Source organism: Nicotiana tabacum, chromosome 6, assembly GCF_000715075.1.
Source record: "Nicotiana tabacum cultivar K326 chromosome 6, ASM71507v2, whole genome shotgun sequence".
NCBI lineage: Eukaryota > Viridiplantae > Streptophyta > Magnoliopsida > Solanales > Solanaceae > Nicotiana > Nicotiana tabacum.
The window spans coordinates 68,387,221-68,459,309 of NC_134085.1; the positions used below are offsets into that span (position 1 = coordinate 68,387,221).

Sequence of the window (72,089 nt, forward strand, 5' to 3'; positions counted from 1 at the left end):
CCTATGTCTAAAAAATCTCAACAAGGGATTGAAGCCCTATGTTGGCAAAAGGCGACTAGGGAATGGATGCCCTATGTCTAAAATTCTCAAATAGGGATTGGAGCCCTATGTTGGCAAAAGGCGACTAGGGAATAGAGACCCTATGTCTAAAATCTCAACTAGGGATTGGAGCCCTATATTGGCCAAAGGCAACTAGGGAATGGAGGCCCTATGTCTAAAAATATCAACTAGGGATTGGAGCCCTATGTTGGCAAAAGGCGACTAAGGAATGGAGGCCCTATGTCTAAAAATCTCAACAAGGGATTGGAGACCTATGTTGGCAAAAGGCGACTAAGGAATGGAGACCCTATATCTAAAAAATATCAACTTGGGATTGGAGACCTATATTGGCAAAAGGCGACTAGGGAATGGAGGCCCTATGTCTAAAAATCTCAACTAGGGATTGGAGCCCTATGTTGGCAAAAGGCGACTAGGGAGTGGAGGCCCTATGTCTAAAATCTCAACTAGGGGTTGGAGACCCTATGTTGGCAAAAGGCGACTAGAGGATGGAGACCCTATGTTCTCAAATAGGGATTGGAGCCCTATGTTAGCAAAAGGCAACTAGGGAATGGAGGCCCTATGTCTAAAAATCTCAACTAGGGATTGGAGCCCTATGTTGGCAAAAGGCAACTAAAAAATGGAGGCCCTATGTCTAAAATCATAACGAGGGATTGGAGACCCTATGTTGGCAAAAGGAGACTAGGGGATGGAGACCCTATGTCTAAAAAAGCTCAACTAGGGATTGGAGCCCTATCTCTCAACTTGTTAAGATGTGTTGACGCCAAAGAGGACGAAAGAATCATGTATGAAGTGCACACAAGAGCGTGCGAACCCCACATAAACGGGTATGTTTTGGGAAAGAAAATCCTCCGAGCAGGCTATTATTGGATGACTATGGAAAATTATTGCTTCAGTTTTGTTCGAAAATGTCATCAGTGTCAGGTGCACCGTGATCTGATTCATGCACCACCTATAAAGTTGCATCCCATGTCAGCACCTTGGTCGTTTGTTGCCTGGGGTATGGACGTCATTGGTCCGATTGAGCCAAAAGCTTAAAATGGGAATAGATTCATATTGGTCGCTATTTACTACTTCACGAAGTGGGTTGAAGCAATTACTCTCAAATCTGCCACCAAAAAGCTGTGGTAGACTTTGTGAATTATAATCTATCTGCCGTTTTGGTATTCCTGCGACCATTATTACAAATAATGCTGCAAATTTGAATAGTCACTTGATGAGGGAGATATGTGAGGAGTTTAAGATCACGCATCGAAATTCTACTCCTTATCGGCCCAAAGCCAATGGTGCCGTCGAAGCAGCAAACAAGAACACCAAAAAGATTTTGAGAAAGATGATTCAAAGTTCCAGGAAGTGGCATGAAAAGTTGTCGTTTGAATTGATGGGATATCGCACTACTGTGCGCACATCAGTCGGAGCAACCCCATATCTTTTGGTTTATGGCACTAAAGTCGTAATACCCGCAGAAGTTGAAATCCCTTCTCTTCGGATCATTGTTGAAGCTGAAATTGAAGATAGTAAGTAGGTCAAAACCCATCTAGAACAGTTAACCTTGATCGATGAAAAGCGAATGGCCGCAGTCTGCCATGGGCAGTTGTATCAACAAAGAATGGCATGTGCCTACAACAAGAAAGTGCGGCCCAGAAACTTCGAAGTGGGGCAACTCGTTTTAAGGAGTATTCATCCCCATCATCAGGAAGCAAAAGGAAAGTTTGCTCCTAATTGGAACAGACCATGCATTATCAGAAAATTGTTGCCAAAAGGGGCGTTATACCTGGGAGACATCGAAGGGAATGACCCCAAAATAGCTATAAATGCAGATGCAGTCAAAAGGTACTATGTCTAATCCTTATGCAGCAATAACATTATGTGATTGGGATGACGAAGGCTTTCATTCTCACTACCCCAAACACTCCAATACTTTGCTAACCCTTTGATCCGGTTACCTTTCTTTCACTACCCTCTTTAGAACTCGAAGATGTTTGTAAAAAAAAGAAAAAAAGGAAAAAGAAAAACAACAAAACAACAAAAACAAAATGTTTCTCTAAACTACGTTCGACTTGATGCCGAAATGATACGTAGGCAGCCTCTCTCTAGGGTTCAGTCACACCAAAACAAAAATCCAATTTACCCCGAAAATTGAAACCGGGGCAGATATTATAATGGTTCGGCGATGATCCCGCCTAAATGGTTCCAAAGTTGTAATTTGATCCAAGTTCTTTTTACCCAAACCTTGCTCAAGTCCTTCTGATCAATCGGTGAAAGGTGTTCAAAATAAGAGAACGCAGTTGTTTGGATTCGATGCAATCAAGATGAGAGAAATAAAATGAGAGTCTTATTGGTGAAAACCTATGGGCACTGTAAGGCGATGGTGAGCAGAGAAACTGAAAAACGAGAGAGTCTTGTCAGTGAAAACTTGTAAAAAGCACTATAAGGCGATATGAGAAGAGAAATGAGAGAGGTCGATTGGCTAAAACTCGCAAAGGGGGCCGTTGATCGAAAAGAAGAAACCCCTCACCACCATTGGTACTGAAAGAGTTCTGTCAAGGTATCTTGGTTTTAAAACACAGGTCGTAATGGGTTTATGAGAAGTTGGATAGTTGTGCAGATCAGGTATCCAGTCCAAGAAGCATGTCATGTCTATTGAAGTCTGCATGCACTCCAGATAAGTCCTTCTTTCCTCCCTGACAGGGACACTTCTCCTTAAATTCACTTTCTTGTCCTTTGTTTTATTTTCTTTGAATCACTTTCAGTCTAACTCTGTTCCAAAACTAACACAAAGAAAAATTGGCAAGATTTGTTTTACAGGGTTCTGCTTAACAAAAGCAAAGTCTAAAGAAAAGTACCCAGTCTCGGCGGGTGCATCAGGTCGATCCCGACTGTCCACGATGGCCGATGCTTTGAAATCAAAGTCATTGAAAATGAAAAGAAATCCAAAGTCAAAAGCCCCTGGAGGCAGAATAAGGTGAAAAGACCAAAGCCCCACGTGGTTGAACCGTTATCTAGAAAGTTTGGAAATTTGAGTTCCTCGGTTTTAGGAGAGAGATCAATCTTCAAAAAAGCCAGTAGACAACAGAGGTGCTCACCAAAAGAGTTGGGCCGAGATCAAATGATCAAAAACAATCAAGGCCACAAAACCAACCACCGTTTTAAACTAACAATTGTTCTTTGTTTGAAAATTTTGAAATAGGTACAATCCAAAGCAACCGTGCAAGAAGCAGGTGCAACCAAAAAGGTAAAGAAATACGCAAGTGCTAGAAACGGCTTTGCAGCAATAATCAATCCAAAAGGGAAGTCTTCTCCAAATTCTTTCCTGCATTTTTACTAAAAATATGAAAAAAATGAAATGAAATGAAAAAAAGAGATAAGAAGAAAATTCAAACAAAAATGGTAGTTTAGAATCCCCAATCTCAATCTTTTATGGTTTTGCCAACATAGGGTCTCCCACCCCTAGTTGAGATTTTTTAGACATAGGGTCTCCATCCCTTAGTCGCCTTTTTGCCAACATAGGGCTCCAATCCCTAGTTGTGATTTTAGACATAGGGCCTCCATTCCCTAGTCGCCTTTTGCCAACATAGGGCTCCAATCCCTAGTTGAATTTTTTAGACATAGGGCCTCCATCCCCTAGTCTCCTTTTGCCAACATAGGGTCTCCAATCCCTAATTGAGATTTTAGACATAGGGCCTCCATTCCCTAGTCGCCTTTTGCCAACATAGGGCTCCAATCCCTAGTTGAGATTTTAGACATAGGGCCTACATTCCCTAGTCGCCTTTTGCCAACATAGGTCTTCAATCCCTAGTTGAGATTTTTTAGACATAGGGTCTCCATTCCTTAGTCGCCTTTTGCCAACATAGGGCTCCAATCCCTAGTTGAGATTTTTAGACATAGGGCCTCCATTCCTTAGTTGCCTTTTGACAACATAGGGCTCCAATCCCTAGTTGAGATTTTTAGACATAGGGCCTCAATTCCCTAGTCGCCTTTTGCCAATATAGGGCTACAATCCCTAGTTAAGATTTTAGACATAGGGCCTCTATTCCCTAGTCGCCTTTTGCCAACTTGGGGCTCCAATCCCTATTTGAGAATTTTAGACATAGGGCATCCATTCCCTAGTCGCCATTTGCCAACATAGGGCTTCAATCCCTAGTTGAGATTTTTTAGACATAGGGTCTCCATCCCCTAGTCGCCTTTTGCCAACATAGGGTCGCCAACCCCTAGTTGAGATTTTATACATAGGGCCTCCATTCCCTAGTCGCCTTTTGCCAACATAGGGCTACAATCCCTAGTTGAGATTTTAGACATGGGGCCTCCATTCCCTAGTCGCCTTTTGCCATCGGCTTGCTCGGGATATTCTTTAGTTTTCAGAAACCTCTTGATATCATGATACCACGGTTGAACATTCGGTTCTGCCTCAATCGTGTTGCAGTAACCGTGCCTTTCTCAGATTTGGATTTCCAATGGGTCAATTTGGGCATTGCATGGGTATGGCAGCATCGAGGCCAAAGTGGCGAGCGCATCGGCTAACTCATTATGAAAACGAGGAATGTACCTGAACTCTACCGACTTGAACCGTCTACTAAGATCTTCCACATGTTGCCTGTAGGGAATAAGTTTGACATCTCGAGTTTCCTATTCTCCTTGGGCTTGTCGAATAATCAAATCCGAATCTCCCATGATTAATAATTCTTCGACATCTTGGTTGATTGCCATGTTCATACCCATAATGCAGGCTTCGTACTCAATAGTGTTGTTTGTGCAAAAAACCGAAGCTGGGCTGTGGCTGGATAATGTTGACTAGTGGGTGAGATCAAGATTGCCCCAATTCCAATGCCTTTTGCATTTACAGCCCCATCGAAGAACATTTTCCAAGCATTGGTGTCTTCTGATGTTATCTAAACTGAATTTACCTCTTCATCCAGAAAGTAGGTGCTCAAAAGCTGGTATTCATCATCAACAGGGTTTTTAGCCAAATGATCTTCCAAAGCCTGGGCTTTCATTGTCGTGCGGGTGACGTAGATTATGTCAAATTCAGTGAGCAAGATCTGCCATTTAACTAACCTCCTTGTGGGCATTGGCTTCTGGAATATGTATTTTAAAGGATCCAACCTAGTAATGAGGTAAGTGTTGTAGGCCAACAAGTAATGCCTCAACTTCTGAGCAACCCAAGTCAAAGCGCAGCAACTCCTTTCCAACAAGGTATGTTTAGCTTCATAGCTTGTGAAGGTTGATAGATATTCTTTGATTTTGTCAAAGGCTTCCTGGCACTCGTCTGTCCATTTAATTGCTACATCATTCTTTAACAGCTTGAAGATGGGTTCACGTGTAGAAGTCAACTGAGCAATGAATCGGCTAATGTAGTTCAACCTTCCCAACAGGCTCATAACCTCTTTATTGGTTTTTGGAGGAGGCAAATCTCGAATAGACTTTATCTTTGTTGGGTCTACCTCGATGCCCCTCCGACTGACTATGAATCCCAAAAGTTTGCTAGACGGAACCCCAAATGTACATTTGGCTGGGTTTAACTTTAGATCATATTTACGAAGCCGCTCAAAGAATTTCCTCAAGTCTCGATCATGGTCGTCTTGGGTCCTGGATTTGATGATCACATCGTCCACATACACCTCTATCTCTTGGTGCATCATGTCATGAAAAATGGCAGTCATGGCCCTCATATAGGTTGCCCTGGTGTTCTTCAAACCAAAAGTCATGACTCTGTAACAGTAGGTGCCCCAGGGTGTGGTGAAAACTATCTTTTCCGCATCCTCTTCATCCATCAACACCTGGTGATATCCTGCATAACAATCCACGAAGGACTGTATTTCATGTTTGGCGCAGTTATCAACAAGGATGTGGATGTTCGGCAAAGGAAAATTATCCTTGGGACTTGCTTTGTTCAAATCTCTGTATTCCACACACACTCGAGTTTTTCCATTTTTCTTTGTCACTGGAACTACATTGGCTAACCATGTGGTGTATCGAACCACTCGGATCACCCCCGCCTTCAACTGTTTTGTGACCTCTTCTTTAATATTGTCACTGATATTAGTTTTGAACTTTCTCTGCTTTTTCTGGACAGGAGGATAATCGGGGTAGGTTGGAAACTTGTGAACTACCAAATCAACACTTAGTCCTGGCATGTCATCGTATGACCAAGCAAACACATTTTTGAATTCAAACAAAAGTTGGATCAATGCGTCCCGGGTTTTTCATCTGTGTGAATGCTTATCTTAGTTTCTTTGACTTCTTTAGAATTACCCAAATTAACTAGCTCGGTATCATTTAAGTTCAGCTTAGGTTTATTCTCAAATTGTTCCAATTCTCGATTTATTTCCCTAAAAGCCTCTTCTTCATCATATTCCGGTTCTTGGTTCATTATTTCACAATTAGACAGCGTGTTTGGATCTGGGCATGAAGTCCGTAAGCATGTCATGTTATTTTAAGCCGTATTATTAGAACTGAAATAAGAGAAAAATAACAAAAATCAGAAAGAGTAGAGAGATGAACGATGAAATATTGATATCATTTCATTGAATTAGAAGATAACAGGGTTTACATTGGAAATTAAAGACAGGAAACTAAAGAAAACATTCGAGTTACACCCTGAAATAACTCGTGATGCATAAAAAGTGGTAGGACTAGACTATCGGGATTCCCGCTTGATTAGGAATAGAGTAACCTTCCAATTTTGCAGCTTGACACTAGGTCCCATGTATAGCACCTCAGTGATGCTTGAGCCTTCCCCTGGTTGGACCATGTGGGTTTCATACAACATCTGCCTCATAGCCCCACAGATTTCTTTAATTTCCTCAACCGTGAAGGCCTCATCTTCCTTTTCCTCATTGTATTTAAGCCTGACAAATGCTCTATAAAGATGCAGAATCGGCTGAGGCAAGACCCAACCATTGTTCTTTCGTTCATCTGTCCATTTTGCATCAGCTGGCGTGGGTTGAAAACCTACCCCAAAGAACTTCTCACTAGCAGCCAGAGTGATAGGTTCGGCGATTCCTTGCAATGACATCTTGAGCCCCTTCCCGGGTTTGTACCCATGCCTGATCATTTCTTTGGCAACCATAATTGATGCATTTGAGAGAAAGGGTTGAGGACAAGGATTCCCTTTTTCACATTGGTCTGCGACCACAACCTCAAACGCTTGATAGACTATGTGTTCACTTCCTTCCCTAACCTAAAGAAATGGGACTGATGGGTCCCGGTAAATCGATTGCTCATCTTCTCCGCCAACTACAATCTCCTGATCTTCATGTTTGAATTTCACCATCTGGTGGAAAGTAGAAGGTACAACCCCTATTGCGTGAATCCAAGGTCTTCCCAAGAGGAAATTATAGGAAGTATCCATGTCCAAGACCTGAAAGGTCACCTCGAAGTCCATGGACCAAGAGTCAAAATTAAATCAATCTCACTAATGGTATCTCTCTTAATTCTATCGAAGGCACGCACGCAGAAGTTGTTGGGCCTGATTCTCTCGGAACTGATCTCCATTCTTTGCAGGGTTGAGAGAGGGCAAATATCTACCCCAGAACCACCATCTAGCATGACCCTTTTTCACATAATACCCCTCGCATTTAACTGTCAGATGAAGGGCTTTGTTGTGGGCGGGCCCTTCCGGGGGCAAATCATTCTTGCTGAAAGAGATATGATTAACTGCAAAAAACCTTTCCGCCATCCTCTCTACTGTTCCACAGTGGTTTCAATGGGTACGTATGCTTCATTGAGAGTTTTGATCAACCCTTTTTGATGTTTAGTTGAATTCATTAGCAAAGACAACAAAGAGACTTGAGCAGGAGATTTCCGGAGTTGGTAAACTATCTCATAGTCTGCCATTTTCATTTTTCGGAACAACTCTTCTGCTTCTTCAGCACTTACTGGCTTCTTGGGTGGGAAATGTTTCTTTATGGAATTATTCACTTCCTCCAGATTGAGGTATTTCTCAGCTGGGTTATTTTCCTGAACTTCTCCCGAGATCTCTTAACCTCTGTAAGTTACTACCGCATTGTTGTAGTTCCATGGAACGGCAGTGGGATCTGTCATGGGCCTTTGCGGTGCACGGCCAATAACCACGGTCTCATTCAGCCTTGGTGAAATTACTGGCCCCCGCACCACGTAGGTCCCTTCGGGCACATACATTTTAGCTCCCTTGTTTAACTCAAACCTTCTAGGAGGGCTCAATGACATCTGTTCTTTCTTGTGGCCTCGGGGAACATAGAGAATGGTATCTTTTGAGGGCGCTACCCCAGTTTCAGTTCCCACTTTCCTTTCTGTATTCTGAGGGGTAGGGTTTCTCTTCTTCTCCCCCTTGTCTCGTTTGGCGATAGCTTTTGGTTTCCTTTCAACATCGGCTATGGCAATGATGGCTTTTAGAGCTGGGTCAAACTCTCTATCTTTACAAATCATTCCAATAACCGGCCTGTTGTTGTGAGCCGGTAATAGATTGTTGGTTACATTAGGAACGTTTTCGTCCTTTAGCACTATTCTCTTTTGTTCTATCAGATTTTCCATAGCCCTCTTCAAGGTCCAATAGTCATCTGTATCATGCCCTTCTACCCCTGAGTGGTAAGCACATCGAGTACAGGCTCTGTAAGTGGGTGACGCTGGGTTATGTCTTATTTAGTGTACAGGCTGCAACAAACCCATCTGGAGAAGTTTGGGAAAAAGGCTGGAATTTGACTCCCCAATGGGTGTGAAGTTTGCCATCTTGGGTGGTTCCCGGGTACGGAAGTTGTTCTGTGGATGTCGGGGATTATACTGGGCTTGGTGAGAAGGTTCATTTATGGAAAATGGAGCTCGGTTTTGATTAAATTGTTGTTGTGGCCTAGAGTATGGTTGGGCATTCATCACCGCGTATGGATGAGGAACCATAGCATAAGCCACATCCTGGTGGGGGTAGTAATGTTATGGGGTTCTTTCAGAGAAATAAGGTCTGGGTGGTTTTTTTACACTTGAAGTTGCCATTGTCGCTTCTTTTTTCTTATTTCGGTTTGCTACACCTCCACACCCGCCTTGAATTGCTTGGGAGGTAGCCCTTATAGCCGACTGACTCAAGATTTTCCCTGTCTTTAACCTATTCTCAACCATTTCACCGATTTTGATGGCTTCTGCAAACGGCTTCCCCATCGCAGACATCATGTTCTGATAATAATAAGCCTCTTAGGCTTGAAGAAAGACACTAACCATCTCTGTTTCGTCCATTAGAGGCTTGACTATGGCCGCTTGTTCGCGCCATTTGACAGCATACTCTCGGAAGCATTCCGAGGACTTCTTATTTAGATTTGACAATGAATTCCTATCAGGGGCAATGTCGATGTTATATTGAAACTTCCTGACAAAGTCCCGAGCCAGGTCATCCCAGATATGCCAATGAGATATATCCTGATCCATATACCATTCAGAAGCAATGTCGACCAAACTCTCTCCAAAGTAAGCCATGAGAATCTCCTATTTTCTGCCCGCTCCCTGCAATTGGTTGTAGTACCTTTTGAGGTGGGCTATGGGATCCCCATGCCCGTCATATTTTTCAAACTTCAGGGTTTTGAAACCCAAGGGTAAATGTACGTGCGGGAACATGCACAGGTCAGCGTAGGATACGCTCTTTTGCCCACTCAGACCCTGTATATTTTTTAGACTTTGCTCCATGCTTCTCATCTTTATGGTAATCTCCTCTTGTTCAGGGGTTTTTGTGGTTTTCTTTTGCCCTGCGGTCAACTCGTACCGAGGCGACTGAGGGCAAGCATTGGTAGTAAACTAGGTAGGTTCCAATGGGAAAGATAGTTCTTGAAATGTGAAGAAAGATGGATAAAAGCTAGGCTTGGGTAGAGTAGGTTGTGTCATAGCTGAACAAGGTGACACAGTGAATATGTTTGAAGCAACACTTGAAGTTAACACTTGGGGGCGAGCCTCAGAAGGTGTTCCAGCAAAGTGTCCTAAAATGGTAGGATATCCCAGTGGGGTATTTGGATAACTTATGGGGATATTGGAGGTCCCACTTGCCCTGGGAAAAAGCTCAGGGAATCCAAGGATCGCACTTGGTGGTTCTCTTCCGTTGGCTCAGGCATCCCACATTTCCATCATGCGGAGACGCAGAATTCTATTTTCCTCAGCAGTTGCTGACTCTGAAATTGGGATGGCCGAGATCGGACTATCCTCCGGAATAGAAACTGTTGGCAAATGACTTTCCGAAGACATTTCAACACTTCCTTTTGACCTCGTGAAGTACAGATGTGAAGCCAGACTATCACAAAACCAACCACCTTAATATAGAACATGCACTTTAATGCAGTAGACAACAAACTGGTCAGTTTAAAGCAATTAACACATAGGTAATCACACGTTGGGGGTTTGATGCACCTATACAGTTGAATGTGTTTCTACATGTTTTGCAATGGTCGTATGTTTCATCCCGGCTTTTCTTTTCCCCAATTTTCTTTTCTTTCCATTTTGGCTCTTTGATGTTTCTCCTCTTATTCCTATTTTCCTCTCCTCTTTTTTTCTTGCTCTCCTTTTTTCGTTTTTTTTCTTTGGCTCTCTATTTCTTTCTTTTTGGTTTTTCTTTCGGTTCTTTCTTTTAACATCCCTCTTTTATTTGAGTTATTTACAAAATCATGGCCGGATCCGATGAGGATTGCCTACGTATCACGACGCCGCAAGAATCAGATCATTACGTAGTTCAAGAAGATAAATGCAAAAAATAAGGAAACAATTTTTTTTTTGGGAATTTCCAATTTTCATTAATAAAGCATCTACTTCACTGAATTATAAAAGACTCCAAACATACTTCTTCTAGAACTTTAAAACTTCAAATAGACTAAAGACAAACTTTTTCTAGGAATTTAGAACTTCAGACAGACTCGAAACATATTTTTTTTAAAAAAAATGAAAGTACAGACTCGAAAAAGAAAATACAATCAAGCGTACATCAGTGCCTCCAACCTTGTCCTAGGGACACCAACTGGTCTTGCAGCAGGCCTATGCGCCAGGTCATTTTAGAGCCGATAGAGATCCTCCATTATCTGGCGGACAAAGATCATCACAATGGCGAAGAACATGGATTTAATCATGTCCTCACCCTCACTGCATTTCATCGTGATGTAGTCGGCAATCCTTCCGACCCTTTCCCTTATGATGCCTTTTTATTGCAACAAACGCCCATCTTTCCTGCTTTCGCCCGGATTCTTGACTGCTATTCTCAGCTGTCGAACATGGGCTCTGAAAGCTTCATTTTCTTGAACTAGCCTTTTCCTCTCACCCTCAGCCTCTCGTGCCTGTAGATCATTGTTTAAGGTGACATTTCTCAACTCTTCTTGCAAAGCGTGAATGCTGGCTTGATATTTCTTTTCCTTTTCCCCCAGGCTAACCTTTCCTGAATTTTGTCAACAAAAGCTTGAACATGGGGCCTTTTGGCAGGCCTCTCGGGTTCGGGCTCGGGCTCTAGCTCATTGTTCACATAAAAACTTCTTTCAAACCAAGCAGCATAATTGGGATCAACTTCGCCCCTAGCCGGGTCTGGTACCTGGGTGTCACTTTTTAGATACCGATAGCCATTCCAGTCCCTTTGAACTAAAACCTCGGGTAGCGTTGCTTCTGGGTTTAATTCAATGACTTGGGTGCTTAGATCTGCATCTTCGGGTATCACCTGATATCTTCCAAGTTGTCTCAAAACTCTTTGTGGTGCATATGGTTGTATACTTCTCACTCTCATCATCATCAAGTAGTCCTTTGAAGCGGTCATGTATATGACTTTTGTTACCGGGAGCCATCCTATGATCCATTCAATTTGATTCTCTCCCAGTTTTCTTAAATAGGAAACCCAAACTTCAACCCCTTCTGGTGGTTTGTAGTCTTCCACCCTTTCCTCATACTTTTTGATGAAATTTTTCCCATCCGAAGAATATCTCATGAACTTAGGATGACGGCGAAAGTATTCGATTATCCACATTTGAAGAAGAACATTGGAATCCTCGAATAATGGAGCCCTAGATTTGCACAAGGTTGATGCCCGGTAAATGTCCGCCAGCACCAATGGGACAAGTGTGTGATCTTTTTTGGTGACGATGATCTGTGCGATTCTGGCGATACGAGTGTCTACTGTGTCTTCCGCATTCAGAAAGACCATGACCCCTAGAAATGCCGCGATGAAGGCAAACTGACGATGAATTTGCCATATGCTCTTGTCTTGTTTGTTATTCAACCCCTTTTCATGTGTTTCAAACCCGGTTGAGTGCCCGAACCTGAAATATAAGAAATAGAAAGAACCACACCCTTTGCTCATGTGGGCCTTATTCATTTGTTTGCTAATATTCAGAAGATCGAAGAACCTGTGCACATAAGGAGCCCTTGGGAATATGAGTTGTTGCTTTCTTATCTCTTGGCCAAAATCAATATACCCGTCCATTTCTTCTAGAGTGGGGGTGAGCTCAAAATCCGAGAAACAGAACACATTGTGGACGGGATCCCAAAAGATTACCAAGGCTTTAATTAAATCCTCCCGGGGTTTGATGTGCATGATGTCTATCAGAGAACCCAAGTGTTCTTTCACCCAATCTCGGTCATCTTCTTTTAAATCATCCCACCACCTACGTAGTTGCAACCCAGCCCGTTCTATGACAGATTGCGATGAGTCCTGGACAGTATTCATTTATACCTGCGGAGGGTGAAGGTTAGGGTTGACTCTTGTGGACTCTTTTGCAAAACAAGTTTTTTGAAGAAAATCAACGGACAAAGACCCTTTTGGGTTGCCTACATATCCTACATCCGGTGAGAATCAGACCTGCGTAGTTCAGTAAGATTAAGAATTGTGTAAATAAGCTAACTCTTCTTTTTGGATACTTTTATAAACTTAAACCATGAAAGCTTTAAGAAAAAGAAAAACATATTTTTTTTATTTTTTTTATTTTTCGAAAGAAATGCTTTAAAAGAAGAAAGGAAATATATTTTTTTTTTGGATTTTTTATTTTGCTTTTGATTTTGATTTTTTTTGATTTTGAGAGAAAGACTTCTAAAAAATGATTTGCTTTTGATTTGAACTTTGGGAATTTTAACAGTAAAAAGAAAATATTTTTGTTTGAATTTTCATTTGTTTTATCTTTTTCAAAGGAAGAAAGAAAGTATTTTTGGATTTTGGATGTTGCCTCTTAATTTTCGAAAGAGGGACTTTTTTAAGAAAATGTTTGAAATTTCTGAGATTTTTATTTACCAAAGTACTTATAATGAAAAGCAAAAATATTTTTGGACTTCAATTTATTATTTTTTTTACAGCTAACACTTACAAAAGAAATACTTTTAAAGAAGGAAGGAAAAAAAATAAAAAATATTTCCCTTTTTTTTGGATTCTTCTTCTTTTTGGTTATTTTTAATTTATGGAAAAACACTTCAAAATAAAGGAAATCCGTATTTCGGATTTTTATTCCATTTGAGTTTTTTTTTATTTCTTTTTCCATATGAAAGACTTTAGAGAGAAGAAAACTATTTTTGAGTTTAAAAACTTTTTTTTTTATTTTTTTTGAATTTTCTAAGGAAAGATTTCTAAAGAAGGAACTAAAAAAAAATATTTTTTTTTGGATTTTTTTGAAAATTGGGGCCGGAACCGATGAGGTTTGGCTACGTATCTCACATCCGGTAAGAATTAGACCTGCGTAGTTTGGTCAGTTTTGACATTTACATTTTCCTTTTTTTCTCTTTTTTTTTCAAAAATTCGGCAGAGTTTCGGGATATTTTCAAATATCGGGATTTTTATAAATCGGGTAAATTTTCTCTCCTACCTCACTCTTGGTTTTTATCTTTGTTTCCTTTTCCTAGCCGGTCAACATGAAAGCCGAAATAAATAAATATTCACATAGCACGTAGGATGCATCAGGATGGTCTTTATTTTGGGTACACCTGTCCTAGACGGACCCAACCCCTGTGTTGAGTCCCCAAGGTCAAATGCATGTGATGCAAATAATCGTTCCTACTAGGGATCCGGCATGAGGTTGTGTTATTCTAGGTTTAAAACCTGGGATTTGTGGTCTAGACCTAGGTTACCCGAGCGGACAACTGGGGCCGAAAAGGGGGCAACATACAGGGAGAACTAAAGTCTACCCGGACTTGTTGCTGGCCCAGCCTTGATCTATTTGGTAAAAATTCTACAGAAAAGGCGGGCCACGCGAACGTGTGCACCATTTTCAGAAGACTCAGAGGGGTGGCGTAAAAAGACATTTAAAATACAGTTCAAGTAATATCAAAGCGGTAAATGACAATTAGCACATTAAGTCCACAAAATACAGTAATATCAACAATAAAGCCAAATAAAAATCGCGTTAACAAGCTCGAATTCTTGAACCCTGAACCGGAAGTTCTGGGTTCTATTCCCCAGCAGAGTCGCCAGAGCTGTCACACCTCCTTTTTACACCCCGAGGGGGTATAAGGGAATTTTTCCAATTAAAGTGACATTACTCAAAATGGGACTATTTGTTTAATTCAGAGTCGCCACTTGGAGGATTACTCTCCATCCGCATGCACTATTTCGATCATATTTGCCTCCTAGTGGGCTGGCATCAGATTCCTGTTGATATTGGGTGCTTCGGGAGCTTGAACTTCAATTCTATTGGTATCAATAAGCTCTTGTATCGCACTTTTCAAGTGCCAGCACTTTTCTGTATCATGACCCGGAGTACCAGAACAATACGCATAGCTGACAGTATAGTCGAGATTCTTTGGAGGAGGATTTGGCAGTTTGGACTGTGTCGGCCTTAGCATATCTAGTTGTTTTAGCCTGTGGAATAGACTAGTGTATGATTCTCCCAATGGAGTAAAGGTTTTCTTTTTCTGCAACCTTTCACCCTTGAATGCTTGACTAGGCCGTAAACTTGGTCCGGGAGTGTTTTGGTAGGCTCGTGGATGTGGATAAATATTTTATAGGACGGGAGCACGCCATTGAGTGTGGGCAAGAAGTTGGTTGTATGCTTGTGCATGGTGGACGGAAAAATAAGGTTCTGGTGGGGAATAGTAGTGTTGGGGTAGATTGTGGTGATAAGTTTGTTGGTGGGGTCGAGGTTGATTGTAGTGGTAAGGTGAACCTCTGGATCCGGACCAAGTTCCTGAATCAACCATTGTTTCTTCCTCTCTCTTCTTCTTCCCAATCCCTCCTATACCGCCCTGAATAGCCTGAGTAGTCGCTTTGATAGCCAAAGAGCTCATGATTTATTCGACTTGAGGCCCTCTTCTACCATGCCCCCCGTCTTTACCACTTCGTTGAATGACTTTCCCACAGCTGAGACCAAATGGCCATAGTAAGTAGGTTCCAAAGCCTGTAGGAAGTAATATACCATCTCACTTTCCTTCATTGGGGGATCTACTCTTGCTGCTTGCTCCCTCCATTGGAAGCCATATTCTCTGAAGCTTTCACTGTGTTTCTTCTCCAATTTGGTCAAGGACAGTCGATCTGGAATGATCTCAAGATTGAATTGGAAGTGACAAGAAAATGCTTGAGCCAGATCATCCTATGTGTACCATCTTCCATGGTCTTGGCAGGTATACCACTCCAATGCTGATCCACTCAAACTCTGACTGAAGTAAGCCATTAACAATTCATCTTTTCCTCCCGCTCCCCTCATCTTGCTGCAAAAACCCCTCAAGTAGGCTACTGGATCACCGTGCATGTTGTATAGATCGAACTTGGGCATCTTGAAACCTGCCGGTAATTGCACATTCGGGAACAGACATAGGTCCTTGTAGGCCACGCTTACTTGCCCTCCCAACCACCGCATGTCTGTGAAGGATTGTTCTAAGCTTTTAACTTTCCTGAACATCTCCTCCTGTTCGGTATTTTTGACTGGTTTATCAGCTTCTATCGGGAGGTCAAAGCAAGGAGTATAGGAATGGGTTTCTAGAGCTTTGAAAGTGGGGTCCGAGGGGTAGTATTGGTTGTCTTGGGCCTGGAACATAGGCTCGCTAGGAGATTTGTGGAGGGTAGCCGGTGGAGGTGCTACAAAGATAGGAGTTACTGGTGGAGGAGGGTATGGAATTGGTTTAGGTGGTGGAGATTGTGGTGTATGAGAAATGGTGCCTAGGTAGTGTTGGTAAATGGGAAAGCTCGGGTATAGATCGGTGGCAGGATGATCCTGAGTTTGAGCCGGTGGTGGAGTGAAGGTAGGGTTAGCTGGGCAAGCGGATGGCGGTTGTCCTTTACCCCAGGACTGATACATTTCGGCCATTTGTTGTTTCAATTTGTACATCTCTTCTTTCATGGCGTTAACGTCCAACTCTTCTTCTTCGATGACACTGGTGTCTACATCTGGGATAGACATGATTATTTCTCCTTTGGATTTGGTTTGGTATGGGTGGGTTGCTAGTATGCTTAGGTGAACTAACTGCTTGAATTCTGGAATAACAACCAAACTTGTTAGTGATTAGAGTTTTAACAAATAAGCAACCACACATAGGAATGCAATGCACCTAGGCAATTAGTCATTTCTATCATGTATTTGCTCGGTTGCTTGTATCATCCTGGCTTTTCCTGTCCTTTCCCTTTTATTGTTACTCACGCCTATCTTTTATTCCCCTCCCTTTTTTCTTTTTCCATTTTATTCTTTTCTTTTAGTTGTGGTCGAATCTTATGAAGATTGCCTACGTATCATGACCCCGCATGAATCAGACCGAGCGTAGTTCTGGGGTACAAGTAACAAAACCCCCCTTTTTTTTGGATGTTCGAATTTTCACAAAAAGCAACGATTTTGATTATAACGACTCAAACTAACGGACTTTGAGGAAAGGAAAAACAAGCCAACATATTACAACAGAAGAAAATACAGGTTTGAAAACAAACTAACAGACTCAAATAGAAAGAAAATACAGACTTAAGTGAAAATCACGAATACATCAGTGCCTCGACTGTTCCTGGGGTCCGCGGGACATCATTCGGTCTCGCCTCGGGCCGACGTGCTAAATCCCCTTGGAGGTGGTAGAGACTTTCCATTATCCGGTGGACAAAGGTCATCACAGTGGCGAAAAACATAGATCTAGTCATATCCTCACAACTACTGTACTTCATTGTGATGTAGTCAGTGATCTTTCTGACTCTCTCTCTTATGACACCCTTTTCTTGCAACAAACGCCCAATATGTCGTGCCCTGGCTTCCACAGTTTGTTCGGCTGCTTAATTTTGTTCAAGAAGTTGTTGCAAATCTCTTTCCAAATGTTTTCTTTCAGCCTTGAATTATTTCGCTTGTTTGATCATTTTGTCCTCAATAGTGACGACCGTTTTCTTTAACCCCGCAACCTCATTGTCGTATCTTTCTTTTAATTGTTTAACCGAGCGTGCTCGTTCTTCCGCAATTTTAGCCAATTGCTTTCAAGCCCTGGCTAGTTCACCTTCTTCTTTGTTCAGATCAAAACTATATTCACCCACTTTCTGCCTCAAGTTATATATGAGATTTTCATCTTTGGCACTTCTGATAGGATTTTCTGCCGCTATTTTCATTTTCTGAATCTGGGCTCGAAGGGCCTTATTTTCTTTGGCTAGCCTTTTCTTTTCACCCTCATCCACCGCTGCTTGTAAGCCATTCTTGAATTGAAGGTCTTTGACTTGCTTTTCCAGCTTTCCTATTGTGGCCCTGTACTCATTTTCTTTGGCCAACCAAGCCCACGGTTCTTGCGATGCCTCGACGAATTCCTGAATGTGCGGTTTTTTGGCCGGTCTTTCTGGTTCAGCCCTTGCAGTGTTCTTCTTTCTATACCGGGCAATATAGGTGGGTGGGACCTCGCCTCTAGATAGGTCCCGCACTCGAGTGTTTGCCGTCAAATATTGGCACTCGTTCCAAATAGAACGAACTCTTTCTTCATGAAATTGGCCATCGGAGCTAATCTCAACCGCGTAAATACTGAGATATTCATCTGGATGCATCACCTGACACCTTCCCAATTGTCTCATCACTCGGTAGGGAGCGTAAGGCTGAATACCTCGAAGACCCATTAGGAGGAAGTAAGGACAAGTGGCGGGTATACACACAATTTCTTCAACAGGAAGCCAACCTAGTGTCCATTTTATTTGTCCCGTAGTGATGGCGCGAAGGCGGGCTATCCATTCTCCAAACCCCTCCGGTAACTTGAACCCTGAAATCCTTTTGTTGAACTCTTCAATGCAACTTTTCTCTGCAGACCCATAACTCATATACTGAGGATGGTGACACAGGTGTTCGATCATCCACATTTGTAGTAGCAAATTTCATCCCTCGAAGAAATCTGCCCCAGCTTTACAAGCTGTAAGAGCTCGGTATATCTCAGATATTATCATAGGGGCAAGGGTGCTCTTGGCATTGGTAATTAAGACTTTGACGACTCCAGCCACCCGCAGATCGATATTCCCATCTTTCAGGGGAAACACCACAAGGCCTAAGAAAGCTACCATGAAAGCAAAATGCCTATGTTCATCCCATTTTGCTTGGTTCCCTTTGCTACAAACCCTGCTTTCCAGATCGTTGAACCCTCCTATATACCCGTACCTCCGGTATATAAAATGTAGAGTGGAAAAACCACCCTCCAACTCGGAATATGGGACTTCCTTGCTTATTTTTAACAAATCCATGAATTTGTTAGAGTTAACGGCTCTTGGAGCGATCAGATACTTATGCCTCAGACCTTCAGTACTTCCCATGTAACCTGCTATCTCTTCCAAGGTGGGTGTGAGTTCAAAATCCGAGAAATGCAAGACGTTGTGAGCCGGGTCCGAAAATGTGACCAACACCTATGATGTTTCCCCTAGGCCTTATCTTCATCAACCCGGTGAGACCTCCCAAATGTAGATTGACCTTATCTTGCTCTGACTTGCCCAGATCTTCCCACGACATACGCAACTCCAAAGAGATTTTGTTCATTACTGTTACCGGCAAATTCTGACTCGTGCTCATTCTGCATGTTTATTAGGGTGTTTAGGCAAAATTTAAGACTTAATTGACTCAAAAATAAAATTCACAAACATTTTTTCAAAATAAAATAAAAACCCGATTTTGCAAATACGGCCTTTCAGCACTTCGAGAACGAAGATTTTAAGGTTGTGTCGGTTAACCAGCCAAAACTTTGAAAAATGACCAAAGGTGGATGTTCTTGCAAAAGCAACCTTCCAATGCCCTTTTGGGGACATTCGGCTATTTTTGACAAGAATGACATCACTTTAATTATTTTCAAATGAAAAATAAATTTTTTGTTCTTTTTGGGCTATTTTTCAAAAAGGGCAGTTGGACCCGATGGTGGTTGCCTACGTATCCCACATCTGGTGAGAATCAAACTGGCATAGTTCTGGCAATTTTGACAAAACAAAAGACCAATTTTTTTCTTGAAAATAATAAAAGTTCTCTTTTTATTTTTTTTTCTTTTTAAATTTTCGGCAGAGTTTCGGTATATTTTGGGATATAGGTTTTCAAAACAGGTAGTTACCTCCCTTAACCCTCACACTGCTATTTTCTTTTCCAAACTCTTTCCTTTTATTCAAAAGCCGGTCAGCATGCAAATTCGAAGCAAATAAATGCACAAGTAGCAAGTAAGATGCATCAGGATGGTCTTTTTCATTTTTGGTACACCTGTCCTAGACAGACCCAACCCCTGTGTTGAGTCTCCAAAGTCAAAATGCACGTGATGCAGATAAACGTTCCTACTAGGGATCCGGCATGAGGTCTTCTTATACTAGGTTTAAAACCTGGGTTTATTTGTTCTAGACCTGGTTTACCCGAGCGGACAACTCGAGCCGAGGGGGGGATGCGTACCGGTAACCACAAGATTATCTGGCTTTGCAACTTGTCCGAAACTCGTTCTATTTGGAATAGGACACTAATAGAAAGACGTCACGACCAGCGTGCACTCCTCAGGAGAGAGAAGAGAGGGATTTCATAGCAGTATATATATACAGTTCAGATAATATCAAAGCGGTAAAAAGCAAAATTTAGCACATTAGGCCCAAACATGTAACAAAATCAGATAAAGCCAAATATAACAATTTATCTAAGCTCGAATTCTGAACCCTGAACCAGAGATTCTGGGTTCTTGTCCCAACAGAGTCGTCAGAGCTGTCACGCCTCCTTTTTCCTCCACCCGAAAAGGGTACAAGGAGTTTTTCCAATTAAAGGACAATCAAAACGGGATTATTTGTTTAAAGAAATCAGAGTCGCCAATTGGGAGATTTATGGTGTCCCAAGTCACCAGTTCAAATCCCGAATCGAAGAAAGGGTTGACTCTGTATTACAGTCCGCGAACCAGAAATCCGGGTAAGGAATTTTGTTAACCTGGGAGAAGGTGTTAGGCATTCCCGAGTTCCGTGGTTCTAGCACGGTCGCTCAACTGTTACAATTGGCCTATTATCTGATTTTAATACATGTTTTTGCCTATATGCATTTTTTAACTTTAACCGCTTTTATTCATTTTTAGAAATATTGCAACGCTTGTTAAAGCACGTCTCGAACCGTGTCACAAAAATGCACCCGCGATTTTTGATATATTTTAACATTGTTGAGATTTGGATTTGGGTCACATAAATGCACACCCAAGTTTAGGGAGGTGAATTACTAAAAGGACGCGCTTAATGCAACTGCATGTTTGCAATTTTGCGAGGGCCATGAAAATTTGCTAAATAGCGAGGCCTCGAATTCTAACCAAAAGGTTTCTAAGCTAACTTACGAGGACCTTAACTTGTACGATTTGACTATATATGGCACACCTTGATTTTTTTTAAAAGGAATATTATTCGCACGGAAGTAATCATGAGAATTCTTGATTTCCCTGAAACTGTTACGAAATCCAGATTCAAAGTGGGCACAGTAGTATTCGACTACTGTACTCTAAAATATGACATCAATTTCAATGCATAAGTTTCGATTTCACCCTTTATTTCTAATTTCCAATTTGACTATGAAATACAATGACCAATAGAACCGGTGTTACAACTGTAAGTCATACAAACTAGTAACATCAGGATTTTTGTTCCATTTGCAAATATTGCTTTTTTTTTATCTCAGATGCTGAATATGAAAACATTCCGTGATACTAAATATGCATACATATTTTATATACCCTGCGCATCTCTTTTTTTTAATTAACTAAACCAAATAAATTCATTTTTAACATGCATTATTGAACCAAGTTTGTTATAACCAGTTATTCGATAACGGGCTGCCCAAAATGACATGTTTAACTTATAATTTGAAGCACAAACTAATTAAACCAAGGTTCCAATTTTATTTAAGCAACTTAGGACAAATAGGCTACATGATTAACCCAACAACCAATAAATATGCAAGCCATGTTCAAACCAGAGCTAGACATCGAGTGTAACACATTCAAACTAGCTCATTCATTTTTTAGCAATTGAACAGTATCGAAACCTGGGGAGGCAGTCGATCCTCGACCCTTTAGAGAGTTTGCATTCACTCAGTGGGAGGGAAAGATTAACTACAGAATTAATCCAATTAACATGCCAATCAAGCTTTCAAGAGGATTCAAAACCAAGTAACATGGCTAAATGTCCAATTATACAGCGCTAAAATTTAATTACTAATTTGATTACACAAAATGTTACTCAACCTTTCAAGTCATCCCTATGACCAATAAGCCCTATAACACATACACTGCATAAACCTTGCATATACAGATCAAATCTCAACCAACCCCAGATAACAATATCACATTCCGAATGAAAACTAAAACATATGATTGACTCAATGATATGAAAACAATGTCCTGCTTAACACTAAGCTTTTCATTTCGACTTTTAAAGTCAAGATTCACATAGGGTAGAATACAGAAGTGTACCTGAGATTGAGGGAACAAAGAAATAAAGAAGGATCAGCAATTTTTAAACAGCAGAAATCGACAGCATCAACAACACAGCCCAAATTCAGCAAATGAAACCAGAAAATTGATTTACAATCCAATGGAACAGTAGTCTTTAACACAATTTGATCAAAACCTTCCAAAAAACTAGTATCAAGCCAACACAAATCCCATCACTGAACACTATTGTTTTCAGAACTTAAAAGAATCAGGAATTACTGAGGCTCAATGGTACAGTAGAGAGTTTTCAGCCGATTTATTAGATTTTTATTTCTTAAAAAAAGTCTGTATTTTTCAATACTTTCTGAATATCAAAATGTTCTTCTCCTCTCGGTCCTTTTTCAGAATATATCTATAAATTCCTTAAATAGGCAATGGGAATGCCCTTTAATTCACAAGATGGCCTTTCAACATTAAAAAATTGATTCCACTCAACCCCTATTGAATTAAATTTTCCAGTAGTGAAATCTAAACCCTACCACTATAGAAACTTCTTAATTTGGTGACTACTTTAAACTTATACTAATCAATTCTTATCAACATAATTAAACAAGAAGTTAAACCAAATTATTGAACTAATCCCAATTACTCTGACTAAGTGATTAAACGAGATACAATTTCACGGTCTTAAAACAAGCTGATATCCCAATTATACGAAACAAATCAGCAAAACCAATCTTAAAGAAACAACAGTGAACATAAATAATTTATACCAAAGAACTGATCGAATTTCAATTGAAATTGACCAGAAAAAGAAAAAGAGACGAGGAAGACAAATATCAGAATAATACTAAAAAATATAAATATAGAAAAAGAGACAGAAACTCACCGGTCAATAGTAATTGAAAAAAACCTTCGAATCTTCATTTTTAAACCAAATTTTGACTTTAATTGTGTGTTCTTGATGTTCTTATCAAGAACACACAACTAAAGTCAAAATTAGCTTAAAGCATCAATAAAACTTGACTCTGCAGTTTTAGGTTTAAAACTTAGATTTAATATTCGACAAGTTCTGGTTTGATTCGAGGGTAATGGATTGTGGATTAGGGAAGAGGGGAGTGAGGTGGCTTCAGGGTCTTAATTTGGGAGGGGTTGGAGGCGGCGCCGCCACCGGAAGGCTAGGGTGAATGGTGGCAGCTGCTAGGGTTCAAAGCTTAAAATCAAGATTCGAACCGTTCTAAGGGCGTTCGAAGGAAACTAACTACGGATTATGAAAGAGGAGATTAAGGGGGTTCTGGGGTGTATTTTCGGGGCGATTTGGGGCCTGCGCCGCCACCGGAAGGCGGTGGGGAATGGTGGCGGCTAGTCTCTAGGGTTTGGGTGAGGAAGATGAGCGATGAGATGTGGGGGATGGGTTATGAGGGGGCGGGGTCTGTTTGGATATTTATATACTGGGATGGAATTGGATCCAGGCTGTTCGATCAAACGAGATCAACGGCTTGGATCATCTGACTAAATGGAACGACGACGTTTAGATACCTTTGAGATCGGATCGGTCTCTAATGTAAACGGGTCGGGGTCGGATACGGGTGAGGGGACGTGTTTTAGACCGTTGGATGAACGATCTTTAACGGCTCCGATTAATTGAACCCAAACGACGTTGTTTGGTCGAGCAAAAAAAAGAAACGGACTGGGTTTGGCTGGTTCTGGGCCGGTTCTAGGGTATTTAGGCAGGTATTGGAGTGGGTTTTTGTTTGGCCTGGGGATTTTTTGGCCCAGATCTGATTTCCTCTCTTTTATTAATTCTTTTTCTTTTCTTTTCTTCCTTTTTCTTTCAAAAATTGAAACTAAAATCCTAATTAAATTATAAAACCCAAATTAGCTTTAAGAATATTAATTAACTCTAAATAATAATTATCATAAATAATTAAATACTAAATTAAAAGAAAATCACACAATTTAACTAAAAACACAAAAATATGTTATTTTTGTTAATTTTTATTTTTGTAAAACACCTAATTATTAATTAATGTAAAAATCCAATCCTAAATGCAGATGCTATATTTTTGTATTTTTAATGCATTAATAAAATTAAACATGTACACAAACATAGGCAAACAATCAGGAAAATCGCATAATAATTCCTAAAAATAACACATAATTAAAGAAAAGACCTAATTTTGGGAATTCTTTTGAAGTAATTCGTGTGAGGCAAAAATCACATGCTCACAACCACTACCAAATATTACCTCCAATACTACACGCAAACCTCTTCATAAAAATATCCAACTCAAGCGTGAATCACCAACACCGGAGAACCCTCTCCTACTCCAACACACCTCTCTTCAACCACCACATAACAATGAATCACAATATCAACCACCCCTTTACATCACTCAATATCCACCAACACAAACTTACCCTCAATCCTGGTTAGAAATGAGCCTACAGGATCATGCACTCACCTTCATGATGGAGGTGGAGGGACACGAGGTAATACTTATGCTCCAGAACCTAGTGGACATTGCTCAGATAGTAACGAAGGGCATGAGGATGGGGGTGGAACTCTACAACCAATACCTATGGGCCATGCACCCATCCTCAACCATGCAACACTTCCAGACACACACACACCACTACCCCTGTTATACTAGAATCAAACAGCTTCGATGGAACTTCCATTTTATCAACCACAAATACCATCCCACTCACTAGTTCTATGGATATAATAGAGATCAAACATTTATATCCCAACCCCCTTGCATGCACAAGCAGCACCGTATCAACCCACTCCAGTGCATCCAACACAAGAAACTTACAACGTACTAGACGAAATAGGGCAACTCGAGGTGGCAGCAACAATGGAGGACATCAGGGAAACATAGCCAATCTTGTGCTTCCTCAACAACAAAAAATATTACAACCTCAAAAAACATTATGTAAGAAAGGTGATCATCATTTTCACACATCCTTTTTACACCCCAAGGGGGTATACGAGAGTTTTTCCAATTAAAGTGACATTATTCGAAATGGGATTATTAATTTAATTCAGAGTCGCCACTTGGAATATTTTAACTGGTGTCCCAAGTCACCGGTTTTATTTTTAAATCCCAAATCGAGGAAATTCGACTTTCCTTTTGAAGTCTGCGAACTAAAAATTCTAAGTAAGGAATTCTGTTAATCCGGGAGAAGGTTTTAGGCATTTCCGGGTTCCGTGGTTCTAGCACGGTCGCTTAGCAATTTATATTTGGCTTAATTGTTAACTACTCATTCTTAAGACCTATGTGCAATTATCTTTTTACTGCTTTTAAATACTTGAATTATTCGTAATTAAAGAATTGAGTTACACGTACATATACTCTTTTCTTTTGGCGTATCAAAATCATGTCACGCGAACGTGTTCACGATTAATAACGGTTTTGTTGATTTATTAAGGAAGTTTAATTGAAGTTACGCGAATGCATCCCTCGAGTCTTTTTTAGAGTTAAATTTGCAATTATGTTACGCGAACGTATACATAATCACGATGGTAAATTAAATGCGCTCATAAAACACTCTAACGTATTTGGATCATTTTATGGAGACATACTTATTATAGAGAAATAGGCGAGCTTGTTACTTCATTATTTTGGGCTTTGTCAAAATTATACTAAAGGCCACTAAAACCATATGTATATGAAAGTACTAAACCTTTTAAATTTGGAACCAACTGATGACGTTGTTTTTTCTTATTCCTAAACTAACAGCCCAATTTCACATTTCAATTATTAAAGCCCAAGGTTACTTAATCAATTAGAAATTCATATGACCCCATACTTTAGCATTAGACAATTCTTCTAAATTTATGAGAATAGTGGAATGATAAAGCCACATCAAATAGAAGCAAAGTAACTGATCTCAAAGAATACAAATACAACAAATAAATAAAGCATATCAAATAAGAACTAATCAGAAAATTCATTTCAAAATGCATAAGTGACTTTGTAAAGAGAAAAAGGATGGACTTTCTGTATTTAATAAAAATCTCCAAGAAAAATCTTTGACAAGGCAGCTGAGAAATGGAATAAAGATCGAGAAGTCGACGACGAAACTTTGGCAAAAATTTGGATCGCGACCAAACTTGTGAACGACGCCTTTGATCTCAACTTTTGACGCTGCTATTTCCTTTTGTGAAAATGGGACTGTTTTGAGGTATTTATAAGTAGGGTTTTTGATGATTTTTGGCTGGGTTTAAGGGTTAAAAAATCTGGTTTTGGATGGACGTTCTAGCTAATAGTTAGCATTTCAAAAAATGGTGGAACGAGGCTATAGACGAGGATGGTTTGGTGTGCATTTTTGAACAATTTTATGGCTTATTTACAGTGGTGTTTGGTGGCCTTTTTAGGCGTTTTTGGACTGATTTTATGGGCAAGAGAAGCTGGGACTTTTTTAAGCTAGAGCTGGCAGCAGTTTTAGCTGCTATTTCATAACATTTTTAGCTTGATTTTGTCATGTTTGTTGGGTTGTTTGGAGGGATGATATGGGAAGCTTTAGGGAACTGATCTTGGGGTGTTTTAATGGCTGAAGTTTCAGCTAGTTTTCATGGTTATTGAATGGAGAAGATGAAGCTGTTTTGAGATTATTTTTTAGGAAGAAGATGGGCAGCTGCTGTGTTATTTCTCTTTTCCAAGCAGCTACGTTTTTTCTTTTCTCTTTGTAATGCTACTCTCCCCCCTCTTCTTTATGTTCCCAGATCAAATATATACAAAAATGTGTGTGTGTTGTAGTAGTTGATGTGAGAAAGTAGTGCTGAGTGGGAGAAAATATTTTGGGAAGAGTGGGGAACATGAGTGGGGAAAGTGGAGAGAGTGGGAAACATGAGTGGAGAAAGTAGGTAAAGTGGGGGAAGTGGGTAGTGAGTGGAGAAAGTGGGAAAAGTGGGAAAAGTGGGAATATATTCAAACATGGTCAAAAATTAGCTGCTCACAGTTGTCCTTCTTTACTTGGAGACATTAAGAGTTTTCAAGTAAAGATAAGGTGAGTCATGTGACTAATTTTTGAACAAATCCTTTTTTTTTTTCAAAAAAAAAATAAACAAAGGAAAGTGTGCAACCGAGTCCTGATTTTGGACAGCCTACATATCCCGGGTCATAAGGGAATCAGGTCGCGTGTAGTTCAAGAAGAATGATGGAATGATTAGTTCGAGAGTCGAGTGAGGTTTGATCGAGGCTCTGGTCCGTGACGCTGTTATTACATCAAAAATAAAAAAAGAACTAAACAAGCCTATCAACTATGAGTTAAAAGATTCCTATCTGTGATTCTTCTGAAGTTTGATCTTGAGTCTTGGATGGTTCTTCCTGCAGACTCTGATATGAATCTTGATGCTCGTTAGTTGCAACCGCTGGTTTATTCTTCTTCAGCTTTTCAGATCAAGACAGGACATGCAAAGCTTGTGATTATGTCTTGAGCAGTCCACATCTTTTCTCCGCTTCTGCACTTTGAGTTCAACTTCTTTTCATTTTATTCCTTTTCTTTTTGTTCAGGTTGAGACTTATTCTTTTGGTCATCTAAACCCTTGTTCCTCACGGTGAAAACCTGTTCAGGCACCAAAGCAAACAAACAAAAATTTTCTGCACTAGTTTTCATTAGGAAAATTTCTTGAGTTATTGTAACAAAATCTAAACTACCTCTTTATTGAAAGCAATAAAATCAGGATTGTGTATCTTTGGGAAAAGGGATTGGAGAGTGAGCCCAATATCGATATTAAAAGTCAACTAAGGAGTGTAGACCCTATGTTGGCAAAAAGCGACTAGGGAGTGGGGACCCTATGTCTAAAAATCTCAACTAGGGGTTGGAGAACCTATGTTGGCAAAAGGCAACTAGGGGATGTAGACCCTATGTCTAAAAAAAATCTCAACTAGGGGTTGGAGACCCAATGTTGGCAAAAGGAGACGAGGGAATGGAGACCCTATGTCTAAAAAAATCTCAATTAGGGGTTGGAGACCCTATGTTGGCAAAAGGCGACTAGGGGATGGAGACCCTATATCTAAAATCTCAACTAGGGGTTGGAGACCCTATGTTGGCAAAAGGCGACTAGGGAATGGAGGCCCTATATCTAAAATCTCAACTAGGGATTGGAGCCCTATGTTGGCAAAAGGCGACTAGGGAATGGAGGCCCTATGTCTAAAAATCTCAACTAGGGATTGGAGCCTTATGTTGGCAAAAGGCGACTAGGAAATGGAGGCCCTATGTCTAAAATCTCAACTAGGGGTTGGAGACCCTATGTTGGCAAAAGGCGACTAGGGGATGGAGACCCTATGTCTAAAAAATCTCAACTAGGGATTGGAGCCCTATGTTGGCAAAAGGCAACTAGGGAATGGAGGACCTATGTCTAAAATTCTCAAATAGGGATTGGAGCCCTATGTTGGCAAAAGGTGACTAGGGAATAAAGGCCCTATGTCTAAAATCTCAACTAGGGGTTGGAGCCCTATATTGGCAAAAGGCAACTAGGGAATGGAGGCCCTATGTCTAAAAATCTCAACTAGGGATTGGAGCCCTATGTTGGCAAAAGGCGACTAAGGAATGGAGGCCCTATGTCTAAAAATCTCAACTAGGGATTGGACCCCTATGTTGGCAAAAGGCGACTAAGGAATGGAGACTCTATGTCTAAAAAATCTACACTAGGGATTGGAGCCCTATATTGGAAAAAGGCGACTAGGGAATGGAGGCCCTATGTCTAAAATCTCAACTAGGGATTGGAGCCCTATGTTGGCAAAAGGCGACTAGGGAATGGAGGCCCTATGTCTAAAATCTCAACTAGGGGTTGGAGACCCTATGTTGGCAAAAGGCGACTAGGGGATGGAGACCCTATGTCTAAAAATCTCAACTAGGGATTGGAGCCCTATGTTGGCAAAAGGCGACTAGGGAATGGAGGCCCTATGTCTAAAATCTCAACTAGGGATTGGAGCCCTATGTTGGCAAAAGGCGACTAAGGGATGGAGACCCTATGTCTAAAAAATCTCAATTAGGGGTGGGAGACCCTATGTTGGCAAAACCATAAAAGATTGAGATTGGGGATTCTAAATTCCCATTTTTATTTGAATTTTCTTCTTATCTCTTTTTTTTCATTTCATTTCATTCTTTTCATTTTTTTAGTAAAAATGCAAGAAAGAATTTGGAGAAGACTTCCCTTTTGGATTGATTATTGCTGCAAAGCTGTTTCTAGCACTTGCGTATTTCTTTTCCTTTTTGGTTGCACCTTCTTCTTGCACGGTTGCTTTGGATTGTACCTATTTCAAAATTTTCATACAAAGAACAATAGTTAGTTTAAAACGGTGGTTGGTTTTGTGGCCTTGATTGTTTTTGATCATTTGATCTCGGCCCAACTCTTTTGGTGAGCACCTCTGTTGTCTGCTATCTTTTTTGAAGATTGATCTCTCTCCTAAAATCGAGGAACTCAAATTTCCAAACATTCTAGATAACGGTTCAACCACGTGGGGCTTTGGTCTTTTCACCTTATTCTGCCTCTAGGGGCTTTTGACTTTGGATTTCTTTTCATTTTCAATGACTTTAATTTCAAAGCATCGGCCATCGTGGACAGTCGGGATCGACCTGATGCACCCGCCGAGATTGGATACTTTTCTTTAGACTTGGCTTTTGTTAAGTAGAACCCTGTAAAACCAATCTTGCCAACTTTTCTTTGTGTTAGTTTTGGAACAGAGTTGGATCGAAAGGGATTCAAAGATAATAAAACAAAGGACAAGAAAGTGAATTTAAGGAGAAGTGTCCCTTTCAGGGAGGAAAAAAGGACTTATCTGGAGTGCATGCAGACTTCAATAGACATGACATGCTTCTTGGACTAGATACCTGATCTGCACAACTATCAAACTTCTCATAAACCCATTACGACCCGTGTTTTAAAACCAAGAAACCTTGACAGGACTCTTTCAATACCAATGGTGGTGAGGGGTTTCTTCTTTTCGATCAACGGCTCCCTTTGCGGGTTTTCGCCAATCGACCTCTCTCATTTCTCTTCTCACTATCGCCTTATAGTGCTCTTTACGAGTTTTCACTAACAAGACTCTCTCGTTTTTTAGTTTCTCTACTCACCATCGCCTTACAGTGCCCATAGGTATTCACCAATAAGACTCTCATTTTATTTCTCTCATCTTGATTGCATCGAATCCAAACAACTGCGTTCTCTGATTTCGAACACCTTTAACCGATTGATCAGAAGGACTTGAGCAAGGTTTGGGTAAAAATAACTTGGATCGAATTACAACTTTGGAACCATTTAAGAGGGATCATCACCGAACCATTATAATATCTGCCTCGGTTTCAATTTTCGGGGAAAATTGGATTTTTGTTTTGGTGTGACTGAACCCCAAAGAGAGGCTGCCTATGTATCCTTTCGGCATCAAGTCGAACGTAGTTTAGAGAACCATTTTGTTTTTGTTGTTTTGTTGTTTTTCGTTTTCCTTTTTTTGTCTTTTTTTTTACAAACATCTTCGAGTTCTAAAGAGGGTAGTGAAAGAAAGGTAACCGGCTCAAAGGGTTAGCAAAGTATTGGAGTGTTTGGGGTAGTGAGAATGAAAGCCTTAATCATCCCAATCAGATAATGTTATTGCTACATAAGGATTAGACATAGTAACTTTTGACTGCATCTGCATTTATAGCTATTTCAGGGTCATTCCCTTCGATGTCTCCCAGGTATAACGCCCCTTTTGGCAACAATTTTTTGATAATGCATGGTCTGTTCCAATTAGGAGCAAACTTTCCTTTTGCTTCCTGATGATGGGGAAGAATACGCCTTAAAACGAGTTGCCCCACTTCGAAGTTTCTGGGCCGCACTTTCTTGTTGTAGGTACGGGCCATTCTTTGTTGATACAACTGCCCATGGCAGACTGCGGCCATTCGCTTTTCATCGATCAAGGTTAACTATTCTAGAAGGGTTTTGACCCACTCACTATCTTTAATTTCAGCTTCAACAATGATCCGAAGAGAAGGGATTTCAACTTCTGCGGGTATTAAGGCTTTAGTGCCATAAACCAAAAGATATGGGGTTGCTCCGACTGATGTGCGCACAGTAGTGCAATATCCCATCAATTCAAACATTAACTTTTCATGCCACTTCCTGGAACTTTGAATCATCTTTCTCAAAATCTTTTTGATGTTCTTGTTTGATGCTTCGACGACACCATTGGCTTTGGGCCGATAAGGAGTAGAATTTCGATGCGTGATCTTAAACTCCTCACATATCTCCCTCATCAAGTGACTATTCAAATTTGCAGCATTATCTGTAATGATGGTCGCAGGAATACCAAAACGGCAGATAGATTAGAATGCACAAAGTCTACCACAGCTTTTTGGTGGCAGATTTGAGAGTAATTGCTTCAACCCACTTCGTGAAATAGTCAATAGCGACCAATATGAATCTATGCCCATTTTAAGCTTTTGGCTCAATCGGCCCAATGACGTCCATACCCCAGGCAACAAATGACCAAGGTGTTGACATGGGATGCAACTTTATAGGTGGTGCATGAATCAGATCACCGTGCACCTGACACTGATGACATTTTCGAACAAAACTGAAGCAATAATTTTCCATAGTCATCCAATAATAGCCTGCTCAGAGGATTTTCTTTGCCAAAACATACACGTTTATGTGGGGTTCGCACGCTCCTGCGTGCACTTCATACATGATTCTTCCGTCCTCTTTGGCGTCAACACATCTTAACAAGTTGAGATCTAGAGTTCTTTTGTATAGGACCTCACCGCTCAAGAAGAAACCGCTTGCGAGCCGTCTGATGGTTCTTTTTTGGTCTCCACTGGCTTGCTCGAGATATTCTTTAGTTTTCAGAAACCTCTTGATATCATGATACCACGGCTGAACATTCGGTTCTGCTTCAATCATGTTGCAGTAACCGTGCCTTTCTCGGATTTGGATTTCTAATGGGTCAATTTGGGCATTATATGGGTATGGCAGCATCGAGGCCAAAGTGGAGAGCGCATCGGCTAACTCATTATGAAAACGAGGAATGTACCTGAACTCTACCGACTTGAACTGCCTACTAAGATCTTCCATATGTTGCCTATAGGGAATAAGTTTGACATCTTGAGTTTCCCATTCTTATTGGGCTTGTCGAATAATCAAATCCGAATCTCCCATGATTAACAATTCTTTGACATTTTGGTTGATTGCCATGTTCATACCCATAATGCAGGCTTCATACTCAATAGTGTTGTTTGTGCAAAAAACCAAAGCCGGGTTGTGGCTGGATAATGCTGACTAGTGGGTGAGATCAAGATTGCCCCAATTCCAATGCCTTTTGCATTTACAGCCCCATCGAAGAACATTTTCCAAGCATTGGTGTCTTCTGATGTTATCTCAACTGAATTTACCTCTTCATCCAGAAAGTAGGTGCTCAAAAGCTGGTATTCATCATCAACAGGATTTTTAGCCAAATGATCCGCCAAAGCCTGGGCTTTCATTGCCGTGCGGGTGACGTAGATTATGTCAAATTCAGTGAGCAAAATCTGCCATTTAACTAACCTCCCTGTGGGCATTGGCTTCTGGAATATGTATTTTAAAGGATCCAACATGGTAATGAGGTAAGTGTTGTAGGCCAACAAGTAATGCCTCAACTTTTCAGCAACCCAAGTCAAAGTGCAGCAACTCCTTTCCAACAAGGTATATTTAGTTTCATAGCTTGTGAAGGTCGATAGATATTCTTTGATTTTGTCAAAGGCTTCCTGGCACTCGTCTATCCATTTAATTGCTACATCTTTCTTTAACAGCTTGAAGATGGGTTCACATGTAGAAGTCAACTGAGCAATGAATCGGCTAATGTAGTTCAACCTTCCCAACAGGCTCATAACCTCTTTATTGGTTTTTGGAGAAGGCAAATCTCGAATAGACTTTATCTTCGTTGGGTCTACCTCGATGCCCCTCTGACTGACTATGAATCCCATTTGGCTGGGTCCACATACACCTCTATCTCTTGGTGCATCATGTCATGAAAAATGGCAGTCATGGCCCTCATATAGGTTGCTCCGGTGTTCTTCAAACTAAAAGTCATGACTCTGTAATAGTAGGTGCCCCAGGGTGTGGTGAAAACTGTCTTTTCCGCATCCTCTTCATCCATCAACACCTGGTGATATCCTGCATAACAATCCACGAAGGACTGTATTTCATGTTTGGCGCAGTTATCAACAAGGATGTGGATGTTCGGCAAAGGGAAATTATCCTTGGGACTTGCTTTGTTCAAATCTCTGTAGTCCACACACACTCGAGTTTTTCCATTTTTCTTTGTTACTGGAACTACATTGGCTAACCATGTGGTGTATCAAACCACTCGGATCACCCCCGCCATCAACTATTTTGTGACCTCTTCTTTAATCTTGTCACTGATATTAGTTTTGAACTTTCTTTGCTTTTGCTGGACATGAGGATAATCGGGGTAGGTTGGCAACTTGTGAACTATCAAATCAACACTTAGTCATGGCATGTCATCGTATGACCAAGCAAACACATCTTTGAATTCAAACAAAAGTTGGATCAATGCGTCCCGGGTTTTTCATCTGTGTGAATGCTTATCTTGGTTTCTTTGAGTTCTTTAGAACTACCCAAATTAACTGGCTCGGTATCATTTAAGTTCAGCTTAGGTTTATTCTCAAATTATTCCAATTCTCGATTTATTTTCCTAAAAGCCTCTTCTTCATCATATTCCGGTTCTTGGTTCATTATTTCACAATTAGACAGCGTGTTAGGATCTGGGCATGAAGTCCCCAAGCATGTCATGTTATTTAAAGTCGTATTATTAGAACTGAAATAAGAGAAAAATAACAAAAATCAGAAAGAGTAGAGAGATGAACGATGAAATATTAATATCATTTCATTGAATTAGAAGATAACACGGTTTACATTGGAAATTAAAGACAGGAAACTAAAGAAAACATCCGAGTTACACCCTGAAATAACTCGTGATGCATAAAAAGTGGTAGGACTACACTATCGGGATTCCCGCTTGATTGGGAATAGAGTAACCTTCCAATTTTGTAGCTTGACACTAGGTCCCATGAATAGCATCTCAGCGATGCCTGAGCCTTCCCCTAGATGGACCATGTGGGTTTCATACAGCATCTGCCTCATAGCCCCACAGATTTCTTTAATTTCCTCAGCCGTGAAGGCCTCATCTTCCTTTTCCTCATTGTATTTATGCCTGACAAATGTTATATAAAGATGCAGAATCGGCTGAGGCAAGACCCAACCATTGTTCTTTCGTTCATCTGCCCATTTTCCATCAGCTGGCGTGGGTTGGAAACCTACCCCAAAGAACTTATCACTAGCAGCCAGAGTGATAGGTTCGGCGATTCCTTGCAATGACATCTCGAGCCCCTTCCCGGGTTTGTACCCATGCCTGATCATTTCTTTGGCAACCATAATTGATGCATTTGAGAGAAAGGGTTGAGGACAAGGATTCCCTTTTTCACATTGGTCTGCGACCACAACCTCAAACGCTTGATAGACTATGTGTTCACTTCCTTCCCTAGCCTCAAGACATGGGACTGATGGGTCCCGGCAAATCGATTGCTCATCTTCTCCGCCAACTACAATCTCCTGATCTTCATGTTAAAATTTCACCATCTGGTAGAGAGTAGAAGGTACAACCCCTATTGCGTGAATCCAAGGTCTTCCCAAGAGAAAATTATAGGAAGTATCCATGTCCAAGACCTAAAAGGTCACTTCGAAGTCCACTGGATCAAGAGTCAAAATTAAATCAATCTCACAAATGGTATCTCTCTTAATGCCATCGAAGGCACGCGCATAGAAGTTGTTGGGCCTGATTCTCTCGGTACCGATCTCCATTCTTTGCAGGGTTGAGAGAGGGCAAATATCTACCCCAGAACCACCATCTAGCATGACCCTTTTCACATAATACCCCTCGCATTTAACTGTCAGATGAAGGGCTTTGTTGTGGGCGGGCCCTTCCGGGGGCAAATCATTCTTGCTGAAAGAGATATGATTAACTGCAAAAAACTTTTCCGCCATCCTCTCTACTGTTCCACAATGGTTTCAATGGGTATGTATGCTTCATTGAGAGTTTTGATCAACACTTTTTGATGTTTAGTTGAATTTATTAGCAAAGACAACAAAGAGACTTGAGCAGGAGATTTTCGGAGTTGGTAAACTATCTCATAGTCCGCCATTTTCATTTTCTGGAACAACTCTTCTGCTTCTTCAACACTTACTGGCTTCTTGGGTGGGAAATTCTTCTTTATGGCATTATTCACTTCCTCCAGATTGAGGTATTTCTCAGCCGGGTTATTTTCCTGAACTTCTCCCGAGATCTCTTTACCTCTGTAAGTTACTACCGCATTGTTGTAGTTCCATGGAATGGCAGTGGGATCTGTCATGGGCCTTTGCGGTGCACGGCCAATAACCACGGTCTCATTCAGCCTTGGTGAAATTACTGGCCCCCGCACCACGTAGGTCCCTTCGGGCACATACATTTTAGCTCCCTTGTTTAACTCAAACCTTCTAGGAGGGCTCAATGACATCTGTTCTTTCTTGTGGCCTCGGGGAACATAGAGAATGGCATCTTTTAAGGGCGCTACCCCAGTTTCAGTTCCCACTTTCTTTTCTGTATTCTGAGGGGTAGGGTTGCTCTTCTTCTCACCTTTGTCTCGTTTCGCGATAGCTTTTGGTTTCCTTTCCACATCGGCTTTGGCAATGATGGCTTTTAGAGCTGGGTCAAACTCTCTATCTTCACAAATCATTCCAATAATCAGCCTGTTGTTGTGAGCCGGTAATGGATTATTGGTTACATTATGAACGTTTTCGTCCTTTAGTACTATTCTCTTTTGTTCTGTTAGATTTTCCACCGCCCTCTTCAATGTCCAATAGTCATCTGTATCATGCCCTTCTGCCCCTGAGTGGTAAGCACATTGAGTACAGGCTCTGTAATCGGGTTACGCTGGGTTCTGTCTGATTTGGAGTACAGGCTGCAACAAACCCATCTGGAGAAGTTTGGGAAAAAGGCTGGAATATGACTCCCCAATAGGTGTGAAGTTTGCCATCTTGGGTGGTTCCCGGGCACGGAAGTTGTTCTGTGGATGTCGGGGATTATACTGGGCTTGGTGAAAAGGTACATTTATGTGAAATGGAGCTCGGTTTTGATTAAATTGTTGTTGTGGCCTAGCGTATGATTGGGCATTCATCACCGCGTATGGCTGAGGAACCATAGCATAAGCCACATCCTGGTGGGGGTAGTAATGTTATGGGGTTCTTTCAGAGAAATAAGGTCTGGGTGGTTTTTTTACACTTGAAGTTGCCATTGTCGCTTCTTTTTTCTTATTTCGGTTTGCTACACCTCCACACCCGCCTTGAATTGCTTGGGAGGTAGCCCTTATAGCAGACTGACTCAAGATTTGCCCTGTCTTTAACCTATTCTCAACCATTTCACCGATTTTTATGGCTTCGGCAAACGGCTTCCCCATCGCAGACATCATGTTCTGATAATAATAAGCCTCTTGGGCTTGAAGAAAGACACTAACCATCTCTGTTTCGTCCATTAGAGGCTTGACTCTGGCCGCTTGTTCGCGCCATTTGACAGCATACTCTTGGAAGCATTCCGAGGACTTCTTCTATAGATTTGACAATAAATTCCTGTCAGGGACAATGTCGATGTTATATTGAAACTGCCTGACAAAGTCCCGAGCCAGGTCATCCCAGATATGCCAATGAGATATATCCTGATCCATATACCATTCAGAAGCAATGCCGACCAAACTCTCTCCAAAGTAAGCCATGAGAATCTCCTATTTTCTCCCCGCTCCCCGCAATTGGTTGTAGTACCTTTTGAGGTGGGCTATGGGATCCCCATTCCCATCATATTTTTCAAACTTCGGGGTTTTCAACCCAAGGGTAAATGTACATGCGGGAACATGCACAAGTCAGCGTAGGATACGCTCTTTTTCCCACTCAGACCCTGTATATTTTTTAGACTTTGCTCCATGCTTCTCATCTTTCTGGTAATCTCCTCTTGTTTAGGGGTTTTTGTGGTTTTCTCCTGCCCTGCAGTCAACTCGTATCGAGGCGACTGAGGGCAAGCATTGGTAGTAAACTAGGTAGGTTCCAGTGGGAAAGATGGTGCTTGAAATGTGAAGAAAGATGGATCAAAGCTAGGCCTGTGTAGAGTAGGTTGTGTAGCAGCTGAACAAGGTGGCGCAGTGAATATGTTTGAAGCAGAACTTGAAGTTAACACTTGGGGGCGAGCCTCAGAAGGTGTTCTAGCAAAGTGTCCTAAAATGGTAGGATATCCCAGTGGGGTATTTGGATAACTTATGGGGATGTTGGAGGTCCCACTTGCCCTCGGAAAAAGCTCAGGGAATCCAAGGATCGCAATTGGTGGTTCTCTTCCGTTGGCCCAGGCGTCCCACATTTCCATCATGTCGAGATGCAGAATTCTATTTTCCTCAGCAGTTGTTGACTCTGAAATTGGGATGGCCGAGATCGGACTATCCTCCGGAATAGGAACTGTTGGCAGATGACTTTCCGAAGACATTTCAACACTTCTTTTTGACCTCGTGAAGTACGGATGTGAAGCCAGACTATCACAAAACCAACCACCTTAATATAGAACATGCACTTTAATGCAGTAGACAACAAACTGGTCAGTTTGAAGAAATTAACACATAGGTAATCACACGTTGGAGGTGTGATGCACCTGTACAGTTGAATGTGTTTCTACATGTTTTGCAACGGTCGTATGTTTCATCCCGGCTTTTCTTTTCCCTAATTTTCTTTTCTTTCCATTTTGGCTCTTTGATGTTTCTCCTCTTATTCCTAGTTTCCTCTCCTCTTTTTTTCTTGCTCTCCTTTTTTCGTTTTTTTTTTCTTTGGCTCTCTATTTCTTTCTTTTTGGTTTTTCTTTCGGTTCTTTCTTTTCACATCCCTCTTTTATTTGAGTTATTTACAAATCATGACCGGATCCGATGAGGATTGCCTACGTATTACGACGTCGCAAGAATCAAATCATTACGTAGTTCAAGAAGATAAATGCAAAAAATAAAGAAATAATTTTTTTTTTGGGAATTTCCAATTTTCATTAATAAAGCCTCTACTTCACTGAATTACAAAAGACTCCAAACATACTTCTTCTAGGACTTTAAAACTTCAAACAGACTCAAGCCAAACTTTTTCTAGGAATCTAAAATTTCAGATAGACTCAAAACATACTTTTTAAAAAAAATAAAAGTACAGACTCGAAAAAGAAAATACAATCAAGAGTACATCAGTGCCTCCAACCCTGTCCTAGGGACACCAACTGGTCTTGCAGCGGGCCTATGCGCCAGGTCATTTTAGAGCCGATAGAGATCCTCCATTATCTGGCGGACAAAGATCATCACAGTGGCGAAGAACATGGATCTAGTCATGTCCTCACACTCACTGCATTTCATCGTGATGTAGTCGGCAATCCTTCTGACCCTTTCCCTTATGATGCCTTTTTATTGCAACAAACGCCCATCTTTCCAGCTTTCGCTCGGATTCTTGGCTGCTATTCTCAGCTGTCGAACCTGGGCTCTGAAAGCTTCATTTTCTTGAACTAGCCTTTTCCTCTCACCCTCAGCCTCTCGTGCCTGTAGATCATTGTTGAAGGTGACATTTCTCAACTCTTCTCGCAAAGCGTGAATGCTGGCTTGATATTTCTTTTCCTTTTCCCCTAGGCTAACCTTTCCTGAATTTTGTCAACAAAATCTTGAACATGGGGCCTTTTGGCAGGCCTCTCGGGTTCGGGCTCGGACTCTGGCTCATTGTTCACATAAAAACTTCTTTCAAACTAAGTAGCATAATTGGGATCAACTTCGCCCCTAGCCGGGTCTGGTACCTGGGTGTCACTTTTTAGATACCGATAGTCATTCCAGTCCCTTTGAACTAAAACCTCAGGTAGCGTTGCTTCTGGGTTTAATTCAATGACTTGGGTGCTTAGATCTGCATCTTCGGGTATCACCTGATATCTTCCCAGTTGTCTCAAAACTCTTTGTGGTGCATATAGTTGTATACTTCTCACTCCCATCATCATCAAGTAGTCCTTTGAAGTGGTCATGTATATGACTTATGTTACCGGGAGCCATCCTATGGTCCATTCAATTTGATTCTCTCCCAGTTTTCTTAAATAGGAAACCCAAACTTCAACCCCTTCTGGTGGTTTGTAGTCTTCCACCCTTTCCTCATATTTTTTGATGAAATTGTTCCCATCCGAAGCATAGCTCATGAACTTAGGATGACGGCGAAGGTGTTCGATTATCCACATTTGAAGAAGAACATTGGAACCCTCGAATAATGGATCCCCAGATTTGCACAAGGTTAATGCCCGGTAAATGTCCGCCAACACCAATGGGACAAGTGTGTGATCTTTTTTGGTGACGATGATCTGTGCTATTCTGGCCATACGAGTGTCTACTGTGTCTTCCGCATTCAGAAAGACCATGACCCCTAGAAATACCGCGATGAAGGCAAACTGACGATGAATTTGCCATATGCTCTTGTCTTGTTTGTTATTCAATCTCTTTTCATGTGTTTCAAACCCGGCTGAGTGCCCGAACCTGAAATACAAGAAATAGAAAGAACCACACCCTTTGCTCATGTGGGCCTTATTCATTTGTTTGCTAATATTCAGAAGATCGAAGAACCTGTGCACATAAGGAGCCCTTGGGAATATGAGCTGTTGCTTTCTTATCTCTTGGCCAAAATCAATATACCCGTCCATTTCTTCCAGAGTGGGGATGAGCTCAAAATTTGAGAAACGGAACACATTATGGACGGGATCCCAAAAGATTACCAAGGCTTTAATTAAATACTCCCGGGGTTTGATGTGCATGATGTCTATCAGGGAACCCAAGTTTTCTTTCACCCAATCTCGGCCATCTTCTTTTAAATCATCCCACCACCTACGTAGCTGCAACCCAGTCCGTTCTATGACAGATTGCGATGAGTCCTGGACAGTATTCATTTATACCTGCGGAGGGTTAAGGTAAGATTGACTCTTGTGGACTCTTTTGCAAAACAAGTTTTCTGAAGAAAATCAACGGACAAAGACCCTTTTGGGTTGCCTACATATCCTACATCCGGTGAGAATCAGACCTGCGTAGTTCGGTAAGATTAAGAATTGTGTAAATAAGCTAACTCTTCTTTTTGGATACTTTTAAAAACTCAAACCATGAAAGCTTTAAGAAAAAGAAAAACATATTTTTTTTCTTTTTTTTTATTTTTCGAAAGAAATGCTTTAAAAGAAGAAAGGAAATATTATTTTTTTTGGATTTTTGATTTTGATTTTTTTTTTATTTTGAGAGAAAGACTTCTAAAAAATGATTTGCTTTTGATTTGAACTTTGGGAATTTTAACAGTAAAAAGAAAATATTTTTGTTTGAATTTTCATTTGTTTTATCTTTTTCAAAGGAAGAAAGAAAGTATTTTTGGATTTTGGATGTTGCCTCTTAATTTTCGAAAGAGGGACTTTTTTAAGAAAATATTTGAAATTTCTGAGATTTTTATTTACAAAAGTACTTATAATGAAAAGCAAAAATATTTTTGGACTTCAATTTTTTAATTTTTTTATTGCTGACACTTACAAAAGAAATACTTTTAAAGAAGGAAGGAAAAAAAATAAAAAATATTTCCCTTTTTTTGGATTCTTCTTTTTTTTGGTTATTTTTAATTTATGGAAAAACACTTCAAAATAAAGGAAATCCGTATTTCAGATTTTTATTCCATTTGAGTTTTTTTAATTTCTTTTTCCATATGAAAGACTTCAGAGAGAAGAAAACTATTTTTGAGTTTAAAAACTTTTTTTTTTATTTTTTTGAATTTTCTAAGGAAAGATTTCTAAAGAAGGAACTAAAAGAAAATATATTTTTTTGGATTTTTTTGAAAATTGGGGCCGGAACCGATGAGGTTTGGCTACGTATCTTACATCCGGTGAGAATTAGACCCGTGTAGTTTGGTCAGTTTTGACATTTACATTTTCCTTTTTTTCTCTTTTGTTTTCAAAAATTCGGCAGAGTTTCGGGATATTTTAAAATATCGGGATTTTTAGAAATCGGGTAAATTTTCTCTTCTACCTCACTCTTGGTTTTTCTCTTTGTTTCCTTTTCCTAGCCGGTCAACATGCAAGCCCAAACAAATAAATATTCACATAGCACGTAGGATGCATCAATATGGTCTTTATTTTGGGTACACCTGTCCTAGACGGACCCAACCCCTGTGTTGAGTCCCCAAGGTCAAATGCATGTGATGCAAATAATCGTTCCTACTAGGGATCCGGCATGAGGTTGCGTTATTCTAGGTTTAAAACCTGGGGTTTGTGGTCTAGACCTGGGTTACCCGAGCGGACAACTGGGGCCGAGAAGGGGGCAACATACCGGGAGAACTAAAGTCTACCCGGACTTGTTGCTGGCCCATCCTCGATTTATTTGGTATAAATTCTACAGAAAAAGCGGGCCACGCGAACGTGTGCAACATTTTTAGAAGACTCAGAGGGGTGGCATAAGAAGACATTTAAAATACAGTTCAAGTAATATCAAAGCGGTAAATGACAATTAGCACATTAAGTCCACAAAGTACAGTAATATCAACAATAAAGCAAAATAAATATCGCGTTAACAAGCTCGAATTCTTGAACCCTGAACCGGAAGTTCTGGGTTCTATTCCCCAGCAGAGTCGCCAGAGCTGCCACACCTCCTTTTTATACCCCGAGGGGGTATAAGGAAATTTTTCCAATTAAAGTGACATTACTCGAAATGGGATTATTTGTTTAATTCAGTGTCGCCACTTGGAATATTTTAACTGGTGTCCCAAGTCACCGGTTTTATTTTTAAAACCCAAAAGTCGCCGGTTTTATTTTTAAATCCCAAATCGAGGAAATTCGACTTTCCTTTTGAAGTCTGCGAACCAAAAATTCTAAGTAAGGAATTCTATTAACCCGGGAGAAGGTGTTAGGCATTCCCGGGTTCCATGGTTCTAGCACGGTCGCTTAGCAATTTATATTTGGCTTAGTTGTTTAACTACTCATTCTTAAGACCTATGTGCAATTATCTTTTTACCACTTTTAAATACTTGAATTATTCGTAATTAAAGAATTGAGTTACGCGTACGTATACTCTTTTCTTTTGGCGTGTCAAAATCATGTCACGCGAACGTGTCCACGATTAATAACGCTTTTGTTGATTTATTAAGGAAGTTTAATTGAAGTTGCGCGCACACATCCCTCGAGTCTTTTTTAGAGTTAAATTGGCAATTATGTTACGCGAACGTATACATAATCACAATGGTAAATTAAATGCGCGCATAAAACTCTCTAACGTATTTGGATCATTTTATGGAGACATACTTATTAAAGAGAAATAGGCCAGCTTGTTACTTCATTATTTTGGGCGTTGTCAAAATTATACTAAAGGCCACTAAAACTATATATATATGAAAGAACTAAACCTTTTAAATTTGGAACCAACTGATGACGTTGTTTTTTCTTATTCCTAAACCAACAGCCCAATTTCACATTTCAATTATTAAAGCCTAAGGCTACTTAATCATATAGAAATTCATATGACCCATATTTTAGCATTAGACAATTCTTCCAAATTCATGATAATAGTGGAATGATAAACCCACATCAAATAGAAGCGATGTAACTGATCTCAAAGCATACAAATACAACCAATAAATGAAGCACATCAAATAAGAACTAATCAGAAAATTCATTTCAAAATGCATAAGTGACTTTGTAAAGAGAAAAGGGATGGACCTTCTGTATTTAATAAAACTCTCCAAGAAAAATCTTTGACAAGGCAGCTGAAAAATTGAATAAAGATCGAGAAGTTGGCGACGAAACTTTGGCAAAAATTTGGACCACGACCAAACTTGTGAACGGTGCCTTCGATCTTTACTTTTGAAGTTGCTATTTCCTTTTGTGAAACGGGACTATTTTGAGGTATTTCTAAGTTGGGTTTTTGATGATTTTTGGCTGGGTTTAAGGGTTGAAAAAGCTGGTTTTGGATGGACGTTCTAGCTGATAGTTAGTATTTGAAACAATTGTGGAACTAGGTTGGAGGCGAGGATGTTTTGGGGTACATTTTTGAGCAATTTTGTGGCTGATTTATAGTGGTGTTTGGTGGCCTTTTTAGGCTTTTTTTGACTGATTTTATGGGCAAGAGAGGCTGGGGGTTTTTTTAAGCTAGAGCTGGCAGCAGTTTTAGCTGCTATTTCATGACATTTTTAGCTTGATTTTGTCATGTTTGCTGGGCTGTTTGGAGGGATGATTTGGGAAGCTTTAGGGAACTGATCTTGGGGTGTTTTAATGGCTGAAGTTTCAGCTGGTTTTCATGGTTATTGAATGGAGAAGATGAAGTTGTTTTGAGGTTATTTTTTAGGAAGAAGATGGGCAGCTGCTGCGCTTTTCTCTTTTCCAAGCAGCTGCGTTTTTTCTTTTCTCTTTGTAATGTTGTGCTCCCCCCTCTTCTTTCTGTTCCCAGATCAAATATATACAAAAATGTGTGCGTGTTGTAGTAGTTGATGTGAGGAAGTAGTGCTGAGTGGGAGGAAATATTTTGGGGAGAGTGGGGAACATGAGTGGGGAAAGTGGGGAGAGTGGGGAACATAAGTGGAGAAAGTGGGTAAAGTGGGGGAAGTGAGTAGTGAATGGAGAAAGTGGGTAGTGAGTGGATAAAGTGGGGGAAGTGGGAAGTGAGTGAAAAAAGTGTGAATAAATTCAAACATGGTCAAAAATTAGCTGTTCACAATCATGTTCCCACAGGAACTTCAAAGCTGCTCACTAAATCTTCGACCAACAAACAACCCAGAGGTAGGTAAGTACGGGCTTGTTTTGATCCGCTCACTACTGGGAACAACAGTGCCCCAAGTGGAGACAACACAGACTCCACCACCCTCACTCCCCCCCTCCCATAGTAATCAAATGCAATTTATAATATGGAATTGTCGAGGAGCTCAGTCATAAGACTTCAAGAGAAATTTTCGTTCATTATTTAACTACCACCAACCTGCATTAGTGGCATTACTAGAAACTCATATACAAAATCACGCTCATTTGAAAGAGGAACTTGGGTTAACAAGCATGGCAGAAGCACCAGCACAAAGACACTCAGGTGGTATTGCATTGCTATGGCATGAGGAAATTATTAATCTTGACCATATACATATTACTTCAGAAGCCATACACTCAATTGTCCAGGTACCTCCTAACCCTAATACTTGGTTAATTTTGGCTATTTATGCTAAAAATGACTTGCATGCACGTTATTCCTTATGGGATCAATTAATGACAATGCATGATAATATTTATATGCCTTGGTTAATCGGGGGCGATTTTAATGAAATAACACGTGCAAATGAAAAATACGGAGGTAATCCTATCAATAATTCAAGATGTGACCATTTTATCCAATGTCTAGACTATTGCAATTTATTAGATTTAGGTTTTAGGGGGAGTCGATATACCTGGACCAACAAAAGATGCATTGCTAATAGAATTTTGGAACACTTAGAAAGATTTGTTTGTAATTATGGTTGGCTAAATCTATTTCCTGAAGACAATGTACAACACCTTCCACGAACTCATTCGGACCACTGTCCAATACTCATTCAATTAATACACAAATTCCCTCGTAAAAAATATTTCGATTTGAAATAATTTGGTTCTCCCACCCATCCTTTCCTGCTCTCATTACCAACAACTAGACTCCTAATAAATATTTACTAACAGCAATTGACGATTTTACTAAAGATGTCAAAAATCGGAATCAAACCACTTTTGGAAACATTTTTAAAAAATAAAAAAATATATATTGGCTAGACTCAATGGTCTTCAATCATCACCGAATTACCCCACTAGCCATTTCCTACAAATATTAGAAAAAGATCTAATAGATGAATTCAATGAGCTACTTAGGCTGGAAGAGAATTTTTGGCGATTAAAATCCAGAATCAATTGGCTTCAATAAGGGGATGTAACTACTAAATTATTTCACCTAACAACACTCCAACGGAGGAGGAAAAATAGGATTATAGCTCTTAAGGATCTAGGAAGTAACTGGATTATGGAACAACCGCTAGTCAATTCTTTAATAATTAATTATTATGACTCCTTATTCACCACTACCCACACTAATTCCTCTATTAATCAGCCTATAAATAACTTTCATACTCTCACTGCCATCGATCATACAATTTTGGCATGCCCATTAACCACTCAGTAAATACATCATGTTATAAGTTCGTTCCAACTCCTTAAAGAACCAAGGCCTGATGGATTACACCCATTTTTCTATCAAACATATTAGCCACAAATTGGACACTCAGTAATCTCTTTTTATAATGAGGTTTTTACCTGTTGCCAAATACCAGCTCAAATTAATACTACTTATTTATGCCTAATCCCTAAGGTCAAAAACCCTTCAATGATCACCCAATATCGCCCAATAGGGCTGTGCAATATTATCAACAAAATAATCACTAAAATAATTGTTTATCGTATTAAACCTTTTATAAATAAAATAATAGTCCAGAACAATCTGCCTTCTTAAAAGGGCATAGAGCGGTGTCACGACCCCGGTTCGCCCTCCGTAAACCATCGTGACGGCACCTAGTCCCTACGACTAGATAAGCCTAATTTGCAGAAGTAAAATAATTTAAAATAGAATTAGAGTAATAAGACAGTGTTTAAAAATGTCATTCGGTATACACAATATTTAACTCTCAGAAACTAATACATATCTCCATGACCTGTAAACCCATGAATCACAAGCTAAGAAATACATAATAAGCTCTAACTCTAGAAATGTCTAACAAAAGGGAAGTATTGAAGGGCTATACTATTACAGGAAGATAGAAAAAAGGACTCCTCGGTCTGCGAACGCGACAGATATACCTCGAAGTCTCTGCAGAAGCACCTCGCCTCAAGGATAATAAGACTGAGTGAAAGTACCTGGATCTGCACATGAAAAACATGCACAGAAAGGGTATGAGTACACCATAGCGGTACTCAGTAATTGCCAGGCCTAACCTCGGTCGGGTAGTGACGAGGAAGGTCAGGGCCCTACTGAGGTTAAATAAAATACAAAGTATAACAGTGCAGAACAAGACAATATAATTAAGTGCGACAGTAAGAAATAACATAGAATAGAAAGAGCAACAACAACTAGAACAGAGGCAAAATAATCACTGAGGGAACACAGCTTAACATAGAGAGAGCAACCGGGGATCTACCAGGATACCGTCCTATAGCCCCCAAATGTAAATGTCCAGTGGATCTCCTGGGTGTCGTCCCGTAGTCCAACTCATAAAGTGCCAGGGATCTACGGGAATCCCGTTCCGTAGTTCCCAAATATAAATACCCAGTATTGGGAAATCTACCGGAATCCCACATTCGTAGTCCTAAATAAACAGACAAGGGGGATCTACCGGAATCCCACATCCGTAGTCCCAAATAAACAGGCAAGGGGGATCTACCGGAATCCCACATCCATAGTCCCAAATGTAAATACACAGGAGCAATATGGAAATATATTCAGTAAATGTCAGTTTCATATTAAGGCAAATAGGTAATTCTAGTCTAGCATGCTGCACAGAATTCAGGTAAAATAGTTTGAGCAAATAAAGCAATTAAATCACTTAGACATGTTTTCCTAAACTAATAACAGGCTTAAAGTGCAAGTAATATAAACAGGAAAGGAAACCTACTGTCACGACCCCGGTTCGCCCTCCGTGAACTATCGTTACGGCACCTAGTCTCTACGACTAGGTAAGCCTAAACTTGCGGAAGATAACCAAAACTTGCGGAAGTAAAATAATTTAAAAACAGAAATAAGGCAATAACAGTGTTAAATGTGCCGCTCGACATACACCATATTTATATTGATCTCAAAACTAATATCTAAATCCAAGACCCGAAAACCCACGAATCACAAGCTAAGAGAAAGAAATACTACATAGCTATAACTCCGTAATTTTGTCTAATAAGAACAGAAGTACAAAAGGGCTAAATACTAAAACCATGAATAGAAAGGGACTTCTCGATCTGCGGACGCGGAAAATGTACCTCGAAGTCTTTAAGCAGTCGCCTCGCTCAAGGATAGTAGGCCTGAGTAGTGGTACCTGAATCTGCACATGAAAAATATGCGCAGAAGGGGCACGAGTACACCACAGCGGTACTCAGTAAGTGTCAAGCCTAACATTGGTTGGTAAGTGACGAGGAAGGTCAGGACCCTACTGAGATTAAATAAATATAAAGATGACAGGATAAGATAAGCAGTACAATTGAGAATCAATAGCAAGAATCTACACAGGATAATAAGAGTACAATAACGGAAACAGAGATGAAGGCAAACCACAAGGAAGTAACCGGGGATCTCTCAGTATCCCGAGGATCTCTTAGTACCATCAATACATGCTAGGGATCTCTCGGTATCCTCAATATATGCTAGGTATCTCTTTGTATCCCGATGATCTCTTGGTATCCTCAATATATGCTAGGGATCTCTCGGTATCCTGAGGATCTCTTAGTATCCTAAATACGTACAGGGGATCTCCCGGGATGTCGTCCCGTAGTCCCAAATTAAAAACACACATAAACAACATAAGAATACTCAGTTAAATGCTAATTCTGTACCAAGTAAATAGTTAATTCTAGCCTAACATGCTTCACATAATGCAACTAAATCAGTTTAAGCAAATAGGCAATTAAGTCAACTAAACATGCTTTTCTAAACTACAACAGGCTAAATTCGCAGGTAGAATAAAACAGGAAAAAGGAACTCAATTGAAATACTTAAAGTAAAACCGGATTTTCAACAATTAACTCAAGTACGCACTCGTCACCGCATGTACAAGGCATTTTAATTATCAAATATATCACATCTTAAGGGGAAGGTCCACCACACAAGGTTAGACAAGTCACTTACCTTGAACCAGCTCAAAATCAACCCGACACCACGTCTTTGCCACGAGTACTCGACTCCAATTGGCCCAAATCTATTCAATTCAATTGCATTATGTAAATAACACTTCATGTAACTGATTCTACAATTAAAGTCTAAGCTAATACGCGAAATTATGTAAAATGACCAAAATGCCCCTCGAGCCTACATCTCGGAATGGGGCGAAATTTATATTTTCAGAAACCTCATACTCTCACGGGTCTATGCATTACAAGAACACTGAAATCAGAGTCCAAATGATCCCTCAAATCCTCATTCAAAGGTCTCTTAAACTCAAACCCTAATTACCCATTTTTCCCAAATTTCACACCACTAATTAGGTCTTTAATCACATAAAAACGAGTTATGAAGTCAAGGATGTTACCTCCAAGTGATTCCCCTTTGTTTTCCTCAAAAATCCCTATCCAAAGCTTCAAACCCGGAAAGAAATGGAGAAAAAGCAACTCAAATTCGCAAAGGCAACTATTTATATGGTCTGCCCAGCAATTTCCGCATTTGCGACGCTGGGACCGCATTTGTGGTCCCGCTTCTGCGGAAACTTCAATGCATCTGCGACTTTCATTTAAATACCAGAAATCGCATCTGCAATTACATTTTCGCAGATGCGACACCGCTTTTGCGGTGTCCCTTCCGCATCTGCGGAACCTGAAGGAAAGGTCAAAATCCGCTTCTGCGGTCCCTTAGCCACTTCTGCGGCGCCGCATCTGCGGTCCCCAAACTGCAGATGCGAAAATACCAGGCAGCAAAAATACAGCAGCTGCAACATTTACTAAATTTTCTCGTTAACCATCCGAAATCACACCGAGGCCCCTGGGACCTCAACCAAAGGCATCAACATATCCTAAAACCTTATTCAAACTTATACCAATCTTCGAAACATCTCAAACAACATCAAAACAACCAAAACACATGGGATTCAAGCCTAAGTTTCTAAAATCTTCCGAAATCTGCTTTTGATAAAAAACTCAACCAAACCACGTCTGAATGACCTGAAATTTTGCACACACATCCCAAATGACACAACGGAACTACTGCAACTCTCAGAATTCCATTCTGACCGTCGGATAAAAATCTCGCTATCGAACCGGAAACTTCAAAAATTCAACCTTCAGCATTTCAAGCCTAAATTAGCTACGGACCTCCAAAACATAATCTGAACACGCTCCTAACCCCAAAATCACCCAACGGAGCTAATGGAAACATCGGATTTCTATTCCGAGGCCCTCTTCACACTATTCTGACTACGGTCAACTTTCTAACATTTAAGATCTCATATAGGGACTAAGTGTCCCAAAACTCTCCGAAACATAAAACCGAACATCCCGACAAATTAAAATAGCAGAAATAAACTAGGGAAAGCAGTTAATAGGGGATCAGGGCGTTAATTCTTAAGACGACCGGCCGAGTCGTCACATCCTCCTACACTTAAATATTCATTCGTCCTCGAATGAGCATAGAGACATACCTGAAGTAGTGAAAAGATGAGGATAACGGCTGCGCATATCCTGCTCGGTCTCCCAGGTCGCCTCCTGGACCGGCTGACCCCGACATTGGACCTTCACTGATGCAATGTTGTTTGACCTCGGCTTTCTAACCTACGTGTCCAATATTGCCACTGGCTCCTCAATATAAGATAGATCCTTGTCAAACTGGATTGAACTGAAATCCAACACGTGTGATGGATCGCAGTGATACCTCCGGAGCATCGAAACATGAAATACTGGATGAACTCCTGCCAAACTGGGAGGTAAGGCAAGCTCATAAGCAACCTCCCCAACACGCCTCAATATCTCAAAAGAGCCAATAAACCTCGGACTCAACTTCCCCTTCTTCCCAATCTTGTAACGTCCTTCAAAGGCGAAACCCGAAGCAGAACCCGCTCACCAACCAGATAGGAAACATCACGAACCTTTCGATCCGCGTAAATCTTCTGTCAGGACTGGGCTGTACGGAGTCTATCTCGAATCACCTTAACATTCTCCAAGGCATCCTGAACCAAGTCTATTCCCAATAGCCTATCCTTACCCGGCTCAAACCAACCCACCGGAGATCTACATCGCCTACCATATAAAGCCTCATACGGTGCCATCTGAATGCTGGACTGATAGCTGTTGTTGTAAGCATATTCCGCCAATGGCAAGAACTGATCCCAAGACCCTCCAAACTCAATCACACACGCACAGAGCATATCCTCAAGAATCTGAATAGTGCGCTCGAACTGTCCGTCCGTCTGAGGGTGAAATGTTGTACTCAAATCCACCCGAGTTCCCAAATCATGTTGAACGGCTCTCCAGAACCGTGATGTGAACTGAGTACCTCTATCTGAAATAATGGACACTGGAATACCATGCAGACGAACAATCTCCAGGATATAAATCTCCGCCACCCGCTCCGAAGAATAAGTAGTACACATAAGAATGAAATGAGCGGACTTGGTCAGCCGATCCACAATCACCCAAATAGCATCAAACTTCCTCAAAGTCTGTGGGAGCCCAACTATAAAGTCCATGGTTATCCGCTCCCACTTCCACTCCGGAATCTCTATCTGCTGAAGCAACCTACCCGGTCTTTACTGCTCATACTTCACCTGTTGATAGTTGAGACACCGAGCTACGAATCCAACTATATCTTTCTCCATCCGCCTCCACCAATAGTGCTGCCTCAAATCCTGATACATCTTCACGGCACCCGGATGGATGGAATACCACGAACTATGGGCCTCCTCTAGAACAACTCTCGCAACCCATCAACATTGGTTACACAAATCCGATCCTGCATCCTCAATACCCCATCATCACCAATAGTCACATCTCTGGAATCACCGTGCTGAACCTTGTCCTTGAGGACAAGCAAATGAGGGTCATCATACTGTCTCTCCCTAATACGATCAAATAAGGAAGACTGAGAAACCACGCAAGCTAGAACCCGACTGGGCTCCGAAAGATCCAATCTCACAAATTAGCTGGCTAAGGCCTGAACATCCATCGCCAAAGGCCTCTCCGATGCTGGTAAATAAGCCAAACTCCCCAAACTCTCTGCCCGGCGACTCAAAGCATCGGCCACCATACTGGCCTTGCCCGAGTGATACAAAATAGTGATATCATAGTCCTTCAACAACTCCAACCACCTCCTTTGGTGCAAATTTAGATCGTTTTGCTTGAGCAAATGCTGCAAGCTCCGATGGTCAGTATAAATCTCATAGGGAACATCGTATAAGTAATGGCGCCAAATCTTCAGGGCATGAACAATGGCAGCTAACGCAATATCGTGAATAGGGTAGTTCTTCTCATGTATCTTTAATTGTCTGGACGCGTAGGCAATCACCCTACTGGCCAGTATTAACACCGCTCTGAGGCCAACCCTTGAGGCATCACAATAGACCATATAAGACCTCGAACCTGTAGGCAGTATCAAAATTGGGGTTGTGGTCAAAGTTGTCTTGAGATTCTGAAAGCTCGCCTCACACTCTTCCGTCCACTGGAACGGAGCACCCTTCTGGGTCAACCTGGTCATAAGGGTTGCAATCGATGAAAACCCCTCCACAAAACGATGGTAGTAGCCCGCCAAACCAAGGAAACTACGAATCTCGATAGCTGAGGATGGTCTGGGCCAACTCTGCACGGCCTCTATCTTTTTCTTGGATCTACCTGAATACCCTCACTCGATACCATGTGGCCTAAGAATGCCACTGAATCCAACCAAAACTCACATTTCGAGAACTTAGCATATAACTTCTTCTCTCTCAAAGTCTGAAGCATAGTCCTCAGGTGCTGCTCATGATCTTCCCGACTCCGGGAATACACCAGGATATCATCAATAAAGACAATGACGAATGAGTCAAGATACGGCCGGAACACACTGTGCATCAAATTCATAAAGGCTGTTGGGGCATTGGTCAGCCCAAATGACATGACAAGGAACTCGTAATGACCATACCGAGTCCTAAAAGCAGTATTCGGGATGTCTGGCTCCCGAATCTTCAACTGATGGTAACCTTAGCACAAATCAATCTTAGAAAACACTCGTGCGCCCTGAAGCTGGTCAAATAGATCATACGAGGCAAAGGATAATGGTTCTTCACTATAACCTCGTTCAATTGACGGTAATCAATACACATACGCATAGAACCATCCTTTTTCTTCACAAACAAGACAGGAGCACCCCAAGGTGAAACACTAGGCCGAATAAAACCCTTATCAAGCAATTCCTGCAACTGATCCTTCAACTCCTTCAACTCAAGAGGAGCCATACGATACGGAGGAATAGAAATGGGCTGAGTGCCCGACAACAGATCAATGCCAAAATCAATATCTCTATCAGGCGGCATGCCTAGAAGATCAGCTGGAAACACATCAGGAAAATCTCGTACTACTGGATCTGAATCAACTGAAGGGGTATTAATACTGACATCTCTCACATAAGCTAAATATGTGTCACACCCCTTATCAACCATATGCTGAGCCCTAAAGAAAGAAATAACTCTACTGGGAGTGTAATCTAAAGTACCTTTCCACTCAACATGTGGTATACCTGGCACAGCCAGCGTCACGGTTTTGGCGTGACAATCAAGAATAGCATAATTGGGCGACAAACCAGTCCATGCCCAAGATAATATCGAAGTCAACCATACTGAGTAACAATAAATCGGCTCTGGTTTCAAAACTACTAAGAGCAACCAACCATGACCAATAAACGCGATCCACAATGAGAGTCTCCTACAGAAGAAGAAACATAAATAAGGGAACTCAAAGAATCCCGAGGTACACCCAAATGCGGAGCAAAATAAAAAGACACATAAGAGTAAGTAGATCCTGGATCGAATAGAACCGATGCATCTCTTTGGCAAACCAATATAATACCTGTAATGATAGAATCAGAGGCAACAGCCTCAGTACGGGCAGGAAAGGCATAGTATCTGGCTTGGCCTCCCCCTCTAGGGCAACCTCTACCTCCCCGACCTCCACCTCTAGTTGGCTGAGCAGGTGGGGTAGCAACTGGAGCCGTAATCATAGCCTGAGAACTCTATAGGGCACGCTGTGACTGAGAAGTCTATGGAGGTGCACTCCTCCCAAGTCAAGGGCAATTCCTCACCATGTGGCGTGTGTCACCACACTCAAAAAAAGCTTTGGGAGGACGTGGTGGCTGTGACTGGATAGGGCCAGGTCTGCTGGACTGACCTCTGAAAGCACCCCGCGCAGGAGGCGCGCTAGAAACCGGAGGTGCATAATAAGGCTCCTGAGATCTAGGAGGAGCTGGAGCACTACTGGCTGCTAGAAGAGCTAAATGAATAGGGTGACTCATATAACCCCTACCATAGCGACCTACAGCTGGGGTACGGACACCAGAATAATGGCCTGACTCTCGAGGCCTCTTGGCCTCCCTCTCCTCTCTCTCCCTAGCATGCATACCCTTAATCCTCCTAGCAATCCTCACCACCTGCTGATACGAAATATCCATCTCCAACTCATGAGCCATGCTAGATCTGATGCTGGGAATAAGGCCCTCAATAAACCGGCAAACCCTCTCGCGGACAGTAGAAACCAAGGTTGGTGCATGCCTAGCCAAACTGGTGTGACGGACAGCATACTCTAAAATAGTCATAGCACCGTAGCGCAAATACTCAAACTCTGTGCATTATGCGTCTGAGGCTCTGAGGAACATACTCCCTCAGGAACAGATATGAAAATTGAGCCCAAGTCAGTGAAGCATCCTCATCTGGACTGTCTAACTCATAGGTGCGCCACCACTCATAGGCAGCTCCTCGAAGCTGGAAGGTAGTGAAAGAAACCCCACTCGATCCTATTATACCCATGGTACGGAGAATGTGGTAACTCTCATCTAGAAATCCTAGAGCATCCTCCAATGCTAGACCGCTGAATATAGGGGGCTTGTACTTCTTGAACCTCTCAAGCCTCAACTGCTCATCCTCAGAAGTCGCTGCCCTATCCTCGGGCTGAACTGGCACTGCAGGCGGTACAGGAATAATCTCAAGGACCTACTCAATATGCACTCGCTGCTCAGGAGTGCAGGCGGCGGGAGTCTATGCTCCTCCCCCGGCCTGAGATGTAGCTGCAGCAAGGGGAAGCAACCCTGCCTAAGCCAAGGTGGTGTACATGCTCATGAACTGTGCCAAAGTTTCCTGAAGAGCTGGAGTATTAGTAGTAGTAGTAGGCGTGTCCGATGCCTGAATTCTGGCTGGATCTACTGGTGGTACCTCGGCGGCAGCTCGCGCAGGTGCTCTGGCTGCACCACATGCGCATCCTCGGCCTCTACCCCGGCTCCGGCCTCTGACAGCTGCAGTAGGGGGCGCGTGTGCCTAATTATATCGAGTAGCACGTGTCCTCACCATCTGTAAGAGAATAGAAGACAAAAGTTTAGAATTGTGATGTCAAAACATCGCACGATAAGGAAATCAAATGAAGTGATATTTTCCTAACAGTTACATAGCCTCTCGTAGATAAGTACAGACATCTCCATACCTATCAGCAAGACTCTAATAAACCAGCTTGTGATCCATGATTCCTACGAAACTAGAGCTCTGATACCAACTTGTCACGACCCCAGTTCACCCTCCATGAACCATCGTGACAGCACCTAGTCTCTACGACTAGGTAAGCCTAAACTTGTGGAAGATAACCAAAACTTGCAGAAGTAAAATAATTTAAAAACAGAAATAAGGCAATAACAGTGTTAAATGTGCCGCTCGACATACACCATATTTATATCAATCTCAAAACCAATATCTAAATCCAAGACTCGGAAACCCACGAATCACAAGCTAAGAGAAAGAAATACTACATAACTCTAACTTCGGAATTTTGTCTAATAAGAACAGAAGTACAGAAGGGCTAAATACTAAAAGCATGAATAGAAAGGGACTTCTCGGTCTACGGACACGGTAGCTGTGCCTCGAAGTCTCTAAGCAGTCGCCTCGCTCAAGGATGGTAGGCCTGAGTAGCGGTACCTGGATCTGCACATGAAAAATATGCGCAGAAGGGGCATGAATACACCACAGCGGTACTCAGTAAATGCCAAGCCTAACCTCGATTGGGTATTGACGAGGAAGGTCAGGGCCCTACTGAGATTAAATAAATTGAGAATCTACAGTAAGAATCTACACAAGATAATAAGAGTACAATAACGGAAACAGAGATGAAGGCAAACCACAAGGAAGTAACCAGGGATCTCTCAGTATCCCGAGGATCTCTTGGTACCCTCAATATATGCTAGGGATCTCTCGGTATCTTGGGGATCTCTCGGTATCCTCAATATATGCTAGGGATCTCTTGGTATCCCGAGGATCTCTTGGTATCCTCAATATATGCTAGGGAACTCGCGGTATCCCGAGGATCTCTTGGTATCCTCAATATATGTTAGGGATCTCTTGGTATCCCGAGGATCTCTTGGTATCCTCAATATATTCTAGGGATCTCTTGGTATCTCGAAGATCTCTTGGTATCCTCAACATACGTGCCAGGGATTTCTTGTTATCCCGCACCTCAGTCAAGATCATAAATACGTACAGGGAATCTCCCGGGATGCCGTCCCATAGTCCCAAATTAAAAACACACAGAAACAACACAAGAATACTCAATTAAATGCTAATTTTGTACCAAGTAAACAGTTAATTCTAGCCTAACATGCTTCACGTAATGCAACTAAATCATTTTAAGCAAATAGGCAATTAAGTCAACTAAACATGCTTTTTTAAACTACAACAGGCTAAATTCGCAGGTAGAATAAAACAGGAAAAAGGAACTCAATTGAAATACTTAAAGTAAAACCGAATTTCAACAATTAGCTCAAGTACGCACTCATCATCTCACGTACAAGGCATTTCAATTATCAAATATATCACATCTTAAGGGGAAGGTCCCCCACACAAGGTTAGACAAGCCACTTACCGCGAACCAACTCAAAATCAACCCGACACCACGTCTTTGCCACGAGTACTTGACTCCAAATTGCCCAAATCTATTCAATTCAATTGCATTATATAAATAACACTTCAAGTAACTGATTCTACAATTAAAGTCTAAGCTAATAAGCGAAATTATGTAAAATGACCAGAATGCCCCTCGGGCCCACGTCTCGAAATCGGGTGAAATTTACATTTTCAGAAACCGCGTACTCTCACGAGTCTATGCATAATAAGAACACTGAAGTCGGAGTCCAAATGGCCCCTCAAATCCTCATTCAATGTCTCTTAAACTCAAGCCCTAATTACCTATTTTTCCCAAATTTTACACCACTAATTAGGTCTTTAATCAAATAAAAACGAGTTATGAAGTCAAGGATGTTACCTCCAAGTAATTCTCCTTTGTTTTACTCAAAAATCCCTCTCCAAAGATTCAAACCCGGATGGAAATGGTGAAAGAGTAGATCAAATTCGCGAAGGCAACAATTTATATGTTCTGCCCAGCAATTTCTGCATTTGCGACCCTAGGACCGCATCTGCGGTCCCGCTTCTGCGAAAACTTCGTCGCATCTGTGACTTTCATTTAAATACCGGAAACTGCATCTGCGATTACATTTTTGCAGATGCGACACCGCTTCTGCGGTGTCCCTTTCACATCTGCGGAACCTGAAGGAAAGGTCAAAATCCGCTTCACCGCATCTGCGGTCCCCAAACCGCAAATGCGAAAATACCAGAAGCAGCAAAAATACAAGAGCTGCAACATTTTCTAAATTTTCTCGTTAACCATCCGAAATCACCCCGGGGCCCCCGGGTCCTCAACCAAAGGCATCAACATATCCCAAAACCTTATTCAAACTTATACCAATCTTTAAAACACCTCAAACAACATCAAAACAACCAAAACACGTCGTATTCAAGCCTAAGTTTCTAAAATCTTCCGAAATCCGCTTTTGATCAAAAACCCAACCAAACCACGTCCGAATGACTTGAATTTTGCTCACACATCCCAAATGACATAACGGAACTACTACAACTCTCGGAATTCCATTCCGACCCTAGGATAAAAATCTCGCTATCGAACCGGAAACTTCAAAAAAAATTCAACCTTCGGCATTTCAAGCTTAAATTAGCTACGGACCTCCAAAACACAATCTGAACACGCTCCTAACCCCAAAATCACCCAACGGAGCTAACAGAACCAACGGATTTCCATTCCGAGGTTGTCTTCATACTATTCCAATTACGGTCAACTTTCAAACACTTAAGCTCTCATTTAGGGACTAAGTATCCCAAAACTCTCTGAAATTTAAAACCGAACATCCCGACAAATCAAAATAGCAGAAATAAACTGGGGAAAAGTAGTTAATAGGGGATCAGGGTATTAATTCTTAAGACGACCGGCCAGGTCGTCACACCTACTAGTAATTGCTTAATGGAAAACGGATTTTCAAGAATTAGCACAAGTACGCACTCGTCACTTCATGTACAAGGCATTTCAATTAAAAATAATACCAAATCCTAAGGGGAAGGTCCCCCACACAAGGTTAGGCAAGCCACTTACCTCAAACCGGCCCAAATTCAACTCGAAACCATGTTCTTGCCACGAGTACTCGACTCCAAATGACCCAAATCTATTCAATTCAATTGCATAATGTAAATAACACTTCAAGTAACTGATTATACAAAGAAATTCTAAGCTAATACGCGAAATTAGGTAAAATGACCAAAACGCCCCTTGGACCCACATCTCGGAATCGGGTAAAATTTATAATCTCAGAATCCTCATACTCTCACAAGTTCATACATACCAAAATTATCCAAATCTAAGGTCAAATTCCCAATCAAAAGTCAAATTCTAGTTCTAAGAACTTTCTTCCAAATTTTCCCCAATTTTCATCTCCAATCCGAAATTAAATGATGAAACTAACTATAGATTGATGGAATATAACTAGAAAGGGTTTAAGAATTATTACCCAATGATCTCCTCTTCAATTTCCTCTCAAAATCGCCTTCTCCCGAGCTCCAAATCGAATTTCCAACTTTTGAAACCAAACCCTCGAAATTTCATATTTATGCCCAGCTATTAACGCATCTGCGGTCCCGCTTTTGCGGAACACTTGTCGCATTTGTGACTTCCCATTTAAAACTCATCTTCCGCATCTGCGACTCCCCATCCACGGATGTGGTACCGCTCCTGTGAAAATACTACCGCTTCTACAGTCCCTGCTGAACTTCCCCATTTCCGCTTTTGCGATTGATCTGCCGCTTCTGCGGCTCCGCACCTGCGAAACCCAAACCGCAGGTGCTGTTATGACAGAAAACCAGCTAAAGCTGCAACTCCAACCTCCTAAATCCTTCCGTCAACCATCCGAAATCATTCTGAGGCCCCGGGGACCTCAACAAACCTACCAACATATCCCATAACTTCATTCAAACTTGTTCCAACCTTCGGAATGCTCAAAACAATATCAAAACACCTATTTTTCATCGGATTCAAGCCGAAGAATTCTAAAAACTCTAAAAATACGCTTTCGATCAAAAAGTCTATCAAACCTCGTCCGAATGACCCGAAATTTTGTACACACATCACATTCAACACTATAGAGCTACTCCAACTTCCAGAATTCCATTCCAACCCTCAGATCAAAATCTCACTATCGAACCGGAAACTTCAAAATTCGACCTTTCGGCATTTCAAGCCTAAATTAGCTGCGGACCTTCAAAACACAATCCGAACACACCCTAAGCTAGAAATCACCCAACGGAGCTAACGAAACCATCGAATTTCTATTCTGAGGTTGTCTTCATATTGTTCCGACTACGGTCAACTTTCCAGCACTTAAGCTCTCATTTAGGGAATAAGTGTCCCAAAACTCTCCGAAACTCAAAGCCGAACATCCCGGCAAATCAAAATAGCAGAAATAAACTCGAGGAAAGCAGTTAATGGGGGATCTGGGTGTAAATTCTTAAGACGACCGACTGGGTCGTCACAAGCGGCAGATAATGCCATAATCGTTCAAGAAATTCTACACTACTTTCGAAAGAAGAAAGGTAAAATAGCAAATTTTTTGATTAAACTAGATTTAGAAAAGGCTTTTGACAAAATGGAATAGGGATTCGTTAAAAAAACACTACACTACTTTAATTTTCCTCAAAAAATAATCTCTATAATTATGGCTTGCATCACAACTACCTCTATTTCCATCCTTATCAATGGCCACCCTTTACCTTTCTTCTACTCATCGAGGAGAATCAGTCAAGGGGATTCGTTATCCCCTTACCTTTTCATTTTATGCATGGAAAGACTCTCCCGTCAAATACACCAAGTGGTGGACTATCAACAATGGAAATCAATCAAAATATCGAACAACGGACCACAAATTTCTCATCTACTGTTTGCGGATGATATAATCTTGACCTCCAAACTAACAACATCTACTGTCCACACGATTATTGATACACTATCACTCTTTATATAAAAATCAGGCCAAAGTATCAATTTTATAAAATGGAAAATCTATTTCTCCACAAATACTACACTATCTGACAAATCATTTGTCCTTACCTCTTTTAACATGAGGGAGGGTATCCTCTTTGGAAAATACCTTTGATTCCCTTTGTTTTTTTAATAAACCAACATCCCATAATTTTCAGTACATCTTAGACAACTTCAAAGCTAAGTTGTTGGGATGGAAAACTAATATGGTTTCAATGGCATGACGTACTACCTTAATAAAATCTACTTTAAACTCACTACCAAACCACGTAATGCAATACATCAAGATTCCTTCACAGGTTATCCTAAGAATGAATAGATATCAAAGAAACTTTCTATGGGGTACTACTGAATACAAAAAGAAAATTCACTTGATTAGTTGGTCAGTAGTACAAAGACCTAAGCACCAAGATGGATTAGGCATTCAAAATCTAACTACTAAAAATCTTGTCTTATTAGGAAATCTAGCTTGGCGAATGTTTAAAAATCCTAAAACACTATGGGCTTCTCTATTATTGAGCAAGTATCAAAACATAACCACAGTATCTACCACATCCCTTACATGGAAAAAATATTCAATTAGGATGGAAACTTTGCCAACTAGGCTTAGTATGGAGTATTGTAAGGGGAACGCATATCAACATTTGGACTGAGCCATGGCTTGGACCTAATATTACTCTTAGAAATTCTATATAAGGACCTCTAAACTCTAATGAATTACATAACACACTCAGTCACCACATCATCAACACAAAAATTGAAACAAACTCATTACCCTTTGTATTTCCGGAACACACCCTTTCCTTGATTAATCAAATCCATACCCCACTTTAACCAACCCCCACGCTTTTGACCAGATTATCTGGGGGCTCACTCCTAATTGCCAATTCACTGTTAAATCTCTATACCATAAGCTACAAGAACCAAAATCAGCTTATGCACACGATTGGCTTTGGAAATAAAAATTACATCCAAAAATAACACATTTCCTTTGGCTAATATCACACCAAAGATTAGCCACAACTTTTTACCTCTACCACATAAATGTCACACAATTCAATACGTGTAATCTTTGCCTTCACACCGCAGAAACAATTAATCATCTACTTTTCCAGTTTCCTCTAACGATCATTATTTGGTCCCAATTGAGACGTGACACTACTTTAAATACTTGTGACATACAACTCTTATCACTCATCCAAATCATACACCACTTAATAGCTAACACTCACAGTCTTCCGTTCAACTTGCTATCACGCATTCTTATAGCATACATAGTATGGCATATTTGGAAGCTAAGGAACCACTATCTTTTTAATATGAACTCACACACACCTCCTTCAATAAAGCAGTTGAATATCACTACCTTATTCAACAAAATGCACAACGATAACCACGCACACATATGTATGTCAAATGACATCCACCACCTATAGGTCGAATTAAGTTAAACACTGATGGAGCAGCCAAAACCAATACGTCTAAAAATGGTATAGGAGGAATATTCTGAAATACAATGGGATAATTTTTACTAGGATTCATGGGTAAACGTTCTACCAGTAACTCCACCTATATGGAATTAAATGCATTATTACAGGGTTTGCAACTAGCATGGATTCATCAACTCATTCTATTGGAAGTGAACGTTGATTCCACTGAGGTAATATCAATGCTTAGCAATGAAAATATGCACTACTCATTCATATTAATGGAATGTAGGTACTTAATACAACAACTGGGTAATCCTCCGGTTATCCATACATACAGAGAGCAAAATTACGTTGCATATACTCTAGCTCAACATGGTTCATCTGCTGATGCTAGTGACTACACAACAATCTTCACCCAAGCACCATCCTTTTTGCTACCACACCTTTTGGCTGATCACCAAGGCACTGTCTACCCAAGATTGGTGAAGTCTCCATGTACAACACACTTGTCCTACAATCCCACCTATTTGGAATGCGATCACTCTAACGATCAACATTTTGGATGTCGTTTTTGTAATGTATTGCAACAGGCTCCTTGTAATGACATAATTTAAATCAATATAATTTTGGTTAATGAGCAAAATAAAAAACTTGCTACTTCCCATGACATGACTATTTATACATTCTTCACATGCTAGCATGTATTATAGTCTTTCCCATGTTAGAATAACATTATAGATTACTTGTATGTCGGAGTACATGGTTTGGTTAACGTAGTCATGCATAGTAAATATGTGTCGTCATCTACATATGTACATATTTCACATTTAAATATGATGTTGGTACGTGAGCTATCCGTGAGGATTAATAGTAGACGTAAGGCTCCAGATATGACATGCAAATTTTTATCCCCATTCATCATGAGTCACTAGTCTTTTTCTTTCTTGATGGAGCGTGCACATGAATCATGATTGAGACTTTGAAAATATTTATCTACTGTTAAATTTGAATTTTTATCTTGAATACTCATTCTTGAGACTTGTTATTGCAATTCATAATAAACGATGGACTTGTGCATACCTGTTTATGTGATTTTTGTAATTTATTACTGTTATTGTTGGATATAATATCCACAAGTTTATAAAGTAAGTATTTTCGACAAAACTCTAGCCACTACCTTGTTGGGAATGACCAACGATACTTACTAAGTACTTTTCGCACTCATGTTATACTTCTGTATTTTCTGTGCAGATACTGTGTAAAGCCCCAAAACAATTCGCTAAGTATCACGTATTAGTTCAGGCTCAATGATGGATGTAAGGGTGTTCGATGAAAGGTGTATAACACAAAAATCTTAGATTTAGAAGGTTGTATGGACGTTTATAAGAATGGAGAGGTAGTTGGGAACAAAATGAAGATGTTTAAGGGGAGAAATCAATAACAATTGCACACACTCCAGTTTCAAACGAGCACAACTCCAAAGATATAAGAATTTATGTGGTGATCACCTATCAAATTAAAAAGTCTTCAAGTCTAATTTTTAATTTCAAACTGATGTTTTAACTTCAATACCACACAACAGGGGTGATTTGTGTGGTGTCCAATTTTTGCTTAAACTGATTATGAAAGGACTTGGTTCTTCTAAGTGTTCTTTAACCTACTATTGTTGAAATAGTAAATACGGAAAGTAAAGAACACAAGTATTTTTATGTGGAAAACACCTGGCTCAAAAGGTGAAAAAACTACGACCTACTTCTCAGTAGGATTTTCCAAAACTCTCCACTAAATCGCTGAACCAAAAACTGCATTTACAGAACTCTTTTGTAAATCTTGGATTAACTCTAATCCCGTTGTGGCATACAGCCCCTACCTGTTGCGATAACTCCAAGTTAACTCTAACTTGAATACTCTGATTACCTATTATAATTTCATTTAGATAAAGCTGAAAGGTACAATATGAAAACACCTACTACAATTGAACTAGGATAAAAGACAGATATTTGGAACTGGTTCTTCTATCTGGTTCATGTAGCTACAAGTTTGCACACTTGAATCACACACGAACTACTTGCAATATGCTTTGCTATTTTGCTCTCAATTCACGTTTAACTTCTGCTTTTGTGCATCACCTGTAAAGTGAGAACATCCTGCGATTTATAGAGTTACTAGAATAGAAAATAACTAGAGCTCTAATGCTACTCTTCCTTGGTGGAAGAGTTCTAGTTAACTTCAACCTCTAACTCCTTCCTTATCTTGGATAGTGTTCTCTTTGAGTAAGGAGTCATTTTCCTTATCAATTATGCAACCTTTTCGATCAGGAGATATCCATTATACCAAGTTAAACTTATCTCCTTTACGTGCATCCCACATGCCTGAATCTGCCCGTTTCTACGCACATAAGGGATGGACCTGGTTCATGTCTGAGCTTCCTTTATTAATCTTCAAAACAAACCTTCGCTTGGGCCAACACAAACAATTTATCATTTTGATATTCCTACTAAGTAATGAGTATTTTCTGAAGGATAGTGTGTAGCTGCACAATTGCGTGAGCCACAGACTGACCATATAGTCTGCGGGGCCACTTCCAGCAAAGAGGTCAAGAGGATGAGGGAAAGGGCAAGACCTGCATGGCCAATGCACAGGTTGGGCATGGCCCACACAGCCTACTTGGCCCGCGTAGCTACCCACACAGCTCCAAATCATTACAACGGGACTCGGAAATATAAAATAGCTTCATTCTTCAAAGATAAGATCATTTCTCTTAATCCCAAGTCATCTAAGAGTTTCTATACTATCTAAGATAAGTTTTTATCACGATTAAATTAAATTACTACTTTCAAACATCGATTCTAACCATATTAATTTTGGAATCATTAGATTTTCAATAAAAATTCAAGAACAAGGTCTTCATTCCAAGCCTAGGATTTTACAATCAAGGTAGAATCCACAAGCTTCTTTCAAATATAGTTATTAGAGAAGATTATAGTTGATAATCGTTTTTAGAGAACTACTACAAAATCTGGATTAGCTATAAGTCCTAAAATTGAGAGAAGTGAAACCTAGGATTACTAAAATTGAAACTTCTGAGACTTTTAGAATTAATTCTTGAATTAACTATGTAGAGGTTGATTTAGTGAATTGAAACCTTTGGAGATGCAAAAGTATTTCATAAGAAGAAATCAAGGTTAGTTGAGACTTGTTCTCAGGTTAGTTGAGACTTGTTCTTACTAAAGTTAATTTCTTACCAAGTTCTGACAGTGTTGTATCTTTTTATTCGCTCATGAATTGCGACACACGTACTTGAGTTTGTCTAGCCTTTTGTTGTATTAGATTTTATATCTATGTTATTTTTCCTATGCTAGACTTTTTATCTATTTTTGAGGACGTATGTATTGATTTATTGTAATGTGTTGATTGACGTGGGAGTTGTTGGTGCCATCACGAAATAAGCGAATTGGATTATGACAAAAAAGTATTAGAGCTTAGGTTTCAGAGGCTTTACAAGTCACGAGTAATGTCTAATAGTCTTTTTGATCATACAAAGATCACCTATACTTATATTTGTGAAACTACAGGCAATTTAGAAAACTTTTCTTTTTTTATTTTCGTGCGCTATTTGTTTCAGCTTAAAGTCTATATATATTATTTTTTCTCATAGATAATGAGGACACAGTTATGGATCTTCGGTGAGTAAGAGGTAGTGCCTAATGTTGGAGTTACTGCCAAGAGTAGAGGCAGGCCTAGAGGACGGGTTGCGGCACAGGCCAGGGCACCTATAGTGACACGAGCCAGAGCTAGAGCACCTTCTCATGTTGGTGGCCGTGGTAAAAATGCTTTAGTTGATTCTCTTGCAGCTTTTGTAGTTCCACGTTCCTACTCAGATTCCAAAGTTCTTTTAATTGTGACACATGTAATTTAGAAGACTATGATTCATTACTGGATTTGTGGAGAGTATCACAACTAGAAATTCGGTCAAAATCGATAGCAACTGACTGATCAGTTTGGGTCGGTCAAAATACTTGCCGAAAATAGAGCGAAGTCTGTTATTTCCTAAAATATTTTATTTTTTTAATTTTTTTACGAAACTGATCAATTTCGGTCTTTTTTTAATGCAAAAATGCAGAAAACTATTTTTGTATCCCGCAAAATTTATTTTTCAAGAAACTCAGTTTTTAATTTAAAATAAATTAAAATTAATATTTAAAAAAATGACCAAAGTCGGTCGGTTATTTTGGTCGGTAATTTTAAAAATCCAACCGATTTCAGTAGGTTATTTTCGCGTAAAAATACAATTAAAGAGTATAAATAAAATAAAATAGAGTCTTAAGCCAAAATACAACAATGGTCTAGTGGTAGAATATTATCCTGCCTTGGTATAGACCTCGGTTCGATTCCCAAATGGCAGATTTTTAAATTACATAATTAAAAATACCGATCGATTTCGGTCATTTTTTAGCAGATTTATTCTTTTTTGGTTGTTTGTGGAATTAACCGAATTCGGTCGGTTGGCTCTACTGTCACAGGGGTGTTTTATGTCACTCGAGTTCTTCCCGAGGTTCACCCTTGTGCGGCAGTCAAGCCCAGCCTTGACTTCAGCCTTTCCAACATTTAGAATAATTTTAGGAATGTTTGGACTTAGAATGATTTAGGAAGAAAACGAAATAAGTAAAGGCACACACAATTTACAGGAATTTCTTCCCAACTCGTATTAATTTGTGAATACAAGAACACAATAAGCCAACCCTATGGCTAAGAACAAAGAATACCCTAGTTCCCAGCCCCAAAAACGATTTCCTACCCTTAGGAATACACTTAGACGAAATTGGCTAACACTTGCCACAAGACTAAGTTTTTCTGCCTTGTTTAGGATAGCCTATGCACATATTTATAAGGCAGGATTTAAACAATCAGTTGACAAGCCCCAACGGATGGGAAAACATGTTAAGACAACTACAAAAACGTGCCCACACTTTTAGCCCATGATCAACCATGTTTGGGATGTGGTTTGTAACCACCAACTGCCTCTCATGTGCCTTGTACACGTTCTACAACTGCTGCTTGTGCACTGCATGTGTCTGTTTTGCCCAGCTGCTGTGTGCCCAAGGCTGGAATTGCGCCCAGCCTTGCCCTTTGACACTGCTCCGCACCAATGTCATGGCCACAGCTTGCCGCCCACTGACTTAGCCGCACACGTTCATTGCCACAGCTGCCCGCTTATGTCAAGTCGCCCCCAACTTGATCAAATCTGCCTGCATCAATTGTCATTGCTTGTCTCGCATTGCCTTGCCTTGCCTTGTCATGTCTTTGCCCCTGCTTTGATATGGCTTTGCCTTGCCATTGTTATGCCAACCCCTACGTCCAAGTGAAATTCGTCTTGCTTCCGTTCAAGGTGCGTTTGTCAACTCCGCATCGTCCGTCATGCCGAGCTGCCCGTCATGACGTGCCCTATTTTTCAGGTTGTGTGCCAAGGCCATCATAAAAATCCTTGTCACAACCCACACCTACCGAGGAACCTTGTCAAGGGGCTAACATTTACCGACCACATGATTGCCGATTCGTGGCGGTTTTTGCCAATTATTAACCAACATCAGTCGATTTTGGCAGTGAAGTTTTTCCCCTCTCTTTAATGGCTGAGCTTTGATGGAGAGCTTATGTGAGGAACATGCCAGCAAATTCACTTGCTTTTTAATAGAATGAATTGAAGTAAAAGTATCGCATACTAGCAAATATTTAGATGGATTTTGTGGATTTGCATTTTAGAATATTTAGTTTGCATGGATCCAAGAAAATATAACTATTAAAGAAGGGCAGAGATTACGAATTGAAGGTCATAATGATAGGGGGCCTTATGACACTATCTGCAATAATTATTCGTAATTGAGATATTTGCCTTTCACATACAAAACACTGTAGTACTTCGTTTTGCCTTGAACCATGTTTCTTTTAACATAAACAGTAACCCCTACTCTTCTTTTTTCCTTTAGTCTATTTTCCATGGTAATAGTGTCTTCATGGAGACTAATACTCTGTCCGTTTCAATTTATGTAAAACTATTTGCTTTTTAGTCCGTATCAAAAAGAATGATCTTTTTCCTTATTTGAAAACAATTTACCTTTATGCAATGATTTATAGTCACACAAAATATATATGCCTCATTTTACATCACAAATTCAAAAGTCTTCTATGTTTTCTTAAATAAATATTTTCTGCAATTTTAATGGAGATGGAAATTTTACTAGGAAAAGGAAAACAATTAAAAACCAACCAAAACTATTTGGACCCGTTTGTCCATAGATCTTTTTTTTCTTTTTTTCGATTTTTTGTTTCAAAAATGTGTTTATTCATGAAGTTTTGTATGTTTTTTAAAAAATTTCGAAAAAATGAAAAAATTTCAGAAAAATTTGGCTCCTCATTCACAAATCTGCAATATTTTTTCAAGTAAGGTGCATATCCAAACATAATTTCAAATTCCAAATACCATTTTGCAATTTAATTGCAACTACTATTTTTTTAAAAATTACAAATTTTATGTCCAAACGCCTACAAAATGAGGGTGCACAAAAGTACAGATAGGGCCACTTGAAGGTAATACCATACTGGACAACTTTACATGACTAGACTTCGTATTTGCTCCCTCTAGTGGCAACTATTCTGGCATCTTAATTAGTGCTGGAGAAAAGATTGCAGGAAAAGAAAAAAAAAAGCTATGAATAGTATATTTATTATTATTATTAAGGATTTTATGTTCCCATTAGGTTAAATTGAGTATAGTTATTTTGATATATATATTTTTTGCTAAGGGTATCTTTGTCGGAAAATTAAAAACAACTTCTGCTTTAAGGAGAAATTACTTTTTCAGCTTTCAAAAAATAGCTCATGCTTCTACTCAAAAGAATTTTTTCCTCCTAAAAGTTTGACTAAACACCTTAACTTAGAGTAAAAAGTACTCTATTTTTGAAAAAAAAAAATATTTTTAACTTTGGAGAAGCTTGGGCAAACATGCTAAAAGTTAAATGAAATTTAAGTTTAGCAAAAACATTACGAGAACACTATGTGAATATTTGAAAATATTGAAGAAGAAAAGGAAGCTTAACAAATCAGATTATATGTATTTTTTGGAGATAATAAACATGTATTTATAATGCATTTATATACAGGGCGAACGGCACAAATAGCCACTAAAAGCCACTGTTTTCAATGTATTTAGACTTTAGCCACTCCTTTTAAAAAACTTATACCTGACTGGACGAAAATACCCTTCTGGTATAACTTATACCTACGCTATCAACACAAGCAGCAGTTACACAAAGAGAAGAAGCGAGCAACAGCAGCAGCGACGATCAACTGAGGACGAACCACCATTTCTCTTCCCGATTTCAAAAATTCAGCAATCTAATCCAAAAAAAACAACACAGATAAACAGTAAGTTATAATTTCATGTGTTTCTATCAATTTTTATTTCGCTATAGTTATACTTTTTTAGATCTGTATTGATTTGATTATATATTAGATAAGAATTTGATTTTTTTTGAATTTCTGGATTGATAAATTTATAGACACCGCCTCCTATGATAATTCTGTATTCCGGACATAGTGTCTTTATTTTGGAAATTGAATTCAAAAAAATAAGAACACTATGTCCTTAACTTTGATTCTACTGGCCTCATTTTGCAAATTGAATAAAAAAACTTAAGGTCAAAATGTCCTTCACTTTGTTGTTGTTCTTCTGTATACAAAGTCCTGTAGCTTGAGTTTCAAATTGTATGTTTTAATTTCTGGTTCAAATGTTAAGGACTGACAGTCCTTAACTCTTAAATACATGTTTAAATGTTAAGGGACAGGCAGTCCTTAGCTTTTAATTTCTGGTTCAAAAGTTAAGGACTGGTAGTCCTTAACTTTTAATTCCATGTTTAAAACTTAAGGACTGACAGTCCTTAACTTTTAATTTTAATTCCATGTTTAAATGTTAAAGGACAGACAGTCCTTAGCTTTTAATTTCTGGTTCAAAAGTTAAGGACTAGCAATCCTTAAGTTTTAATTCCATGTTTAAATGTTAAGGACTGGCAGTCCTTAACTTTTAATTCCATGTTTAAAACTTAAGGACTGACAGTCCTTAACTTTTAATTCCATGTTTAAAACTTAAGGACCGGCAGTCCTTAACAGTTAATTCCATGTTTAAATGTTAAGGACTGGCAGTTCTTAACTTTAATTACATGTTTAAATGTTAAAGGACTGGCAGTTCTTAACTTTAATTACATGTTTAAATGTTAAGGACTGGCAGTCCTTAACTTTATTTACATGTTTAAATGTTAAGGACAGACAGCCCTTATCTTGGTTTTGCACTTACAGTACACCTGTTCTTAATTCTACAAGGATTGCTTTATAACGTATGTCCTTTGTTTCCCATTCTCTTGACTTGTAGGATGGAAATAATATGCATAATAGTTGCTTTTAATGGTAGATGGACTGAAGACTATAAATATCTTGATCATCAAACAAAGCTTTTCCTAGCACCTGAGTCAATTCAGTTTGAAGATTTCGTTAAACAGATTTTTGAGCTTATTGAATTGGATAGTGAAAAGTTTGAAATAGTGATATGGTTTGATATCAACCTTGGAACAAGCAAAGGAATACTTGTATCCAAAGATTTAGATCTTCACACATGTATAGAGTTGCTAAAAACTCATTCACTCTTCAAGAGTTGTCGTTTCATAGTTGATATTTCGGAAAGAGTTTTTGCATCAACAAGCAATGAACATACCAACACAAAAACTCAACATGACAATCAAGAGCGATGCCAACAGATAGTTGAAGTAGATATGGTTGAAGCTCAACCATTAAATGAAGAGGTGCATCAAACATTTGATTCTATTCAAGTAGAAGGACAAAGCATTATAGAGATTGACAACGAACAAGCTTTGGGTATTCAAGTCTTAGAGAGTGCACCGGTAATCGAAGTAGTTGCTGACAAAACCTGCACTCAAATAACTAAACGAAGATCAAATTTGAAACAAAAAGAATCCCCAACTACGATATTAAGAGAAAATGCTTCTTTGGATCAAATAAAAGTCGGATCAGTATTTGACAAGAAGAAGAGCATAATTAATTGTTTTTCTAATGTAGCAATCAAAGGACATTTTGAATTCAAAGTTGTAAGATCAAGCTCAACAAGATATTCGTTGACATACAATGATGATAGGTGTCGTTGGTGTGTGCGTGCTTTCAGAATTAAAGACTCAACATTATTCAAGATAGTAAAGCTTGAGAAAAAGCATGACTACTCTGTTAACACTAGGAAAGCAGATCAAAGGCATGCTACTTCAAAGTTGATTAGTGGTTACATTATCGATAATCTTCGGGACCCAAGATTTGAAGTTACACCAGCTTTTGTCATGGCAGAGATGCAAAAATTGCATGGACTAGACATTGGATATCACAAGGCATGGCATGCTATTCAACATGCTTCCGCTTTAATAAGAGGAAGTCCCGAAGAAAATTATGAATTATTGTGTTCATACTTGTATATGATGACAAGTAAAAACCCGGGAACTTATACTAACATAAAGATAGACGACAACAACAGGTAAACAATTTAGGACTTGCTGTCTTTAGCCTTGTTAACTTTTGAGTTATAACCAGAAGTTGAGGACTGCCTATCCTTAAGTTTTGAACTTGTAATTAAAAGTTAAGGACTTCCAGTCCTTAAGTTTTGAACTTTGAAATAAAAGTTAAGGACAGCATGTCCTTAACTTTATAACTTGTAAATGTAAGTTAAGGACTGACTGTCCTAAATTTCGGGTATTTTAACCTTGTTTTATATTGTATTTTCAGGTTTCTTTATATGTTTTACGCATATGGATCATCGATAGCTGGTTGGAATCATTGTAGACCAGTGATTGCTATTGATACGACTTTTTTGAAGTCAAAATATCGTGGTGTTTTAATGATTTCAGTTTCAAAAGATGCAAATAACCAAATTTTCCCATTAGCCTTTGGAATAGCAGAATCTGAAAACAACAATTCCTATGAGTGGTACTTTAGTCAGCTTCGCAATGCAATTGGGAGCCGTGAGAATTTGATTTTTTTATCAGACAGGCTTCAAGCTATTGCAAATGGCATTGTAAAGGTATATCCTGAAAGCCATCATGGGATTTGCATCTATCATTTGGAGCAGAACCTAAAGCGAAGAAAGTTGAAAAGTGAGGTCATAAAACTTTTCCAAAGTGCTGCAAGAGTATACAAGCGTAAAGAATTTGACATATACATGTCATATATTGCAAATGTAGATAAGAAAACTTATGACTACTTGATGGAAGAACCACCGGAAAGATGGGCACGTTCTTGTAGTCCACAACGAAGATATGAAATGCTCACAACAAACATAGTTGAGTCGATGAATTCAGTGCTATTAGAAGTAAGGGAGCTGCCTATACTAAGAATGATGGATTTCATTCAAGTGAAGCTACAATATTGGTTTTATGAAAGAAGAAATAAAGCAGAAGGAACATTTTATGATGTTTCTTGTTGGGTAGAGGAGGAATTGAAGAACAGAATAGATTTAGCATTTACTTTGAACGTAAGTATTATGTTTTATGTTTATATTATGATTTTGACATTTTTTAACATAATGTACTCACTTATAATTTTTCAACATTGAAGGTCTTCCCTGTTGATTCATGGCATTCTAGAGTTGAAGAAGAAGGAATAACTTTCTTGGTGGACTTAAACAAAAGAACATGTGATTGTTTTCAATTTCAACTTGATGAATTACCATGCATACATGCAATTGCAGCTATCGAGAAGAGAAACATCAAGAAGTCTGACTTTTGTTCGCACTGGTACTTAAAGGAATCTTGGCTGAAAACATATGAAAGACAAATACATCCTGTAGGACATACTGATTCATGGATTGTACCAGAGAGTGTTAAGTCACAAATTGTTAAACCTCCAGATTTCAAAGTGCCACCAGGTAGAAGGCAAAAGAAAAGGCATATTCCTGCTACCGAGCCATCAAAAATAACATTCAAATGTGGTCGTTGCAGAAGAATTGGTCATAATAGAACAGCTTGTATATATTCTCCGGCACTCCATCCATTTTCAAGAAAGCATAGAGAAGAGTAGAAATATACACTTATGTTTATCGACTCTTTTAAGTTTTTGCTATAGATTGTATTCATTATTATTCTAATTTGAGCGGATGCCTAGATTTTCAATATTTATATCTTGTTACGTTCTTTTAATTTCTTTTGAGTTCAACAATTAAAAGTTATTAACAGGAGTCAGTAAGTTCAACTTGCAATTTTGAAAACGTAATGATTGTCTGTCCTTAACTTTGAATTTCAAGTTCAAAAGTTAAGGACATGAGGTCCTTAAGTTATAGTCTCATGTTAAAAACTTAAGGACTGTCTGTCCTTAACTTTGAATTTTAAGTTCAAACGTTAAGGACATGAGGTCCTTA

General features: G+C 40.0%; 1 long non-coding RNA gene across 1 annotated transcript; it reads right to left on the reverse strand.

Annotated features, from left to right (window-relative positions):
- Window positions 1-37,851: 37,851 nt before the first annotated feature.
- On the reverse strand, window positions 37,852-43,349 carry LOC107780366 (uncharacterized). The gene is made up of 2 exons (XR_012710402.1): window positions 42,582-43,349; window positions 37,852-39,797 (listed from the first exon to the last, which is right to left on the reverse strand). It is a non-coding gene; the product is annotated as an uncharacterized LOC107780366 (long non-coding RNA).
- Window positions 43,350-72,089: the final 28,740 nt, after the last annotated feature.